Source organism: Balaenoptera physalus (genome assembly GCF_965194825.1).
Source record: "Balaenoptera physalus genome assembly, chromosome: 19".
NCBI lineage: Eukaryota > Metazoa > Chordata > Mammalia > Artiodactyla > Balaenopteridae > Balaenoptera > Balaenoptera physalus.
The window spans coordinates 11,937,875-11,989,889 of record NC_138900.1 but is presented as its reverse complement, the minus strand read 5'-3'; the positions used below and the strand labels follow the sequence as shown (position 1 = coordinate 11,989,889).

At 55.7% G+C, this 52,015-nt stretch overlaps 4 protein-coding genes across 11 annotated transcripts; 3 read left to right on the top strand and 1 right to left on the bottom strand.

Annotated features, from left to right (window-relative positions):
- Positions 1 to 5,579: 5,579 nt before the first annotated feature.
- On the top strand, positions 5,580 to 13,192 carry ERF (ETS2 repressor factor). Its single transcript, XM_082438757.1, has 4 exons — positions 5,580 to 5,752; positions 10,167 to 10,401; positions 10,780 to 10,895; positions 11,002 to 13,192. Exons 1-4 carry the CDS (start codon positions 5,731 to 5,733, stop codon positions 12,303 to 12,305), a joined length of 1,677 nt encoding a protein of 558 aa, XP_082294883.1. The 5' UTR covers positions 5,580 to 5,730; the 3' UTR covers positions 12,306 to 13,192.
- Positions 13,193 to 16,939: 3,747 nt separating this feature from the next.
- GSK3A (glycogen synthase kinase 3 alpha) lies at positions 16,940 to 26,902 on the top strand. Of its 2 annotated transcripts, XM_082438777.1 has the most exons (12): positions 16,940 to 17,726; positions 19,510 to 19,697; positions 21,035 to 21,118; positions 21,288 to 21,398; positions 23,045 to 23,175; positions 23,274 to 23,380; positions 24,335 to 24,432; positions 24,511 to 24,606; positions 24,993 to 25,179; positions 25,524 to 25,616; positions 25,905 to 26,029; positions 26,204 to 26,902. In XM_082438777.1, the coding sequence occupies exons 1-11, from the start codon at positions 17,444 to 17,446 to the stop codon at positions 25,988 to 25,990; spliced, it is 1,464 nt and encodes a 487-aa protein (XP_082294903.1). In that variant the 5' UTR covers positions 16,940 to 17,443; the 3' UTR covers positions 25,991 to 26,029; positions 26,204 to 26,902. The 2 variants fall into 2 exon arrangements, with proteins under 2 accessions (XP_082294903.1, XP_082294904.1); XM_082438778.1 differs by lacking the exon at positions 25,905 to 26,029 and having other exon boundaries at positions 16,946 to 17,726.
- A 2,149-nt stretch (positions 26,903 to 29,051) lies between these two features.
- ZNF526 (zinc finger protein 526) lies at positions 29,052 to 35,224 on the bottom strand. Of its 7 annotated transcripts, none has more exons than XM_082438673.1 (3): positions 33,807 to 35,223; positions 31,820 to 31,920; positions 29,052 to 31,730 (listed from the first exon to the last, which is right to left on the bottom strand). In XM_082438673.1, exon 3 carries the CDS (start codon positions 31,711 to 31,713, stop codon positions 29,686 to 29,688), a length of 2,028 nt encoding a protein of 675 aa, XP_082294799.1. In that variant the 5' UTR covers positions 31,714 to 31,730; positions 31,820 to 31,920; positions 33,807 to 35,223; the 3' UTR covers positions 29,052 to 29,685. The 7 variants fall into 7 exon arrangements, with proteins under 7 accessions (XP_082294799.1, XP_082294798.1, XP_082294801.1 ...); XM_082438672.1 differs by lacking the exon at positions 33,807 to 35,223 and adding an exon at positions 33,700 to 33,737; XM_082438675.1 differs by lacking the exon at positions 31,820 to 31,920 and having other exon boundaries at positions 33,807 to 35,224.
- Positions 35,225 to 35,389: 165 nt separating this feature from the next.
- On the top strand, positions 35,390 to 51,406 carry DEDD2 (death effector domain containing 2). The gene is made up of 5 exons (XM_082438787.1): positions 35,390 to 35,543; positions 36,156 to 36,522; positions 38,119 to 38,241; positions 41,486 to 41,626; positions 50,199 to 51,406. Exons 2-5 carry the CDS (start codon positions 36,195 to 36,197, stop codon positions 50,588 to 50,590), a joined length of 984 nt encoding a protein of 327 aa, XP_082294913.1. The 5' UTR covers positions 35,390 to 35,543; positions 36,156 to 36,194; the 3' UTR covers positions 50,591 to 51,406.
- The last annotated feature ends 609 nt before the right edge of the window (positions 51,407 to 52,015 follow it).

The following is a 52,015-nucleotide window of genomic DNA, read 5'->3' as shown; positions in this document are numbered from 1 at the left end:
GGGACACAGTGTCCTGCATGAGGCCATGCTGACTATGGGGCTACATTATTCCCATGAAGGCTCACACTGCTTATTGAGGTAATCCTGTTTATATGCTTATCTACACTATGCATGTGAGGTTTACCCAGTTGTGGGAATTGACCCTACTGCTAGAGGAATTCACACAACGTTAAACAAGTTATGCCGCCTCTGTGGTAGCGCACACTAAGGAGAGGACAAGGGCTTCCCTGGTGGCGCAGTGGTTGAGAATCTGCCTGCCAATGCAGGGGACACGGGTTCGAGCCCTGGTCTGGGAAGATCCCACATGCCGCGGAGCAACTAAGCCCATGCACCACAACTACCGAGCCTGTGCTCTAGAGCCCGTGAGCCACAACTACTGAGCCCGCGAGCCACAACTACTGAAGCCTGCGCGCCTAGAGCCCGTGCTCCGCAACAAGAGAAGCCACCGCAGTGAGAAACCCATGCACGGCAACGAAGAGTAGCCCCTGCTCGCCACGACTAGAGAAAGACCGCGTGCAGCAACGAAGACCCAATGCAGCCAAAAATAAAAAAATTTATTTTAAAAAAAGGAGGGGACAAGCCATTTGTATGGGGGCGTTGTTCATTTGCTTTCTCACCATCTATATGAGGCTCACACTGTTTATGAGGGTTACACTGCCTATGTGGGGTTTACACCGTTTGTGTGGGTTGCCCTGTTATATGGGTCCACACGGTTTATGAAGTACTTTTGGATGAGGCTCAGACCATTTATGAGAGCTAGCCTATCTGGACAAGGTTTATGAGGGTCATGCTGCCTATATTGGGGTTCACACTGTTTTTGAGCATTACACTGTCTATTGGGGGTTTACACTGTCCATGTGAGAGTCACACTGTTTATGGGGTTTACATCAGTTACGGACACTGTCTGTATGGGATCTGGTTGTGGGGTTATACCAGCTGCATGCAGACTCAGTTCACTTCAGCAAATACATATTACCAGCCTACCCTTATGACAGACCCTGGTCTAGGCACTGGTGATAAAGCAATGAAGAATGTGAGGAATACGGATGAAGTCCCTGTCTTTGTGGAACTGACATTGAGTAGGACAAGTTCACCTTTTATGGAGGTTTCCCTGTTATGAGATTCACATCGGGATTCATACTCTTTAGGGGGTTGCACTGGCATCGACTGTCCAGGAGGATTTCTCTGTGTGTATGGAGCTACATGTTATTGGTATTACATTGGGCATAAGGGAGTTCACTGTCCAAAGATGAGCTTATCCATTCATTATTGATTACCATGCTCTTGGGGATGCTATAGGCAACAAAACAGACAAAAATCCGTGCCCTCTTAGAGCTGATATTATGGAGGAGGGATTCAAATGACAAGCAAATACATTATGGAAATATATATGTCAAATGATGCTAAGTGCTATGGAGAAAAATAGTGCATAGAAGGGACACAGGGATCTAGGAAGGGGGCTCCAATTTAAAATATAGTGGTCAGGGACTTCCATGGTGGTCCAGTGGTTGAGACTCCACGCTTCCACTGCAGGGGGCAGGGGTCTGATCCCTTGCCAGGGAACTGAGATTCCCACATGCCACGTGGTGTGCCAAAAAAAAAAAAAAATATATATATATATATATATATATGTATATGTATATATAGTGGTCAGACATAGTCATATTGGGAAGGTGGTTTGTTTATTTTATTTTTTAATTTTTGGCCACACACTGCGTGGCTTGCAGGATCACAGTTCCCCAACGTGCCCTCAGCAGTGAAAGCATGGAGTCCTAACCACTGGACCACCAGGGAATTCCTGGGAAGGTGATTTTTAAGTAAAAACCTGGAAGGGATGAGGGACAGAGCTATGTAGACCTCTGGGGGAAAAGTCTTCAAGACAGATGGAATAGCATGGGCAAAATCCCTGAGGGAGGAATATGCCTGGCATATTCAAGAAACAGCAAAGAGGCTGGAGCGTAGTTGGAAAAGAAATGAAGGGGAAAGGTGGGAAGTGAGGTCAGGAAGGAAGGGCCTTGCAGGCAAGGAGCTGTAAAAGCAAGGAGTTGGCTTTTACTCCCAGTGAGCAGAGGGGCTATTGGAGGGTTTGGGGCAGCAAAGGGATGTCATGTGGTTGACTGAAACCGTTCTGGCTGCTCGTAGAGCACAAACTATAGGGACCAGTGGCAGCAGGGAGACCAGTGAGGAGACCCTAGACCAGGATGGTGGTGGCAGGGGAGGGTGGCTGATTCTGAAACAGTTGAAGGAAGAGCTAGCTGATGGGAGTTCCCTTCAGATTGGATGTAGGATGAGAGAAAGGAATTAAGGATGATTCCAAGGTATTCAGCTTGAGCAACCAGCAAAATGGAGTTGCAGTTTCCTGAGATGGGGAAGACTGGAGGTGGGGGGACAGTTTGGGGGAGCTCCAGAAGACCATTATGACTTGGCAAACTCGAGAAATCCAAATGGAAACACTGATGAGGCAGTTCAACATGTGAGATTGGAGTTCAGGGTAGAGTCCTGAGATGGAGATAGAAATTTGGGTGTAATCAGCATAGAGATGGTATATGAAACCGTGGTCCTGGTGGAGATTGTCAAAGGAATGGGTGTAGATGGAGAAAAGAAGAGGACCTGGGACTGAGCTCTGGGGCCCTTCAGCATTTCAAGTCAGGGAGATGAGGAAGGGTGATACTATAAAGGGGTTACATTTTCTGTTTGGCAATGGTTACACTGTTTAGGTGGCTCTGCTCTCTAAACAGTGTGGGTGGGTCCTACTATTTCTAAGGGAATGACAATAGAGTAGTAGTGGTTCATTATTGCTTATATGGGTAATGGGTGGGTTGCAATTATGATTTTTATTGTCCACACAGTTTCCTTTCTAGGTGTGAAGTCTGTGAAGAGTTGTGACTTCTGTGGGGATAGGTAACGTCCATGCCTTTGCCTGACAACAATAGGATAAATGTTATCTGTGTCAGGACAGTAAACTGGAACAAGAACTACTAGGTCCATGGGAGTCGGGGTGTCCTCACTGTCCAGAGTTGTTTTCTCCATGGAGTGTTACACTATTCATCCCAGGCACATCCTAGGTCTGTGAGAGGCTGTGCTTTTTACCAGCCCCAGGGGCATTTGTGGAGGCTTTCCATAGTGAACTGAGGAAAGGGGGGGTGGTCCTTGCTCATTGGAGTTCACATGGCCTTGGTTGGATGGTATATCTTCAAGGAATGACCAGTGGTGATGGATAGTTCCATCACAAGCTCACAACGTCTAGGTGTTTCACATAGGAATGGTGGGGTTCACCATCCATGGGGGTGGTTTTCAGTGTTCACAAGACAACTGAAGTATCCGAGACAGTCCACACTTCTACAGTGGAGTCACACAGACCCCTGAGGGGTTATAATATCTGTGGACACGCCATTTTCACCAGGCACTCCCATTCTCTGTGGATGGCTGAGAGTCTCCCGTGAGGCATAGCCACCATCTATGATTGTGTTTCACAGAAACTGTGGGATTGAGTTATCCAGCTGGGTCAGGGTAGGATTATGCCATTAACAGGAAATTTCACTGTCAATGCTGTGTGTTTATTGCCAACAGTTGGAGTCTATAGGGTGAGGGGTGCTTACCTCATCCACAGGGTATATCGTTCACTCTGCTAATAATTATTACCAGTATTTATTGCGTACTTACCTCAAATCTCTGATTTCTCACAACAACCTAATCATGTAGGGCCTATTATTATCTCCATTTTACAGATGAGGAAGCTGAGGCTCAAAGAGATAAATTCACTTGCTCTATGTCGCGTACAGGAAATAGCAGAGTTTGGGTTGCCACCCCAGTCTCTGTCTTGCTGGTGGGAGTATGGAGGTCACTGAGGCTGTTATAGACCTATTATCTTTTAAACTTTGCATCATCTTTTTCTGAGGGGGGGGCAGTAAAAGAGGTAGTAAAATATAGTGGTTAAGGGTGGTGATTTTGAATTGGGTACGTTGGGTTTGAATCCTGGCTCCAACACTTCCTGAGCCTCATTTTCTTAATCTGTAAATGGGGCTAACAATAGAAATTCCCTTCTTTGGGGTTTTGTGAGGATTAAATGAGAAGATGTCCCGACAATGTTTGGCCCAGTGCCTGGCACATCATGAGCGTTAGCAATTGGGGAGGGAGCTGTTATAATAACAATGATGATGATTATCATGGCTGGACCACACTGCTCCCAGAGGGTTACAATATCCGTGGGGGAGCTGCACTGTCCGTAGGCAAGGTTACATAATTCCCCAGGAGGGTGATGCTTCCCAGGAGGCCTTGGTCTCCCTGAGGAAGAGGCCTGAGACTTCTGAGGCACTGGTGAGGTTCTGCTCTAACGCCGCTAGGAACCCAGCAACAGAGGCTGGGCTTGAAGCCCTAAGCACCCAGAGCCGGACCCTTCAGGCCTTCCCTCTCTGTGGCCTGTTCGTCTCTCCCTATCTTCTTGATTTCACTCTCTCTGAGCATCTCCCCCCACCCTCCCCACTTCGTTTCCTTTGGTACCTCAGAGTCTTTTCTGAGACTCTGTTTCCAGGATCAGCCTGTGAATATAGCTTCTATTTGCCCTCGACTGTTGGCCATCTGATCATTGCTGATTTCCTGTTTCCCAAAGCCTCAGGCTCCATCCATTCCTCCCAGCTGCAGAGAACAGACTTAACACTGCCCTACGCGCTGGCCTTCATCCTTAAGCCCTGCCTTCCTCTCTCCTGGCGACCCCCCAGTGCCCCTTTGGGAGCACATTTGTTCCGACTTTGCTCACCCCCTCGCATCCTGACCCCATCCCCGGAACCCCCTGCCCTGGAGGTGGAGGTGGGGGTACCTCCGGCGCCAGCCGTGTCCCCAGGACAGCTGCAGTCTGGGGATGGGGGGGCGGGCTCCCGTGTGCATTCTCTCTGGTCACTTCCTCCCCAGTTGGGACTGGGGCTATCTGGAAGGCCAAGACCCCATCCCTGGAGGAACGGAGGGCACAGCCGCCTCCCTATTTCCGATGCTGGGAAATACCTCCCACCCATTCCACCCCACCCCTGGACAGCTGCCCCCATTCAGGCTCAGGGTTGTTGGTGGGGGGACATGGTGAGCCCAGCCTGGGAAATGCTGTGGTCTGGATCATCCTCCAAGGTCCTGACCCGGCCCCCCTGCAGAGAAAATTCTGCCTCCTCCCAAAAGGTCCATACTCCTCCTCACAAAAGTTTCTGACACTCATCAGAAGGTACCCCCCAACCCCTCTTACAGGCTTCCAAAGAAAATCTGGACCCCGCAGTGGGCAGGAGAGGAGGAGGGGCGGCAGGTCGCGAGTCCTGAGGACTTAAGTTATCTTCAGACTTGGAGCCTCAGAGAAGGGTCATGACCTCCCGGACCCCATCCCACCCCAACCCCCTCCTTCCCTCCTCCCCCGTCGCGCGGCCCCTTTAAGCCTAGAGCCGGCCGGTCCTCAGTGGCTGCGCGCCGACGAGTGTGTGTGTGTGTGTGTGTGTGAGTGAGTGCGCGGGGAGGGGGCGGGCGCAGTGTCTCCATGGCGACGCGGCGGTGACGTCGCCGGCCGGGGGGCGTGGGCGTCCCGGCCCCGGAGTGCGATATTAACCCGGGAGGCGGCGGCGGGGAGGGGAGAGGCTCTGAGAGGCGAGGCCGGGTGAATCGGCGAGGGCGGCCCGACGGGCTCGGGACGGGACGGGGCAGCGCGGGCGCCGGGAGCTGCGGCCCGGAGTCGGGGCGCCTCGCCCCGGGCCCCCCAGCATGAAGACCCCGGCGGACACAGGTGGGGGCGGGGGCAGCACGTGTGGGGGAGACTTGTTGCCCCGGGAAACCAGGCGGAGAAACTTTGGGGGGGCTGAAGGGTTCTGGGGGAGCCCGAGTGATCCCCAGTTCCGGGGGACCCCCAATCACTCCAGACCTGTTGCTTCTTGCGGCGCGAGCGGGGGTGTGCACCGGACCCCCAATTCCTGCCTCTGGGCGCAGTGGTATGGGTGCTGCGAGTCCTGGTTCTCTCCTTGCCTGGACCCCGAAAGCTGGGCTCTCCCTTACTCCCGGGATCACGGGGGTGGCTGGGTTCCTCCCCTCCGCTCTGTCACGTTGCACTCTGGGGGCCGGGACGTGTGCGGGGTGTGTGTGTGCGGGGGGGGCTGTCCACAGGGCCCGCTATCCCAGGTTCCGCGCTGCGCGGTCCGGCCCGTGACCTTCACCGCGATGCGTGCCCCGCACCGGCTTAGAGGGGGATACAGGATGGCCTCTAGGAGGAGGGCGTGAGTGGGGAGCCCGGGGCTCGGGGACCGGGCTGCACCGCCCCTCCCCCGCCCGTCTCCGCCGGCTCCTCGCTCCCCCGCCCGCGCCGAGTCGCAAAGTTCCAAAGCGCAGCCCGAACGTTCGAAAAAGGAACTTTTTGTTTCCGACCTTAGAACGCGCGGCTTTAAGGTCGCTCGGGAGAGACCTGGGAACCCTCCTCTCTCGCCTCCGGGGACCCGGGGTTGGGGAGGGTGGGGAAGGTGGGGGTGGACGCGGAGGCTCCCCCCCCCCGCTCCCCTCCCTCATCCAGCTCTTCTCTTTCAACCGGCCGTCTCTTCCCTCCTCCCCCCTCTTCCCCGCCAACTTGCTCCTCCTTAAGGGGCCAAGGTTCCCCTCCCCCGCCCCGGTCGGCGGGCGGGGGGCAGCAGGATTAACCCCCCCCTCGGACTTTCCCCCTTCCCCTCCCCCGCCGCCCCCGGGCTCTCGCTGGCTGGACTTTGCGCCCGAGCGCGCTGGGGGAGGGGTCCCAGCCGCCCCCTGCCCGTCTACCCCGTCGGAATCCGGCCCGGGGCGGGGACGGGGGAGGGGGAAGGGGGCCGGGCGCCGCTGTTCAAACTTGTTTCCTTCCCCCGGCGGCGGCCGCGGCTAGGGCTCCTGTGTGAGGGTGTGTGCCCCGACCGGCCCACCCACCCCGCCCCCCCGTCGCTCGGCGGGTGGGGGCGGCTCTTAAAGGGCTCCGAGCCGGGCTCCGGCGCCTGGGGATTGGGGCCTAGGAGGGGGCTGGGCGTGGGGCAGGGGTTCGGAGTGCAGTAGGGTCAGTCACGTGCGTCCCACATACTCTGGCTCCCAAAGGCTCCAGGGCCGCTGGGCCTTGGGGGCATCAGGAGCCTCCCCTCGCCGGAGGAGGGGGCCGAGGCACCCAGACAACCCCGCCTCGTCTTCCCTCCCTGCTACGGGCCTTCGCCTGGTGGGACCGGCTGGGCCGCTCCCCCAACCCAGTCTTGGGGCCGCGCCGTGTGGGTTCTCTGGCTGGGGGAAGGGGCGGGGGCCTGTACTGGTCTCCCAGTCGGTCCATGGGTCCATCTGCCTCCTGGCTGGCCGCTGCGCGCCCCTCCATCCGATCCTCCATCCCGGCCCCTCTCTCCTCTGCCGCGGCTGTTTCCCACTTCCTGTTTTCTTCCCGGCTCTGGCGCCACCGAAGGCTGCCTGGACTGGGGGAGGTGGCGGGGCCCCCCAGGAGGCCGGCGTGTTCTTCCTCTACCACTACCCCTCCCTTCCGACCCCCAGAGTCCTTTTAAAAAAAGTTTGGGCAGTTATGTGAATTTGAGGGGCGCCCAATAATTCTGCAAACCCCCCCTCCCAGGTTTCCACAGTCTGTCTGAGAGATTCCCTACCCCGCCTCCGTGGGACCCAGGTGTGCCTTCTGGGACCCCGCCATCCCAGTCCTTCCTGTCTGCTGCCTCTTCTCCACCCTGTCTGGCAATGTCCTCAGCTCTTCTCTCAGTGTCAGCTGCTCTGTCTCTGCCTCGCTGTACCCCCATGCTCCAGAGGTCCTGCACCCCCAAGCTTTCTTGGTGCGGGCCGGGTGGTTCCCTGTTTTAAGCACGTGGACCCATACACAACACACACACACACATGCTCCCCTTGCCCGTGCCTGGCTCCTGGCTCCAAAGCCTGGGGAACAGAGCCCCATTGAGACACCCTGACGTCACCCCTCATCTTCCTTCTCCCCCCAAAGCTGGGAACAGGCCCTCATGTATGCCATGTCCGATGAGGAAAGCTGGCTTTGGGGTGGGCCTGGGAATAGGGAGGGCCCTTGCCACGAGTGGGAGCCAGGGTTCTGGCCTGGGAGGTGGTTTGTTCAGGGAGGGGGCTTAACTAGGGGGCCTGGGTCAGCCCCCGGAATGCAGCTTGAGGCCTTTCCAGAGCCCCCCACCTCCCTTCCCTTTGTGTTGCATGTAGTCTCTCTCACTCCTTCTCTTCTGCAAAGTTTATTTTTAGCCTCCTGCTCCCCCGCTCCCAGGACTGTCGCTGCACACACGTTGCCTGGTTACCGGGACAAGGAGGCTGGGGCGGGTGGGCTGGGAAGGGTGGCTTTAATTTTGGGGGGAGGGTGGAAATCAGTACACACCCCAGCTCTAGACTGATGTCTCAGGGGCTTCGGCCCCCACCCCGAGTCGGAGAGCCAGATTGGGGTTTAGGTGGGGGGGAGCGCGAAGCTTGGTGCCCTGAAGGGAGACAGGAGTTTGGAGGAGGTTGGAGGGTACATGGAGCGGGCGGACTCTTGGGTTCCCAGGGACCTCTGGGCCCTCAACAAGACCCTGGGACCTGGGTTCTCTGGCAGGGTGAGCGTAAAGGGGTGAACGCCTGGATTCCCAAGAGAGGGATGGGGCTGTGGATGCTGGGGTCCATGGAAGGTGTTGTCAGGGGCTGTCACTTCTGAATGGAGCAGGGGCTGCTGGTACAGTACCCTGGGTCTGTGACCAGCTGGAGGTCATATGGTCATATCCCTGGAGCCCTGAGGGTCTGGTTTGAGGCTGGAATTTCTGAATGAGGCAGGGACCAGGTGGGGAATGCCGGCCATCCCAGTCTCCCCAAGGCCAGGGGTCAGGGAGCTGGGTCCCAGTAGAGGTTAGAGTCGCCTCTGATTTAGAGGGAGTGGCCCCTGTGGGAATAGGAACTGCTGATCCCCTGGGTCCCCATGGGGAAGGATCCCCTGTTGGATTCCAGACTTGGGTGGAGTCTTTGGGGGAGGTTCCATGTTGCCCCAGGCCTGGTTGGTACCTGCTTGAGCTGGGGTGTGAGCAGGGCCAGGGGAGGGAGGCTGACCCTTGCAGCCTGATTGGGACTTGGGACCCCGCCCATCCTTAGCTGTCCACCTTGGCCTTCTCCCTCTAGTGGCACCAGGACTTCTGTCTTGCCTCCCCCCTTCTCTTCCTCCCTTTCCCTCCTCCCGCCCCTCCATTACCGGCTGCCTAGTGCTGAATTATTGATGACCCCTGATTACCCGGGGGTTTGGGAAATGACAACAACCACAGCCCCCCCAACCCTCCCCCCCAGGCTGCCCACCACCTCTAGGGACCAGCCAGCCCACCACCAACCTCTACCCAAGGTTAATGCTGGGGGCGGGTAGGTAGGTGGGCAGGGAAGAAGCTGAGGATGAGAAGGCAGGAGGGGGAGCAGGCTACAGTGAGCGGTGCCTGTTCAGTCTTGAGGCCCTCCAGCCAGGTTGGGTCCGTGCGCCCGGGTCTGGGTAGGGCAGTGCAGCACAGAGGGTCCAGGGCTTGATGGGGGGGCGGGGGGGGCGCTCTCTCAGACAGTCTGGGTTTCACTCTCCAGGGAAGACAGAAGCCTCTGTGTGTGCAAGCGCTGACCTCATCGTCAACCAGCCACCCCACCCCTCCTGGTCCTTTTAAGAAAAAAAAAATCCTCCTCTCGGGGCCTAGGGTGGGAGTAAGGGCTCCGGTAGGTCTCGGGAGGGAGACAGTGTACGTTCCTAGGAGGGGAACAGAGAAGGTCGGGGGGGGCAGGGGGGGCGGCGTGGTAGTGACTGACCCTGAACGGGAGTGCGGGTGGGCTGGGGGGGGCTAGCCCCAACCCGTCTGGCCACGTGTGCCCCTTCCTGCCCCTCCCCCACTGGCAGCCTTGCCCGCCGGCCTGGCTTGGTGCCTGGCCCCCTGGCACTGGCCCCGGGACCCGCCGCCGACGGTTTCCTGTTTCTCCCGGTGTCGCTGGAGCAGGCTCCAGCTTCCCCTCCCCCCAGCTCCTGTCTAGCCCCCCTCACACACAGACAGACACACACTGTCTCCCTCTAACCAGGTCCTGGCTTGGCAGGGGTAGACGGATTTCCCCACGTTAAGGGCGGGGTAGGGGGTGGACCCTGGGATGGGCCCCAGGGCCCCAGACTTGGCGCCCTGACCCGGGGCCGCACCCCTGCCTCCTGTCCCCAGGGTTTGCCTTCCCGGATTGGGCCTACAAGCCGGAGTCATCCCCCGGCTCGAGGCAGATCCAGCTGTGGCACTTTATCCTGGAGCTGCTGCGGAAGGAGGAGTACCAGGGTGTCATCGCCTGGCAGGGGGACTACGGGGAATTCGTCATCAAGGACCCCGACGAGGTGGCTCGGCTCTGGGGTGTCCGCAAGTGCAAGCCCCAGATGAATTATGACAAGCTGAGCCGGGCCCTGCGGTGAGGAGGGCAGATGCCCCTGGGCAGATGTGGACAGCCCCCCACTGGTTGGGAGCCCCTGGCCCATGGGAATAGGCTTTGGGTTTGCCTTCCGGGTCCATATCGCAGCTGTGTGACCTTGGGCAAGTCCCAGCCCCTCTCTGAGACCATTTGTCACACCGAGGTGTCCTGAGGAGAGAATACAGCCAGGGATGTGGCCTCTAGTCTGGCCCCAGAACTGAGGGGAGAGCTGGTCTCCACCCTCTGGACCTTGATTTCTCTCGGGTGGCCCATGTTTCTCGGTCGCCCTTTGCGAGCAGCTCTCACACGTGTCAAGGTACGGGGTCTGGACTTGGGTCCCATGTGACTGACCGTCCGATGGTGTTTCTACATCCACAGCTATTATTACAACAAACGTATTCTGCATAAGACTAAGGGGAAACGGTTCACCTACAAGTTCAACTTCAACAAACTGGTGCTGGTTAATTACCCTTTCATCGATGTGGGGTTGGCTGGTGAGTACAAGGGCTGGTAAGCATGGCCTCAGAGGGAGGACAGGGTCTGTCTGAATGTCCAGGCGAGGCTGGGGGCCTTGACATTGTGTCTCCCCTCTCCCGCCAGGGGGTGCGGTGCCCCAGAGCGCCCCGCCAGTGCCGACAGGCGGCAGCCACTTCCGCTTCCCTCCCTCGACGCCCTCCGAGGTGCTGTCTCCCACCGAGGACCCCCGCTCACCACCGGCCTGCTCTTCGTCCTCATCCTCCCTCTTCTCGGCTGTGGTGGCCCGACGCCTGGGCCGAGGCTCTGTCAGTGACTGTAGCGATGGCACGTCAGAGCTGGAAGAGCCACTGGGAGAGGACCCCCGGGCCCGACCGCCTGGCCCCCCGGAGCTGGGTGCCTTCCGCGGGCCCCCACTGGCCCGCCTGCCCCATGACCCTGGTGTCTTCCGTGTCTACCCCCGGCCCCGGGGTGGCCCTGAGCCCCTCAGCCCTTTCCCTGTGTCGCCTCTAGCCGGGCCTGGCTCCCTGCTGCCCCCTCAGCTCTCACCGGCTCTGCCCATGACACCCACCCACCTGGCCTACACTCCCTCACCCACGCTGAGCCCTATGTACCCCAGTGGTGGCGGGGGCCCCAGCGGCTCGGGGGGAGGCTCCCACTTCTCCTTCAGCCCTGAGGACATGAAACGGTACCTGCAGGCCCACACCCAAAGCGTCTACAACTACCACCTCAGCCCCCGCGCCTTCCTGCACTACCCTGGGCTGGTGGTGCCGCAGCCCCAGCGCGCTGACAAGTGCCCGCTGCCGCCCATGGCACCTGAGACCCCGCCAGTCCCCTCCTCAGCCTCGTCCTCCTCTTCTTCCTCCTCCTCTCCATTCAAGTTTAAGCTCCAGCCGCCCCCACTGGGACGCCGGCAGCGGGCGGCTGGGGAGAAGGCTCTGGCGGGCGCTGACAAGGGCAGTGGCGGTGCCCTCGGTGGCGGTGGCAGCGCAGGCGGGCTGGCCGAGGGGGCCGGGGCGCTGGCCCCCCCCGCCCCCCCCCCGCCCCCTCCCCAGATCAAGGTGGAGCCTATCTCAGAAGGCGAGTCAGAGGAGGTGGAGGTGACTGACATCAGTGACGAGGATGAGGAAGACGGGGAAGTGTTCAAGACGCCTCGTGCCCCCCCTGCACCCCCAAAGCCCGACCCCGGCGAGGCACCCGGGGCAGCCCAATGCATGCCCCTCAAGTTGCGCTTTAAACGGCGCTGGAGTGAAGACTGTCGCCTGGAGGGGGGTGGGGGCCCCACTGGGGGCCTCGAGGATGAGGGAGAGGACAAGAAGGTGCGTGGGGAGGGGCCTGGGGAGGCCGGGGGGCCCCTCACCCCAAGGCGGGTGAGTTCTGACCTCCAGCACGCTACCGCCCAGCTCTCTCTGGAGCATCGAGATTCCTGAGGGCTGTGGGCAGGGGACCCCCGTTCCCTCCACCACCCCCCCCCCCGCCTCTTTTGCTGCCTTAACCCCCCCCCCATTCCCTGGAGGTGAGGGCAGCTTTCTCGTCTCTTCCCTGCCTCCTCCCTTTCCCCTCCCTCATGTTTTGTATGAAACTTTTAATTTCTTTTTTTTTTTTAATGGTGAGGGTGGGTGGGTGCCCAGGGCTGGGGGCTGTCCCCTGTCTCTATGGGTTTCTAAGCTCTGGGCAGAGTGGTAGGGGGGAGGGGGGAGTTAAGGGGGCCACCTCCATTCTGGGGAATTTATATTTGAACTGAGGCTCTGGCCTCAAAGCCCAGGAACTTTTTTATTACAATCGCTTAGGAAGTAAAGCCTTGTCTCCCTCCCTGTTCTCTGCCTCCTGTACCTCTCTCCCTTTCCACCCCCGGCCATCCTCAGCCCCGATCCTGCCTTCCCTGCCCCTCCAGGGGCCATGAGTGCCTGGGTTTCTCATACCCCCCCACAGGGTTGCAGCAGAGGAGGGAGGAACGTTTTATGATGAACCTGAACCAAAAATTCTGTTGGGGGGAGGTTGGGGGTGGAGGAGGGTGAGGGGTGCCGCCCATAGGCCACAAATCTCTACAAGTGCCTGCTATCCCTCTCCTACTTCCCACCCCAGCGCCAGTACAACCCCTTCACCCCCAGCTGCTCCTAGGACTAGCCCGTAGGCAGGCAGGTGGGAAGGGGGTGCCCTGAAACCAAACTGGAAGCCCCCTCTGCCTCCCAGCTGGGGCCCCTGGGCTGGGGGTCTGTGGTCAAGCCTTATTCTGTATTGGGGACGGAGGGTTGGGGGGAGGGAAGTTGGGGGCTGCTGGAGAATGTATTCAAAACAATAAAACTTTGGACCTTTGGATGCAGTGATCTGTCCTGGGTGCTGGGTGCAGCCACTGCAGGGCAACAGCCTTTGCTTGGTTCTTAAGGACAGGGACCTAGACTGGACCCCCAAATGGACCTATGGCCAGAGGGCCTAACCCCATCTGAACGGGGCAAATCCAGGCCTGGGAAATGAACTCCTGACCTTGGGTGGCACTTAACCCCTGGGCCTGATGATGAACATCTCAGGCATGCTCTGGCCCTCTGACTGCTCCCCTCTTCCATGGGGGATCTGCTCCTCCTTGGGAGCCCCTTAGGCTCTTCAACACCACGCCATGGCCCTTGCTCTCCTGCCTACAACGTCTTTCCTCTCTGAATTCCTAGCCATGCCTCCATGGAGCTCCTTTTGTGCACCTCTGGTGTTCTCCCACACGTCACTCTCCTTAGATGCGCTTATGAGCTAATCTGGGAGTCCTTTGGCAACAGGCTTGCTGGCTGTTGAAATGTAGACCTTGCAAGGTACCTTAGTGATCTTCTCATCAAACCATGGAAACACTCTCCATCAGCAAGTTAAGAAGGGACTGGCTTCATCATAGTTGCTATTATTGATTGACCTACTGTATGCCAGGTACCTAGTTGGGAGGTGCAGCGCTTTATCTCCAACATCCAGCAAGGTAGGGGCAAGCGGCTCACTTAAATCACTTGCCCAAGACCTTAAGCCCAGCTAGGACTTTAAGTGAAGTCTGTCTCTGAAGCCCATGTTCTTTCAACAACTGAGTTCTCCTCCTAAAGCCAGGACATTGGACCTAGACCAGGATCTCAAGATCATAGGATCTAAGAGGTGAGCTCATAAGGCTAGAAGCCCAAGTTGGAGAGCTTGAATCAGAGATGAAAGAATCAGGAGGAGGAATCCAAGCTGGAGGTGCCCTTAGAGACAGCGCAACCCGTTCAGTGCAGGTGAGGTGCTGGAGGCCCAGAGAGGGGAAGGAGTTCCCCAAGGCCACACAGCTGCTAAGAGATAGAGTGAGAATTGAGGGCTCAGGGCCTGTTGGACTGGCTTCCCCGTGAAACATCACCCTGTGTAACTCTGAGGGGGAAGGAGCTGGAAACTCCTACCCACTCTCATTTCATCCTCATTTCATGCCAGCCCAGGGTGGGTGGTCCCAAATGATGCCCGCTGGCAGCGAAGAGAGGATCCAGGGCTGGGGTACTGGCAGGAAACTGAGGCTCTCGTGGCAGCCTATGGGCAACTGCTCCCTCTCCTGGGTGATGTAAGTCACTCCCTTAGGGTGGGGGCCACTGGGCTATTTCTGGAAGTTGGGATGAGGCCTGTCTCCTGGCAACATAGATGCAGCTGAGTTGGTGGTGGTGGTGGTGTGATGGAGAAAGAGGGCTGTCATCATTGGAGGCAGGAGGGAAGACCCTGACTAGTAGTCTCAGCACCTGATTCTAGCGCCCTCAAAGCACCTCTAAACCGGGTCTATCGTGGACTCAAAAGCACTCAGCTCCAGAACTGCTCTCCAGGTTATTCCACAGCCCAAGCAGACTTCCTGCCCCAAATTCTGGCTGAGTGGGATGTCACAGGTGGCATCTGGTCTTGAAAATTCCAGAGGCTCCTCTAATCTTTAATGACCCACCTAAATCTATTCACAGTTTCTGCAAGACCATACCCTTGCTCCCTTCCACATCCTCCGGGATCTCTGATAACCAAGTATAAAGCCCTTTATAGATCTCAAGACATTTCACCAATTAATTCATCCCATGAGAGACCCTCTTCTTACCGATAATCTCCAGTACTCCCACAGTCCCCCAAAGGTCCTTCCTTATGCTTCTCAACCATCCCTCAGAGATCCCCTCAGTCACCAGTAGTTTCTCACAGTTTCCCACAGACCTTTTACAGACACCCCAAGTCCTCTCTGACTTCACTGGTCTCCAGGAAGACCAGTTCACCTCTTCAAAGACTCCCCTGAGCACCTCCAGACACCCATAGGCCCCTCATAGCCACTTACAACCCGCTCTAGCACCCCTCAACAAACGTTCTCAGCTCGTACAGACACTCAGGTAAGATTCCCTCAGACTGACACCCTCAGACTCCGACGGACCCCAATCCCCTCTGGCGGTTGCCCACGCGCGGCCCACTGCGCATGTCCCACGGGTTCTGGCCATTAAGTAACCGCCGCTATTCCGCCCTGCTCTTCTGCCCTTGCAGACCTTCTTGGTCCAGTTTAGGATTCCCTAGGCTTTGGGGCTTGACTCGAAGTTTTGCTTGTGGACTCCGAGCCGCCGCCAGAGGGCAGCAGACACTGTTTGACTGAGAAACTACTACAATTCCCAGAAGTACCCGCTCTGGGCTGTGCGTGATGCAGCCTCCTTCATTGAGAAGAGAGCGGAAGTGTGACTGCGCTTTGCCTTCTGGTTAATGCAGTTTGACAAGGCTTTAGCGCTACCGTCTGTCCTACCCCAGGGGTTTGTGTCCGCTGGGAATTGCGGTCAGTTACAGACCGAGTGGACGAGACTTCCTTCAGGCTTCAGAAAGGACAGGACAATTAGTGTGATCACAGGATCTGATTAAAGTGAAGTCTAGAGACTCCATTTCCCATCATTCCACAAGGCAGGAGGGGCGGAGGGTGATTTCATTCTAGTTCCAAGTACTTCCGGGACACACACACACACACACACACACACACACACACACACACACACACACACACACACACACACACACACACACACACACACACACACACACACACACACACACACACACACACACACACACACACACACACACACACACGAACTCTGTTTCCCAGCGCGCTTTGGGGCTACTGTCCTTCCGGGTATGAATCGATAAGTGGGGCGATATAATGCGTGCACAAAACCCAAGGCTACTCCTAGCAGCCGGCTTCCTTCTTTTGGGCCTTTCAGGATCCTGTGATTTAGGAAGCGTGAGGATGCAAAAAGCTTAATGGGGGTTCAAGAAAAATTCTATTTTCATTTCTTTCAAACTTCGGCTCAGCCTGCTGGTGCAACCTACATTGCTAGAAAAAGCTAGACAGTATCCGAAGACTGTATTGTCCTGATAAACCACCGGAAACTTTGTTTCCGAAATCGTTTGCGGGGAGGGTTTTCCTTCCGGATTTGTGGAAACTTGGAACTTGGAGTGTTTGTACTCCATTTTCCAGCAGCCCCTGATAGACTTCGGCTCTTTCTTGGGACCTGGCGGCGGGGCAGGAGGCGTTGAAACTTTCTTCAGTCTCCCCTAGGCGACTACTGTCTTTCACCTGTCGCTCACGCTCTCCCGAAGGTACCTATTAGACTACACTTCCCGGCAAGCCTCTGCAGTCTCGCTTCACAAACGGTCGGAATCCGGTCTGGACTATTCCCCAGCATGCTTCAGGATAATGGTAGATCCCTCCCCTTCAGTCAGTGGGAAGGCTGCCTTGAACTCCATTTCCCAGAAGACACAAGGGCTCGCTGTAGCAACTGCTCCGAAGCCTCGGTGTTGACTACATTTTCCAGCGGGGACTGCGGCCTAGCGAACGAGGGAGGAGGAATGCTATTCCATTTCCTAGCCTATCTCCGGAACTGCAGTATCCACTTGGGGTTTAGGGATCACATGGGACTCCATTTCCCGGCGTGCTTTGGGAGTAGCTTCACACCTGCAATGCGGTGAGGGCGTGGCGATGACTCCATTTCCCGGCTTGCCTCACGGCCCGATTGCGGCGGTTCCGCGGGTTCCGACTCAATTTCCCAGAGTGCACCTGGCGCTGGTCGGCATACAGCCAATATACTAAGTGAGCGACTGGACTCCGTTTCCCGGATTGCATCAGGTCTACACAGCTCATTGATGGAGTACTACATTTCTGAGCCACACCTAGGGACGCGCGGTTGCCGCAATGGAGTGAGTGTGCGACTCTGATCCTACTTCCGAAAGTGCTTCAGGGTCCGCTGTGGGCACAGTCGGCCAACTTATTGCCCAGGACTGTGTTTCCCGAGGTGCAGAGCGACCTATCATCCCCGCGGTCCACTCTGAGGTCTTTGCGGACTCCATTTCCCGGCGTGCCGCGCGACTCTCTGTGAGGGCCGACAGCGGCGACGGCGGCGCGCAGGGTCGGCGGACTGCATCTCCCGGCGTGCCCCGCGGCGGGCGCTGGGCCGGAGCCGGAGCCGGAGCCCGAGCGGCGCGGCCTGGAAGAGGCCGGAGCCCGGGGGAGGCGGCGGCAGCGGCAGCGGCGGGGGCAACCCGGGCAGCCCGAGCCCCGCGACCTGGGCCTGCGCTCGGCGCCATGAGCGGTGGCGCGCCTTCAGGGGGCGGCCCTGGGGGCTCGGGCCGGGCGCGGACCAGCTCATTCGCGGAGCCAGGCGGCGGCGGCGGCGGCGGCGGTGGCGGCCCCGGCGGTTCGGCTTCTGGCCCAGGCGGCAGTGGCGGCGGGAAGACGTCAGTCGGAGCCATGGGCGGGGGCGTGGGGGCCTCGAGCTCCGGGGGTGGCCCCAGCGGCAGCGGCGGAGGAGGCAGCGGCGGCCCCGGCGCGGGCACCAGCTTCCCGCCGCCCGGAGTGAAGCTGGGCCGTGAGTACTAGCGTCGCCCGTGGCGGGTGGAGATCGGATTCCTGAAGTCACTTAGACGTCGATCAGGTTTTTCTTTATGCTTAGAGAGGAGCTCGAGGTCACTGTGCCTCCCCAAACTGGGATCTGAGCTCTCCCCCATCCCAGAGAAAGGGATTTGGGGGGGTTACCATCACTTGGAGTTTAGAATTAGATTTAGTAATTCTCTAAGAGACAGGGGTCACAGGTTCCTGTTCTTCCAGTACCGAAGTCTTGGGTCCGAGAGCCTTCAAAACAGGGATCCGATGTTGCCATCCATTCGAGAACAGGATCAGGGGTCATTGTCGCTTGCAAATGGGGCTCAAGGGTTATTGTTTCCCAAGAGAACAAGAATAAGATCATCATCATCCAGAAGGAGGGATCTGAATGTGCTTCCCTTCAGAGCATGGGGATTTGGAGTGAATATCACTTAGAAGCAGGGATTTGCGTTTGCTGTGTCCCCAAAGAACAGGGCCAGGGCTTTCCAAACCTGGTACATAGTCACCTTCCGTTTTAAAAGAATAGGCCTACTATCATTACCTGTCCGTAATATGTAGAATTGTGCCCCCAATGGTAGAAATTAATGATTGCTGCTTCTTGAGGATAGACTGGAAGTCAGCATACTTTTCAGACCAAGTCCATAGTCAGTATTATTCAAAAAAGATGGGTCAGTGGGTCTCCTTTCACAGAAATGGAATGAGGGCAGGGGAGGGTCCCAGTTCCACCCCATAGAATAGAGATGTGAAGTTATACCTATCTCATTATTCTGAGGAATGATGTCACTGGCTCTGGAAAAATAGCTATATAGGATCATCTCCCTCCAAAAGATGGTGTCACTGGCCCCTCAGAATGGATCTGATTCATCATTGATCCCTTTTCTTTGGGGAACCTTTCATCAGTTACCCAAAGAAGAGGGATCACTATCCCCCAAGAATGCTGCCAAATTTTGTTGCCATTTACAGAATGGAATTGGGAATTATAGCTTTCCTTTAAAGCACTGAGGCTGGGATAGCTCCCTGATGATAGAGATCAGGTTCACCATTCTCACTATTAAGTGCTTGTTCATTAGAGACCAGTTACACACAGGATGGGGTCTGGGGCTCTGGACCTCACAGATGAGGTCAGGCCAGTGCTTTTTTCTAGCTCCAGAGTATTTGGGTAAGAGCTAATTGTCCCCCCAACGTGAGAGTTAGGGCACTAGCACTCATTACTGGAGGAGTCATTCATTTCTGTCACCAGAAACCAGTGGTGAAGTTACCAGTTCCACTTAGGGAGGACTTAAGAGATCACTATACCCTGAGCTGTGAGAAAGGTTAGTGCTTTTCTAAAGTAGAATTACCTCAGGGTTACCGCTCTCAAGCAGAAGAGGTTAGGTCAGGCTTTCCCCAGTGAGGAGGGACCAGAAGGCAGTTAGCTCATAGTGGATGGATTCAACATCTGGCAGTGTTGGTGCCGCCTCAAATCAGGAGGGACCAGTGATTTGCTGCTTACTAGAAGTGGAAATTAGGGGTCACCAACCCTTGAACAGCAAGAGGTTTTATGTGTCAGTATCCTCTCCTATGGGAGGAGTCAGGATTTGGGGTTCCATGAAGGGTAGAGGGGAAAGGGCACTGGGAGGCATCCAGTAGCCATCTTTGAAGATTGGGGAAGGGACAAAGAACCCCCCAGTGAGCTTCCTGTAGTGACTCCCCTCCCTCTCACAGCCCCAGGATGGGGTGGTGGCCAGAGGGGAAAGGTCAGTAGATCTTGTGTTCCCTTTGCTCCCCAGGTGACAGTGGGAAGGTGACCACAGTGGTAGCCACTCTAGGCCAAGGCCCAGAGCGCTCCCAGGAGGTGGCTTACACAGACATCAAAGTGATTGGCAGTGGCTCATTTGGGGTCGTGTACCAGGCACGGCTGGCAGACACGAGGGAATTGGTGGCCATCAAGAAGGTTCTCCAGGACAAGAGGTTCAAGGTAGCTTGGGGGGAACGGGGACAAGGAGGTTTGACTGCACATGACTGGTGAGAGAACTCCAGCAAGAGTGCTGGGCTTGGGCTTCCACGGGAGATCTGAGCATGGGCCAGAGGAGAAGGGAGCAAGTTGTGTGGAAGATGGGAATGTGGATTCCAGGAGAGCCCAGAGCTGACTTTTATTGGGCTTTTGCTGTAAGTGCTTTATAGGTGAGTTTAACTCGTGGAAAGATTGTCTGAGAGTAGGTACTGTTGTTATTCCCATTCTAAGTAAGCGGAAACTGGAAACTGAGACTCAGATGAGAGAATTGCCCAAGGTCAAGACTAGAATCTGATTCCCAAGCCCTTCACCTTAACCACTAAGTTACTCCCCTGCCCAGAGGAGAAAGGAAGCTGGTGGGGCTAATGAGTATATTTGCGAAGGTCAAGCTCTGCCCCAAGGGTTTGACAGGCGCAGGGAGACATCCTGCCTGTGCTGCACATGCCTTGGTTTGGGGCTCTGTCCCGTCTGAGGAAGGGACAGGGTCTGAGACCCTTTCCTCATTCATACAGAGGTGCCCTGTGAGCTAATAGAGGCCCTTTGGATCCTAGGCTACTCTGGATGTAGGAGAACTGAGCCTAGGCTGAAGGGAACCAGGTCAGAGCCTAGGTCCTGGGCAGTGAGGACTCTCAGGGGAGCTCCAGGGTGCTGCTCAGAATTTGATGATAGTTGAGTCCCAGGAGTGAGAGGGATCTGAGGATAGGGAGCTCTGAGGCCCTGAGGGGAACAGAGAATAGAGAAGAATGCTGAGACTGGGTCTCCTGGGAAGAGGTTGAGGCTGGATTCCCCTGGGAAGATGAGGATTGGAAGCCTGGAGTCTGGGACTCTGGAACCAAGCCGGGGTCCAAGGGCTCAGATGCCTCTAGTGAAAGCAGTGGGGAGGAGTGGGGACCAGGGTGAACTGGATGGCCACTTCCTGTCTGTCGTTGCTTGCGCCAGGCAGGGAGGTGGGCCTCATGTGGCCACGTCATCTGATTTTTCAAGAGAAGCTGGAAAACTTAGATTATATGTGAAGGCATTTGATTTGTAAATCTCAGCAAAAAAATCAAATATCTTTAAAAAGTAGGCTGCAGAAAGCACATAGAAGTGGTCTGAGTTTAGCCCACAGCTTGTGTGAGAGGGGAGTGGGCTGGGGGTGAGGAATTAGGGGCTGCGCCATGGGGCCTTGGAGCTGGGACACAGGGAGTAGCTGCTTGGCTCTGTTGGCAGGAGTGGGGGAGTAGAGCTGTGGTGAGGGGTGCTAGGGAGGGGAGGCAGGGAGAGCTGGTGGTTTTCTGAGGCTGCCTTCTTTTGCCCCCAAGAACCGAGAGCTGCAGATTATGCGTAAGCTGGACCACTGCAATATCGTGAGGCTGAGATACTTTTTCTACTCCAGTGGGGAGAAGGTGAGACCTCAGTGTGTGGAGGAGTCCTCCACTTTGACTCCACCCGTTTGCCTGCCTGCCTTCCTCGTGACTGCTGGTCTCTTCCCCCGTTATTCCTCACAGACCCTCCCTCCCCCCCTTCCTTGCTCTTTTCTCACAATGCCCCACACCTCTCCTTTGCTCTCTGCAGAAGGACGAGCTTTATCTAAATCTGGTGCTGGAATATGTGCCCGAGACGGTGTACCGGGTGGCCCGCCATTTTACCAAGGCCAAGTTGACCATCCCTATCATCTATGTCAAGGTAGGCAGGCAGGCAGGCTGCTGGGGCCCAGGCCCACAAAGCCAGGAGCTCCGGACAGACACTGCTGCCTCTGTGGTTTCCCTCATCTCCAAGTTTTTCGTTGGTCTCTGGAGGCCTCACGTTCCCTGCCCTTGTCCCTATACCCCCAGAGATGGAGTGCGCCAAAGGCAGGGCAGCCCAACCCAAGGCCTGACTCAATCAGGGAGGCAGGCTGACCAGGCTGGGGAGGCCGCTTGGGTCCATACTGGGAGCCCACTGGTACCGGTTAGTGTTGGTGGAGTTAGCTCAGAATCGAGGTGGGGACCTAGAATGCAGAGGGGAGACGATGAGGTCAGAGTCCTGGCCTTTGGAGCCTTGGCAGAGGGGTGATGGGAAGGAGGCAGGGTTGCGGGAAGGTTAGTGTTCACAGAGCCAAGAACGCATGAGTCTTCATTCATCACCTGTGCAGGCTTATTCCCCAGTGCTTGGTGCTGTGCCGTGTATGTTACTATCCGTAGGGAGGTGTTTGAACGAATGGATGAGTGAATGGGCCTAGGGATGCTGTGGAGAACAAGGCTGGAGCAGCCAGCTGCATTGGGAGGCGGAGGTTGGGTGCGAGTTTGTTGGAGGTTGCATGGGGCCCCGTTTTTCCTCCCGCTGGCTTTAAGTACCCCAGGCCTAGGTGAGCCCTGGGGCTCTATCAGTGGTGGGAGCTGTGGGACCTCGCTTCCTGGGAGGCAGTGGTGTGGTTTGTTGAATGCGTCCTGTGGCTGCCTGTGTTCCGGGGCCAGCACTGAGCAGTTCTAGAGGCCCAGTTGACTGAGACCCAGGTCTTGCTCCTGAAGAGCTCTCAGTTTAACAGGGTAGACAAGTGTCATCACAGAGAACTATAAAACTACTAGCAACTGCCATACTGGAAGGAGCACAGGGGATTCTGGAAACAGGAGGTCCTGCCTGCTTTGGGAGTGAGAAGGATCAAGGAAGTATTTTGGGAGGAGACCAGGCACAGGGCAAGAAAGTGGCATCTCTGGCCGAGGGCACTGGTAACAGAGGAGGAGGGGGCCCAGGAAGCATCCCTGAGCAGATATTATGTGCCAGGCACTGGTCTAGGCCCTGGGGGATGCAGCAGTGATGGAACCACAAAGATCTCTGCTCTTTTGGCACTTACATCCTAGTCAGTAGGGAAGAGGGTGGCAGGAAAATCCAGCTGGAGAGGGGCTGGCTCGTGGGTGGTTTTGACTGGTGGGCAAAGGAGGCTGAGCCTTTCCTATAGCCAGTGGTTTTGGTGAGGCTCCCCAGCCTGTTTTAAAAGAAGGCCTTCCTGATGTATCTGTCTTATTCATCAGGCTTCTGCTGAAGTGTGTGCTTGAAGCAATGGTTTCCAAAGTATGGACCAGCACCAGCACTAGGGGGCTTGTTGCAAATGCCTCATCTTGAACTACTGAATCAGAAACTCTGAGCGTGGGGCCCAGCAGTCCGCAGTCCCTGTTTTAACAAGGCCGCCAAGTGATTCTGGTGCTCACTAAAGTTCGAGAACCAAGGGGCAGCGAACTGTTTTCAAGTCAGGGAGAGTGGGTGGAAGGGCTCTTCAGGCCAAGATGGTGGAGCAGGGGTGTGCTCTGCGGGGAGAGCTGGGCTGGAGTTCTGCTGTCCCCTGCCTGCCCCAGGTGTACATGTACCAGCTCTTCCGGAGCTTGGCCTACATCCACTCCCAGGGTGTGTGTCACCGCGACATCAAGCCCCAGAACCTGCTGGTGGACCCCGACACTGCTGTCCTCAAGCTCTGCGATTTTGGCAGGTGGGCCTCACCCGGGGTGTGCTGGGTGGCTGAAGGGGCGAGGAGGGATCCCGAGCCTTGGCTTGTGTTGACTCCTGCCTACCCATATCTTCCCACAGTGCAAAGCAGCTGGTCCGAGGAGAGCCCAATGTCTCCTACATCTGTTCTCGCTACTACCGGGCCCCAGAACTGATCTTCGGAGCCACTGATTACACCTCATCCATCGGTCAGATTTGAGGGAGGGTGGGGGTGGGAATAGCAGTCATGGCAGTTTTTGAGTTCTTCCTGTGTGTCTGCCAGGCTCGGTGATAAAAGCTTAACATCTGTTCTCTTAGCCAGTCCTCAGATTTAGGAAGGTGATGCTGTCATATGTGCATTTTACAGTTGAGCAGTCTGAAGCTTAGAGTGGTGAGGCCACCTGCCCGCAGTCACACTGCTGGGACTGGGCAGGGCTGGGCTTTGAAAGCTGACCTGACTCCAGAGTCCATACCAGCTCTGGAACCTCCCAGTCAGTCCTCTCTTCTCAGGCAGGGGGAGGGGCTGACGGTGACCTTGGGGGAATCGGGAGGTAAGGCTTTGCCATCATGAGGGTGTGACCTGCTCACAGGGCCTCCATGTCCTTTCCTGTTGCTGGGGATGACAGCGCCAACTTCCAGGCATTAGGAGAGGGTGTGAAAGTGTTTGGAAGAGAACAGTCATCAGTAGTGTGAGGAAACTTCATGGTCCCTAGATGTGAACTTGTGCTGTGGCGGTCAAGGTTCAGACCAGGGAGGGGTGACTACCGGCCTATACCTATTCCCAAGGGCAGGATAGAGGCCAGAAGTGAGTAAGGCAGCCCACTTAATGCTTTACCTTCCTGAGGCCCAAAGAACACAGGTACCTGTTCTTGGCCTGTTGATCTGTCCTCTGAAGCTAGAGGCAGAGAAAAGGCTTATTGGGGTCACAAAGTGGAGAGAGGCAATGGAAACATCTAGGTTGGAGAGTACAGTGCAGTCAGGTAGACTTGGAGGTTCAAAGTCAGGCTCCTATGTTCCTAAGCTGTGTGTGACCTTGAGCAAGGCACTTCCTCTTTGAGCCGAGAAAATGGGGCTCCCTGGCATCTCTCAGGATGACCATGAGGATAGGAATGTATGCCAGGGGATGGGCATGGTAGTTCTGACCCTGCCCCATTCCTCTTCAGATGTGTGGTCAGCTGGCTGCGTACTGGCCGAGCTCCTCCTGGGCCAGCCCATCTTCCCTGGGGACAGTGGGGTAGACCAGCTGGTGGAGATCATCAAGGTGAGGGCAGGGCCAGGGTGGGCAGGGATTGGGCTAAGCGCTAAGGGCCTTGGCTCAGACCCCTCCCTTTCCCTACAGGTGCTGGGAACACCAACCCGGGAACAGATTCGAGAGATGAACCCCAACTACACGGAGTTCAAGTTCCCCCAGATTAAAGCTCACCCCTGGACAAAGGTGGGGCAGGGCTAGGGGCTCAGGCAGCATGTCTGAGGTCCCCATTGGAGGCCAACCGGTCTGGGGACCTGGCTAGAGTCATGGCTCAGTGGTGGGTCAGTAACTTTCATCACATTTCAAAGTTTATGGAATCTCCCATACTCTAAAAGTTGAGGACACACAGTAAATACAAGAGTCCTGTTTTTCTGGTGGGGAAACACGCTCACAGCAGGGCCCACACAGTCATGGGACCTGAGCGGGTTGCTCATCTGATACAAACTGACCTCCCCTCAGAGGCCGGGCCTCAGTTGCCTCATGTGGAAAGTGGGCTTGTGGGAGGTGGGCAGGAGTATACCAGGGCCCAGGGCGTCTCACCCTTGTCACCTCTGCCCCCTCCACCCCCCAAGGTGTTCAAATCCCGAACGCCACCTGAGGCCATCGCGCTCTGCTCTAGCCTGCTGGAGTACACACCGTCCTCGAGGCTCTCCCCGCTGGAAGCCTGTGCCCACAGCTTCTTTGATGAACTGCGATGTCCTGGAACCCAGCTCCCCAACAACCGCCCGCTTCCCCCCCTCTTCAATTTCAGTCCTGGCGGTGAGGGCACAGCCTGGGATCTGGGTTGTTGGAGGGGCAGCCAAAGATTGTGAAGAGCCTGGTGTTGAAGACAGGAGTGGGGAGCTGAGGGTGGGCTGCAAGGCAGTCCTGGGGCTCAGGAAATGCCCCTGATTCCGGGAGACCCAAACCGACTTCATCTGCACTCTGCAATCTCCTGTGTTAGGCTCTTGCCAGTTTTTCATTTAAAGTGTTCAGTGGCTACGTGTGTCCCCAGGCAACTGGCCTTGCTCAGAGCTGGGTCCCTATTTGGTGCCCCTTTCTATCCCCAACTGGGTCTCCAGGTGCCCTGTCCCCTGACTAGGCATGTCCATTCCTGTCTCTAGAACTCACCATCCAACCATCTCTCAATGCCATTCTCATCCCTCCTCACTTGAGGTCCCCGGCGGGCACTGCCTCCCTCACCCCATCCTCACAAGGTAAGTTGGGGACCATCTTCTGAGCATTAAAGCTGCATTTCTCAGCCCGGGGTGGGGACGGGTCTGTTCTCTGTTCTCACAACCCCTGCGTTTCCTGCAAAATAGTTGACATTCTGACAGAAAGCATATTTTACATGTGAATGGCCACCTTTGTGAGGCATTATTGCCTGTATCTGTTTAAATGCAAACTGGAAAACCAAAGACATAAGTTTAGCCTGCACAAACAAACAAAAAGTTAAATTTGTTGCTCACATTAAAAAACTGGGGCCATTTTATGTACAAATCCAGATTTCCTGTTTCTCTTGGGGAAGAAAATAAGACTGGGCAGCAGTGGGCCTGCCTCTGCTCAGGGCAGTATTACCAGCTGGAGCTGAGTTCCAGCTGCCCCCTGTTCTGTGGGGCCTGGCTTTCTGGTGAGTCACTCAATGACCAACCTGGCCCTTTGGCATTTGAGTTTGCAACCCTAGACCTAAAGTGACAGCTTTCCATTTCTAATGTAGCATCTCACACCAGCTTCCTGCTCTTGGGGGTGGGGGTGGGGGGCTAAAAGGCAAAGGCTAACTGTCTGCTCCTTCCTTCCCCCTCAGCTTTAAGTGAGGCTCAGACCGGCCCGGACTGGCAGTCGACCGATGCCACAGCTCCCCTCACTAACTCTTCCTGAGGGCGCCACCAACTGCCCTTCCATCTGGGAGCCCCTGGTGGGGCTGGGAAGGGGGGCCATAGCCTGTCAAGCTCCTGCCCTGACCGGGCCCCTAGACTAGAGGGCAGAGGTAAATGAGTCCCTATCCCCACCTCCAGTCCCTCCCTCACCAGCCTCACCCCTGTGGTGGGCTTTTTAAGAGGATTTTAACTGGTTGTGGGGAGGGAAGAGAAGGAAGGACCGGGGATTGGGGGGAGGGGGCGGGCGGCATGAGGACCTCCTACCCCCTCAGCTCCCTCCCCTCCCCCCAGGTCTCCACCTCCTCCAACCCCCCTCCCCTCCTGTATCCCTTGTAAATAGAACCAGACCAGCCCTTCTCCTCCTCTTCCCTTCCCTGGCCCCCGGGTGTAAATAGATTGTTATAATTTTTTTCTTAAAGAAAATGTCGATTCGCACCGTCCAACCTGGCCCTTTCCCCTCCAACAGCTGTGTCCCCCCCTCCTGTTCTCTGCCCCTAAGGCCTCCTCCCTCCTCTCCCCATCCTGGAGGGCAGGGGCAGTGGGGGAGCTCCTGATGTCTTAGTTTTCACAGTAAGGTTTGCCTGTGTACAGACCTCCGTTCAATAAATTATTGGCATGAAAACCTGCTTGCTGTCTGGACACCTGTTTTCACAGAGGTGAGGGAGGTGCCTGGGGGGCTGTCCTGGGACAGGAGTGGGCTGCATCTCAGGCAGGGGAACGGTGGGATGAACCCAGGCTGGCCCTGGCTCAGGCGCCCAAGCTTCCTGTGCTCCAGCCCTCCTCTGCACATGTGATGAGCTAGCTCTGGCTTATCCGCTGCAGCACAAATCATCTGCTTCCACTGAAGGAGGGAAGCACTGTCATTCCCCGGTGACTGGTGAGAGAACTGGCCATCAGATAGGTCAAGGCCACAGAGTACAGGTGGCAAAGTCAAGGTTTGAACAGAGGGCTCCCTATCTCATAGCCTGAGCTACCTGCTACTTCAGGGGGACACAGGATGATGGGGGGGGTGGGTCACTCAGGCCAAGACAACCTTGGTATAGACTCTTAGTGGGCATGGATGGGGGCAGAGGAGCTGCCCAAACCCTAGCAGTTCCCCAAGCCTTCATTTCCGCCTTAAACAGGGCCCCACCTGGCCCACCTCTTTAGGGATGCTGAGAAGTGACAACCCTGGGAAGGCTGTCGCAGAGAGTGTGGCTTTTTCCCTTGCTTTGAAAACATGCTGGGGCCAGGTGGTGGGGCCATGGGCAGAGGAAAATGGCATCTCCTCCACATGGTGCCAATGGTAGGCGAGGGCAGGAGGCCCTAGAAGTAAAAGGGAGCCTGGACAGGAGCAACTGACATGTCCTCCACTGGACTCCATTTGTGAAGAAAAAGGGAGGAGAGTTTTGAACCTATCCCAGAGGGTGTTCAGGGACTGTTCCTGTAGCATCTGGGCTCCGCTGTCTGCTTAGGCGAGCCCCAGGGGCGTCTGTATACCGCCCAGAGCAATCCCTGGCTCTCCCTGCTCAACACCATCCAGATGTCACCTTGTTTGTAGGATGAACACACAGAGCAAGTGGACTGGGTAAGGGAAGGAGGGCTGGTCTGGACAAGGGGCTAACCTCGGGCTCCTGGGGACCCCTTCCGGCTGCTCACACCCAGTGGGCTATGAGGTCACTGAGGGTGTCCAACACCCTCCTCCCACCCCCATGGCCTCTGCCCAGGTCTGGCCCCATCCTCTAATTCCTGGACCATCTCCAGTTTCCCCTGCCCCACCCTGATGCCAGGGAGCCCTAACCCCACCTAGGACCCTCACCCCATCCCATCCCCCACAGTGCCCCAACTTCTTAGCCTGGTTTTCAAGGCCTTCCCAGGTCTAGGCTTCCCTCCTTCCCTGCCTTGCCGCCCCTCCTCTGCCCAGCCTCCCTCCCAGACAGCTCAGCCGCAGCCATGTCCTGCTGCACCTGTCTGAATACCCTGGTCTGCAGAGGCCTGAGACAAGCCTTCCCGATGGACCTGCCATAAATCATCTACTTTCATTTGGAGAGGGAAGGATTGTCAGCCCAGGTAACCTTTGAAAAGGTTGGGGATTCCTTCCTGTTCCCAAGACTTTTTATCTTTTGAGGCCCCTTAAACTCCAATTGCTCTGTGACAACGGCTCACTTTTCCTCCAGTTACCATGACTCCTCCTCTGAGCCCCCGCCCCTGCAGCTGTTTCAGGTCACAATCAGTCCACAGCTGTATCAGTTACAGATATGGGCTAAAAGGTCTTGGCCAATGCCTCTGCCCAGCTATGAGATCTTGGGCGAGTCTCTGTCCCTGTTTTCTCACTTGGGATAATACTGAGATCACCTCACAGGCCTGCTGAGATCATTATACATGTATAGTGCTAACCGCAGTGCCTGCCATGGCCGGGCAGTCAAATGTTTGCTGTTATTGGTCGTCCGTCAATAACTGGACAACCTCCAAGTATACCAAGAACTCACCCTCCTTGCGGTGCTGCCTGCCTGGAATATTTTCTTCGTCTTCCACTAGCAGATTTCTACTTTTTCTTCAAAGATTAACTCCTCTAGGAAGCCTCTGACTCCTGATCTACCATGGAGGTTTGTTCCCTGCTCTGGGATCCTACTGTCCCTGCACATCCCCGCTGCAACCCTGAGGGTCCTGGGGCTGATACCCCAGGGCTGAGCCCTGGGATCCCACCTGGGCAGGGCAGAGGCCTGATTCGTCTCTGGCCCCCAGCACACGGGAGGGAGGCCTTAGGACACTCAGGCTGAATAAATCAACAAGACATTCAGAGAGCAAGGCCATCTGTATTTGTGGGTGTTCCTCCTACCACACTGCGTGGCTCCTGGGGCAGAGCCCATGTCTGACTCATTCCTGGGTTTCCAACATCACCCACCTGCAGCTGAATACCGGGGTACCTATAGATTGCCCTCCACGTTGTCAAAAGTGAGATCAAGGAAGCCCAGAGAAGTCAGGTGCCTTCTTCCACCAGGCAGAGCCAAATCCTGGGAGCCCAGAGTCCAGAGAAGGCTAGGGCCGGGGGGAAAAGCAGAGGACGTGAAGAGGTATGTGACAGGGCCCAGCACAGAGCTGGCACACGGTTGGGGCTCACGAAAGGTTACCTGATGTTGCTGGGCACCAGGGTGATGCAGAGCAAAGAGCCTTGGAGAACCCCGCTTTGCAACGCAGTGGGGTGACCGGGACAGATCATATCGTGTCTCAGAGCTTCAGCGTCCCCTCGGGCAGAGAAAGGTGACGCCTGGTGGGGCCATTCTGAGGAGTCAGTGGGTAAGAGGCCAGGGTGAATGCTGGCACCCGGTGGGCGCCAGAGTGGCTTGCCAGGGCGTGGCCCCCTTTCTCCCCAGAGGTGCCCACACTTGATTCTGCAACCAAACTCTTTTATTGTTGCTCTTCAGCTGTGTCACACAAAGGCCGTGTCCAACTGCAACAGCCCGCTCGCTTCAGTGGCCCCCAGTGCCGCCTGGCACAGCTGCAGCGTGTCCACAAGTGCCAGTGGCTGGGACGTCTCGATGATGGCAATGGTCTCCCCGAGCTCAGTGCACATGATAGTCTGCTGAGGCTCGGGGGGCGGGGGCGGGGCAGGAGGGGGTGATCTGGGAGGCTGCAGTGTCATCGTCCGAGCTTGGGCGTGGACCCGCTGATGCAGTCGCAGGCCCGCCATGGCACGGAACCAGCGGCCGCAGGTCCCGCAGTAGTAGGGGCTCTTGTTGTAGAGACCGGTGATGGGGAGGCGGGGCGCACGGGCAAAGGCGACTGGCCGCAGGTGCAGCCTCCGGTGCTGCTGCAGGTTGGAGCTCTGCGTGAAGCGCTTGCCACAGTCCAGGCACTGGTAGGGACGCACACCCGTGTGGGTCAGCTGGTGGCGGCTGAGGTTGGCCAGAGAAGCAAAAGTCTTGCCACAGGAATGGCACTGGAAGGGCCTCTCGCCCGTGTGCGTCCGCAGATGGTTGCGCACGTGAACCAGCTTCTTGAAGCCCTTGCCACAGACACCGCAGCGGTGTCGCCGCTCAGGGGGCCCGTGGACCGCGCGCCGGTGCCGAGAGAGCCGGGAGGCGGAGGCAAAGGACTTGGAGCACTGCGGACAGGGCAGCTGGGCGGGTGGGGCAGGGGGCAGCGGCGGGGGCGTGGGCTCGGCAGGAGCCGGGGAGGCGGCCGCCACCGCCGCCGCCGTGGGAGGTGCCCCGCTCTTGCCGGCGTGAGTGCGCCGGTGGTAGAGGAACTTGGTCATGTTGCTGAACGTTTTGCCGCAGCGGCAGCGGTGCAGTGGGTTGGCGGTGTGGGCCCGCCGGTGGGCCACCAACGTGAGCTCTGTGCTGAAGCCACGGCCGCAGTCCACACAGAGGTAGCGGGCTTCGCCACGGTGCAGCCGCAGGTGCTGCTCCAGTGAGGCTGCTTTCTTGAAGACCTTGGAGCAGGTCGTACATTCGTGTGTGCCACCAACATGGGCCCGCCCGTGAGCCAGAAGCCGGTTTGCCGAGCTGAAGCTGCGCTGGCACTGGCTGCAGTGGAAGGGGTGAGCCGCTGACGCTGGGCCACGGGACGCCCGCCGGTGTCGCCGGCGTGCCCCTGCTGAGGTGCAGCGTTGAGGACAATCCCCACAGCCCTGGGCCTGGCCGGCTGTGGACTTGTCAGCTCCCTTAGCATCATCGCCAACCTCTGCTGCTGCCTCTTCCTCGTCCTCTGTCTCTTCGTCGTCATCTTCTTCATCCTCACCCTCCTCCTCCTCCTCTAGCCCATTGCGCTCTTCTTTCTCTAGGGAGTCAAAGTGGGTGCCCTGGTGCTCCAAGAACTCCTCAGGGGTGGTACACAGGGCAGAGCACTCAGGACACTCATAGGGCTCCATCCTGACTTCGGGTGGAGCAGGGGGTGGAGGTGGGGAGGGGAGGGGAGGCAGAGGAGGCGGCACCGGAGGTTTAGCTGCTGCAGCAGCAGAAAGGTGCTGGGCCTTCCGATGAGCCACCCACAGCTCAGGTGAGGGAAACAGCTCCTGGCAGTCTCCACACTGGTACTGGATCTGGCTTGCAGACTCCTGCAGGTGGGCATCCTGGTGGGCCAGGAGCTCGCTGGGGGAGAGGATGAGCTGGCTGCACTCACCGCACTGGAAAGGTCCATCCTCAGTGCCTGGCACCAGCTCCGGCTCCAGGCCAGTGTCCTGGGTGGTCAGCGCCTCCTCCTCTGTGACAGTGGGCACATGCTGCTCCTGGTGTGAGAGGACTTCTTCCAGTGTGTTGTAGAGGCTGCCACATTCAGAGCACATGAACTGGAAGAAGAGGGATGAGGCAAGGGCCTCCCCAGGTGTCATCTCAGTCACCTCCGTTAACATCTCCATTTTCTCCCCTAACATCGGTGTTGACACTTCCACTGCCCCTGGTGACATCTGTGTTGGCATCTCAGCCACTTCAGCTGCCTCAGCCACCACCTCTGCCATTGTGTGGAAGGCAGTACCTGGAGAAAGAAGGGGGTGCCTAGTGAGACCAGGAACTCAAGGGGAGGGGGGATGTCTCAGGAGTTCCCTTGCCCATCCCATCACTGACCAGCCTCTAACAATCAGCAAGTCTGGATCCAATATTTATATCTCAGTCTTCAGTGAGCCTGCGACCCTGTAGCTGAACTGCACCCCATGGCGGTCAGGTATCTGCAGAAAAGAGACAGCCCTTCTCAGTCTGGCCTCTGATGCTACCCTCCTTACCCAGAGGGCTGGTCACACCCTTTGCAAGAACAGAATGTGTCTTTTGGGGTCTCTTGGCCTTGGCCTGTGCAGTTTCCTCTCTGTGCAGCATCTTCCCTCTATCTACTTACACACAGAGAGATGTAGCAAGGTGTTTAAGAGCATAGCCTCTGGACCAGACTGCCCTTGGCTTGAATCTGAGCTCCACCACTTACTTCATCTCTCAGAGACTGTTTTCTCATTTGTGAAATGGACTAAAAGTAGTACTGACCACAAAGTCCCTGGTACTTTGTAAAGCTTAGATAGAACCATTACTTGTAATTCTCCAGAAATGTTGTTTTTGGACCCTAAGTCTTTGATGCTGCTATTCCTTCTGCCAACAAAGTTCTCTCTTCTTTTCTAGCAAACTCTACATCCACAGGGTGGTGGCCACTCCCTCCTCCTTGGGGTTCTTATGGTATCCTGTGCCACCTCCATCATAGCAAATATCATGAACTTGGGATACAGACTGTGCTCCTCACCAGACTGAGCTTGCCGGCAGGGCAGGTCTGATTTATTGTAGGGGTTGCTGTCACCAACAAAGCCACTGACCAAGGACAGGGATTTTAACTTTTGAACTTCCCTCTACGTGCCCCATCTCTCCCTCTACAGGTGTGGGCTCAACCCAACCCAGGCCCCTTCACACAACAGGGGCTCAGAGTCCCTACAGCAAATGACTGCCGCCCATGCAAGCCTAAGCAGTAATTTTCCAAATATAATCCCCACCATCTCCATTTCTTCTTCAACTCATCTGTTAGTGCCAGAGGGCAGGTGGAGTTCAGCTTACAGCTCTGCACACAAAAGTTGCTCATGTTAAGCTCCCAGAGGTCTCACCATAATAAGCACTGAGTAGATTTGGTGAACGAATTAAGCTCCCTCCAGGAAGTGTGGCCCCGAGAGTTTAACTGTCCTTGTGCACATTCCACTTTTCCCACCAGACCAGCCCTCCTATTAGACTGTGAATTCCCACAGTAACAAGGCCCAGCACAGGGCTCTCTATCAGCTGCTTTCCAATAAATGCTCCTTAAGTAAATGATTCACTAAAAGCCCAAGAGCTAAACTTTCCAACTCCCTCACTAATTTTTGAGTTGCCCGGGCCCTGACACACAAAAGCCATTCAATAACGTACCTTCCTGGAAACAGTCAACCAGGGGCCTGACAGTTCAACTTTGCATCGTTTACAGCCCCACTCCCAACAGAGAACTCCCCTCCAGCGAGGCCCAGTAGGCACCCAGTAAATGTCTAGAAAATGGCCCGAAGGACCTGATATTTGGACTTTCCTAGTCTGCATTCCCCATTTCCCAATCCTGGACTGTGAATTATTGGGGGGAAGGATGGGTTTTTTTTATACAGTAGACCAATAAAAGTCCTTCCAAGAAAGAGCCCACCAGGGGCCTGGAAGTTCAACTTTCCTGAGACACATCCCTTTTCTCTGACCAGACTTATCAACTACGCAACCTGAGAGTTCCCTGCAAACGGTGGGGGCCGGGCGACCTCAATCAAACGTAGGGTCCTGCACACCTCAGGCGCTCTATCAACGCTCCAGGCCACAGAGGAAGCAGCACTCTCTTTCCACTCCGCGTCGCTCCCGCCCTAGCGCAGGCCCCAAAGCTCCTCGACCCCCGGGGTCGGGTCCCCCTCGTTCTCCCTCCGCCCTCTCCGTAAGCCCAGCGTTCTCTTCCCCGGCCCGCCCCGCGGCGCCCTCACCCGTCTCTCTTGCCTCCTGCAGCCCCCGCCGCTCTTGACACAGACCCTCTGCTCCAGGCGTGTGGGACCCCTCACTATCCACGCCTCCCATTGGGCGCCGCCCTTACCCGCGGCGACCAATCAGAGCCGAAAGCGGAGGGCACGCTCTCCTGCGCCTGCGTATGGACGCTTAGGCGGGGCTCGGCGAGTTTCTCCACGCACACAACTGCGCCCTGTGGGCGGGGCTCCGGGCTCGGAGAAGCGCCTGCGCAGTTCTCCCGGGCCGCTCCTCCGCCAAGTCTGAAAGTTAAGTGGAGAGAAGTGAACATCACTGGAAAGCAAGGATCATGGAGTGGACTGGGTGGCGGGAGACCTTGACAGAACTGTCATTTCATAGCTAAAGACACAGAGCATCTCTGAGAGCACAGCTTTGGAGTCAAACACACTTGGGGTACTTCCCCTCTCTCGGCCTCACTTTTACTCCTACGTAAAATGGGCTTGAATCACATCCACCTCAAAGGCTGTTGAGGGGATTGGATGAAATCAAACAGGTAAAAGCAGTCAGCACAGGGCCTGATACACCGTGGATGCTCACTTTAACCCATCTAACATGGACATAGATAGTCCTTCCCTGTTTGTAAAATTGCCTTCCCTTCCCTCACCCTCTTTGGTTGATTTAATGATATTCACTTATTGGGCTCCTACTGTGTGTCCGGCCCAGGATTGGGTTTCAATAGGTGACAACTGCCATCAGGGAGAGGGGAAGGGACTCTTCGGAGGTCACTGCCTCAGCCCAAGCAGAGCTAGTGCTGAACCAGTGCCAGGCGGGACCCAGGCCTTCCGCCTCCCAAAGGGTGATAATTCCGGGGGTGGGAACAGGTCCGGGGAGGGGCCTTGTCTCAAGGCACGAGCGGGCCCTGACCTTGAGTCACCTAAGTGGGGGGCAGGGTGGCGGTGCTCAGACATGCAGTCTCGATGCCAAATCTCCTGATAGAGACCTGCTCTTGCCAGAGTGAAACTGGCAGGTGCAGGTTAAAGAAGGGCTATTGGGAGTCCCCGTGACCTTGGAGGGCAGAGATTGGAAGGGGTTATGGGGGGGGGGCATTAGAGTTCCTTGAGGGGGGAGTCTGACTGTAATGGGGGAGTCATGATGGACGCCATCAGGAGGTGCACAGTGGAGATGGAGGGACCTATTGTAATCAGGAAGGAGGTATTGATTTCTAAGATGAGATGAGGGAGTCTTGGTCTTGATCGGGGAAGGAACTTATAGATGGGGGAATTTCTGTTGGATGAGGAGGGATTGCAGTCGAGATCATGAGATGGCACAGATGGGATGTAGGTCGCCAAAAGAAGTAAGGGGCAGTCTAACAGAGGGGAGTCCAAGTCCGGATCATAAGGGACCTGGGTGCTACTCGGAGCTAGGACGGTCGTGATTGTGGTCCTTTGCCATGGGCAGCTGGGAGCAGTCGTAATGTGGGCGTTTAGGTCGTGATTAGGAGGGGGCTGTAGTCCGTGACATGAGTAGTTTCAACAGGTCGTGAGGGCAACAAGGACCCTGTAGCTTATGTCACCGGCAGAAGCGATCCGGCAAAATGGTACCATATCCAGCCCAGACGCAGAACCACTCTCGCTCTGCGCAGGCGCAGTACAGGGCGGCCGGACGTTACGGTTGGGGGCGGGCCCGGAGGGAGGGGCTTGGAAGCCTCTCTGCGCTTGCGCCTAAGGGGCGTGGCGGTCGCACCTGCGCGAGTTGGGGGAAGGAGGAGGAGCGAGGTGACGCAGGCGTAATAATAGAGAAGGTGCCAGAAAGATCCAAAACAAGTGGCTGCGGCCGTCGCCCAGGAGTCGTGAGGCGCCGGAATTCGGTGAGGATGTGGAGAGGCCTACAAGCTACTGGTGGCGGGTAGACCGGACCACCTGGGTGCTGGGGAGAGGGCGGTACCACCCTTACAGGGCGAGGGTGTCGGATTCGCACAGCGCCACCTGTGTGGAGCAAAGGGCTGCTTTGGTCGGTCCCATTGTAGGGGGCAGAGGGTCACTTTAGGACTGTACCACTTAGGTGGAGCTGTGGGGCTGATCGGACAGTACCTCTGGATGCAGCCAGGGAACATGTCTGGATAGTAGTACCCATAGTCAAAGGGTACTTGGCGGGGTGCCCCGCGTTGGGCCCCCAGGCTTGTTCGGACTGAGTCACTTAGTCGGGTGGGAGGTTTGTTCGGAACATACCACCTGGGGAGGGGCATTCGGGCTGGGCCTGCCCGACTGGTCGGAGGACGAGCGGGGTCTGGCGTCTGGACCTGTTACTAGGGGACCTCGGGCGATACCATTCTCTTGAGGGAGAAGGGGGAGGCTAAAACGGCTGAGACGTGAGGGTGGCCCTGCCCGGCGGCACGCGGAGGGGGAGACGCACTGGCGGGGGTGAGGTCCGGGTCCCCGCGTCGCTGATCACTGCCCCCTCCCCGCTGTGTGTGTTCTAGGCCCTCGTTCTGAGCTTATTCCGCCCCCTTCCCCCGGGTATGGCGCTGTCCGGGTCGACCCCGGCCCCGAGCTGGGAGGAGGATGAGTGCCTGGACTACTACGGGATGCTGTCGCTTCACCGTATGTTCGAGGTGGTGGGCGGGCAACTGACCGAGTGCGAGTTGGAGCTGCTAGCCTTCCTGCTGGACGAGGTCCCCGGCGCCGCCGGCGGCCTGGCCCGCGCCCGCAGCGGCCTGGAGCTGCTGCTGGAGCTGGAGCGCCGCGGGCAGTGCGACGAGAGCAACCTGCGGCTGCTGGGGCAACTCCTGCGCGTGCTGTCCCGTCACGATTTGCTGCCACACCTGGCGCGCAAGAGGCGCTGGCCAGGTATGGTGGAATGGGAGGGTGACAGACTTCCGGTGGGGAGAGGGCCTTGCTTTCGCTGGGCCTCCACGGTGTCTGATATGGAGAGTGCCATCTCAGTATGTGTCCCATCGCACTCTTTCCTCCTCCCAGGGTATCAATGAGAAACACAAGAGGGAGGAGGCATGGCATTGGGAGGGGTGAGCTTGTGGAATTTGGCTACATCAATAGTCATGTTTGTGGCGTCTGTTTACAGAGGGCTTACTTCTTGCCAGGCACAGCAGTAAGCCCTTCTTCATATGTACTATCATCCTATATCCTCCCGGTAATCCTAAGAGGAAGTCCTTTCACCGTCCGCACTGTACAGGGAAAGCAGTAGGTTGGAGAAGTTAGGCAGATTGCCCACATATAACAGCTGAATCCTGTGTGCCCGGGGAGTAGGGAACAGGAGTTACAGCTTGACGGGACTGACAAAGTGTTCCATGAGGAACAAACATTTGGGGGGAGTATCAAGACTCTAAGACAGATGAACGATTTACTTTTTCTAATTCTGTATATGAAGATGATTTTATTTGAACGATTTACTTTTAGATGTAGTTATGAAAGGATTGAAACAGAGTCATGGAGCAGAGAGAGAAGGTGGGGAGTGGAATGCTTCAGAGTGAAAGGAGGCCGCCTTAAGATTCCATAACCAGTCAAGACCTTTCTGAGAAGGTGGCGTTTGAACTGAGGCTGCATTGCCACTCTGGTGCATAGATCTCAGAGTAGGAAATTCCAGGCAGAGGGAAAGACAAGCTTTTAAGTCCTGAGGTAGGACTGAGTTTGGCATTATCAGAGGCCAGTGTGGCAGGAGCAGAGGTCACAGTAAGGGCAGAGAGGTAGGTGAGAAGCCATGTCACATAGGAGCTTGCAGATAACACAGCTAGAAAGTGGGAGCTAGGATTTAAACCTTGCTGGTTTGTCTCCAGAGTTGGTGCCCTTAATCCTTGTAAGGGAAGTGCTCTTATAGGACAGCAGTCCTGAGAAGGTGAAGAGCTCCTTGTGTGCATAGGCTTTGAGCTTTTGAGCCCTTGGCGGGATTACTAGAGGTGCTGTGGCTAGTTTAGGGAGGGGTTTTGTGAGCTTCCCTGCCCAGGGTAAGCCCATGGGATTTGGGTAACCAGGAGAAAGGCATCCCTTGTGCAGAACTGACAGCATTTTTGGAAAAATATGTCTGGAGGTTAGGCTCTGGAAGAGAAGATCTGGGGACCCTGCAGAGGCCTGCTTACTCTTCGGGGCCTCAGGGAGAGCCGGGGGCAGTTGACGGATGGGGGCAGGCAGCATTACAGGAATCCTGACCATAACTCAGCGTACAGGATAACTGACAATTGGAGCTGCTGTAGACATGGATTGGGTGGCCCCAGAAGGTGATGAGTCTTTTACCCCGGGAGGCACCGAGCAATTACTGGGCTGCAGGTGTTTGAGAGGGAGTGGGTATCTGGGCTTTGAGTTCTGGGGAACTCAGGCACCCTGTGGGGCAGGCTTTCTTCTGGGGTGGGGGTAAGGGGGTGGGAATTGGAGGCTGGGCCTGGGAGAAGTCGCAGGCTTTGAATACTTCTTTCCATTCGTCTCTCCCCACAGTGTCTCCAGAACGCTCCAGCTATGGCACGTCCAGCTCTTCTTCAAAGAGGACGGAGGGCGGCTGCCGTCGCAGTCAGCAGTCAAGGAGTTCTTCAAATGCTGAGCAGGGTCAGTGGGAGACAGGTGAGCCCAGCCCTGTGGGCGTGCCAGCAGTCTCTCTCTCTTCCTTCTGAACCCTGATGAACCTACCCCATCCTGACCCATCAAGGAAGGAGCCCGTGGGGTGATTCTGTCTCATTTTTGCTTTGTGTTTGTGTTTGTGTGTGTGTGTGTATGATGTTGCAAAAGCACGTGTCCAGAAACAATTTATGGAATTGTTTCTTGTGGTTTTATATGTCATTTAAATGGCCCCACATCATGGGTGTCATTCTTCACGTGGCTGTCTTTGTTGGACATGTTTCTGAGATTTATTCATGTTAGGTTTCTAACTGGTTTTGTTTAATTGCCATGGCAATTAATTTATCCACTCTCCTCCCCTCCCCCTAGTTTTTAATCATTCAAACGTATTTCAAATATACCGAGAAGTTGAAAGATTAGTACAGTGAATGTGTTTGTATCTTCCACCTAGACTCAGTAATTTTAACATTTTGCCAGTTTTGCTTTATGTGCGTGTATATGTAATTCTGTTTTTTTTTTAAAAATATTTATTCGTTTGTTTTTGGCTGCGTCGGGTCTTAGTTTCGGCACTTGGGATTTTTCGTTGCAGTGTGCAGGCTTCTCTCTAGCTGTGGCACTTGCGGGCTCAATTGCCCCGTAGCATGTGAGATTTTAGTTCCCCGACCAGGGATCGGACCTGTGTCCCCTGCATTGGAAGGTGGATTCTCAACCACTGGACCACCAGGGAAGTCCCTAATTCTGTTTTTTTTTTGTTGAACTCTTTGAAAGTAAATTATAGGCATCAGGACACTTTACCCCTAAATTGGCAGGCATCTCCTGAGAATCAGAAGATTGTCTGATACCACTTCAAGACTACTGTCATACCTAAGAAAGGACATAAGTACTAATTCTCTGATATCCTAATGGTCCATTTTCAGATCTTCTCAATATTGTCTGCACTTTCAGGACCCACTCACAGTTGTGTTGCTGTACATTCAGTTATTAGTCTCCTTAATCTCTTACTATGGAACCCCCCCACCCCAACCCCGTACCTTTTTCTTTTTTCCCCCATGACATTGACTAGGCCACTTGTTTTGTACAATGTCCTGATTGTTTCCGGATATGCCTAATAATTTCCTGATGGTATCATTTAACTTATCCATCTGTCCCCTGTAGTTTGGGAATCGGGTTTGGAGAGTTGGTTAGATTCAGGCTACGTGTTTTTGGCTGGAATTCTCCTTGGTTGATGCCGTGGTCTTCACATTAGAGCACATCAGGAGGCCTGGTTTTCCTGTTGTGAGTGAGCAAGTTTGATCACTTGGTTAAGGTGGTGTCTGCTGTATTTGTCCTTCGTATAGAGATATTTTTTCCCCTCGTGGTTAGTAAATAATCTGTGGGATGACCCTTTGGCATGTCGTGTTCCCCAACAGCATCCTCAGTGGGTTTAGCAGCCACTGGTGATCTCTGCCTGAACCAGTTATTACATTGGTGTTCATGAAATGGTGTTTTTCTAATTCTTTCCTATGTCTGTTAGCTGGCATTTTCTCAAGAGGAGTTTTACTTTTCTCTTTTCCTCCATCCCTCCCTCTCTCTTTTTACTTAGTGAGGGGTGTCACCATAGACTCATGTATTCTTATTTATTTATTGTTATAATCAATTAGTTATTCTTCCTGATGTTCAAATGGGCTAGGTCCTGTGTCCTTTTGATGTGTCTCCATCATTCTTTGGGTGCTTCCTGCTTTGTAGGACTGCAAGATGGACTGCAAGATGTCCTGGATTCACTTGTATATTCCCTTCCCCAGCCCTGGAATCAGCTGTTTCCAGAAGCCTGGTTTCTCTTAGAGGCAGCGGTATTTGGAGACCAAGATCTGGGTGCTGAGTATGTGCATTGTTTTTAGGCGCTTACAGTGAACAGAACTAGAAACTGCTTTTCATAAAAGTTCATATTAGCGTTTTCAATTCAAACATAACATTATAAGGATTTTTTTTTTTTGGCTGCGCTGCTTGCCGGGACGTTATTAGTTCCCTGACCAGGGATTGAACCTGTGCCCTCAGCAGTGAAATTGTGGGGTCGTAACCACTGGACCACCAGGGAATTCCCTACAAGGACTTTTTTTTTTTTAAATTAATTTATATTTGGCTGCGTTGGGTCTTCGTTGCTGTGTGTGGGCTTTCTCTAGTTGCGGCGAGCGGGGGCTGTTCTTCGTTGTGGTATGCGGGCTTCTCATTGTGGTGGCTTCTCTTTGTTGCGGAGCCCGTCTCTAGGGTGCGCGGGCTTCAGTAGTTGCGGCACACGGGCTCAGTAGTCCTACGAGGACTTTTTTGTCTTAACACTGAAAATCTTGGTTCTTGGTAACATTAAGACATGGACTTACTTTGCTTTATTTTACAACAATAAAGAAATAGCTTCAAATTTATAATGTCAGTACCACTGTTGTGTCTACTGAATGAAACATAATATATTTTTGTGGTTCTAATTGTTTTCAGAGTATATCCTACTGAGAGTTTACAGTCAGAATGTTCTTGCTAGTTACTTAAGATCCTTCTTTTTCCTGCTGCTTGTTACTGATTTTATATGTAGCTAGATCCATTTGTTTCTGTTTCTGTTTAATTTTATGGTTTGTTTCTTTTGTCTCTTGTTAATTTTTTGAGTATGTTGTAAAACAGTTACATGATTCCAAAGTCAAAACTAAAGTATGTAAAAAAGATGTTCTTAGAAGTATCATTCCCATTGGTGTCTTTCTCTCTCCCAATAGATAATCAATTTTATTCATTTCTGACATAGCCTTACAGTGTTTCATCTTGCAAAAATAGCAAATAATATATATATTCTTGTTTTCCCTCCTTTTTTATACAAAACATAGCAAACTGTAGATATTTGTTTTTCACTTGCTTTATTTCATTAAGCAATCTATTGTGGAAATTACTCTGTGTACCTTTTGCCAGACATTTACATTGTTTTCAGGTTTATGTGGTTAGGAACTATAAACAAAGCTCCAGCTACTGTTGTCCTGCCTGTTTCCTGGTGTGAGTAGTCAGGGTTTCTCTGGGGTCACACCTGAGAGTGGGACTGCCAGGTGGTGGGATGTGCTCATCTGTCCTTCTAGATGATGCTAACTTGTACTTATTCGCCATCTTAGGGCCCAGGAAGCAGAGGGGCTCACCCAGGGTCTGACAGCATGGAGTCCAGCCTTGAGCGCTTCCTTGGGCACCCACCTTGGCGCTCCACCCATCATCTGGTCTTCAACCTACACCATCTTTCTCTCCTCAGGTTCTCCCCCAACTAAACGGCAGCGGCGGAGTCGGGGCCGTCCCAGTGGTGGCGCCAGACGGCGGCAGAGAGGGGGTCTAGCCACCCCCCAGCAGCAGCAGGAGCCAGCCGGGCCCACCTCAGAAGGCAAAGTGACCTGTGGTAGGTGTCTGTGCGTGCCTTGGGAGTGCATGTGCGGTGCCTGTGGCAGCCAGTGGAGCTGAAGGGTGGGAGAAGTGGGCCCTCATCTGGAGTGTGACACCCAGTGGGTGGGCAGCAGCTCCATGCATCTGTACAGCACAGTGGAATCCCTGTCCTTTCTGTTGCCTACTCGCTTGTCTACATCCTGCCCACAGTTGAAGGATTGTGTTGTGTGCCGCCTCCTCCAGGAAGCCTTTCCTGACAGTCCCCTGCCCTCAATGTCATTTTTTGTTGGAGGAGCCAGGCAGGGACTGAGCAGCTGGGCCTGGCAGGCCTCAGAGCAGATGGGAGTTAGATTTTATTCTATGAGTCAAGTGCTTTCCAAGGGTTTTTAGCAAGGGAGTGAAGTGATCTGATACCAGTTTTTAAAGGAACTCCGATTTCATCTGGAAAATCAGTTAATAAATGAGTTACAATTTGCAGAGTGCTTAGAACAGGGCTGGACATGTAGCACATGCTCTGTAGGTGCACATGAAATAAATCCAGCAAGGTGGAAGCAGGGAAATGAGTGGAGGGGCTTCACAGTCCAACAAGGATGAGGCAGAGGTCTGGCCTGGGGTAGTGGCATTGGAGAGGGTGAGAAGGAGGTGGACTTAAGGAAATACAGAAACATTTTGGATATAGGGTTGACTGTACCTGCAGACAGGTGGGTTGGGTGGGTTAGGGGACTCTGCTATGCAGACTCATGCAGACCTTGCCCTTGAGAAATTCTCACTGGTCCTGAGGGGAGGACACAGGCACGGGTAGGGCACATGCTCTCTCACACACTCCCACACGCCCCTCTGGTACCCCCTCCTCTGAGTTGGGCAAGGCTCTGGTCACAGAGGGTATCAGCTGGTGAGCCGCTCAGGCTGGCTGGGTGGGGGTGGAATTACAGGAGGGACGGTTGAGGGGCAGGTGGCGGCAGCTCTGCATCCCCCAGGAGACCTTGGCCTCGGGGCGCTTCCTCCTGCCATCTGCAGAGCCTCCAGCCCCCAGAGCGCATGAGCCTGCCTCCTCGCGGTGCCCATTGCGGTCTTCCGGGCCCTGGTGGTCCTAGCCGCTCCCTAGATGAGGCTGTAGACACCTGTGCTGGCTGCTTTCAGGAGGAACAGGCCAGTGGAGCCAGCCTGAGTCCTCAGACAGCCCGCACTGGAGGGGGTGGCTGTTTGGTCGTGCCGCTCCCCAGAGTCAGGAGTTAATTACCAGAGCCACCCCCTGGCTGGGTGGCCTAGAGAGTCACTGCCTCCCTAGGGAGCAGGCCAGGCTGAGGCCGGCAGGGTCTTGCTGCTGGAGGCCTCCGTCTCTTCTCTGAGGGTGGGGAGGTTGTGAACCCGGGTGTGGCGGTCTCTTGCTGTGGGGCATGGCTGTGCAGGTCTGACTGCTGACTCACCAGGCAGGGTGGGGCCAGAGGGAGGCTTTCCCCGGTAGGGCCCTGGTTTTCTGCCTTGAAGGTGGCGATGGCCTAGTCCCAGGGGTGGAAGGAGATCCCTCCAGACCTGAGTGAGGAACGGGTCTGCCATTCTTGCCGCCTCCTCCCCTGTGATAGCTATGGGGGTCGACCCCCAGGCAGCTGCCTTCCACTGAGGGAGAGAACCAGACTGAACTCCTGAGGCCCCAAGAGTGTGAGGCAGGGGCCATGGGGGATCCTGGGCTCAGACACAGGACCTCTGAGTCTGCACACCCCTCTCAGGGCCGTCCACTGCGCTCTGTGCTGAGCGTGCTCCTCACCTCACCTTGAGTTCTCAAGACGGCCCTTGGGGTACGGGTGCCGTCCCCCACCGTGCGGAGTGGCAGGGCTGGGCTGGAGCTCGGGTTTGCTCATCTGGTTGTTCCACATGTGTTTATAGAGCATTGACTACCTGCTTACATCCAGCAGAAGGGACTGGAGGCCCCTGTCCTCATGGAGCTTGTGTTCTGGTGGGAGGAGAAGGCTAAGGGAAGGAAGAGAAACTTCAGATGTCAGCTGTGAGGAGAAACAAGTAGAGAATGATGGAAAATGCAGTTCTAGGTGGATTTTCAAGGTAGGGTGGTCTAGGAAGGCCTCTCAGAAGACAGGAAGAGAGGTAGGAGTGTGTGGATGGCTGAGGCAGGGTGTTTCAGATTGAGGGGACGGCAGGAGCAGAGGCCTGTGTGGGGACACGGCAGTGGTGGTGCTGGGATCGAGAGGAAGCTGGCAGGGCTGGAGCAGAGGGAGTGCAGGAGGCTGCCAGGAGGTGAGGGCAGGAGAGGTGACCAGGGGCCCAACCTGCAGAGCCTGGGAGCCACGGGCCAGGCTTTGCGTTTTTTTAAATGATGGAAAGCAGTTGGAGGACTTGAATGACAGGCTGAGCTTTGCGTTTTTTCCCTTCAGTGTTTCCTGTGGAGAAGAAATAGAAGCAGACAGATTAGCATAACGAATCTTGGCTCCCCGGCACCCAACCTCAGCAGTTGTCAGGTCGTGGCTGATCTTGTTTCATTAGCCACGTTGTTTTGGAGTCAGTTCCAGGTGTCCTTTTATTTCACTGGTAGATTTTTCACTGTGTATTTCTAGAAGATATGAATTGGGGAGTTCCCTGATGGTCCAGTGGTTAGGACTTGGACTTGGCGCTTTCACTGCCGTGGCCCGGGTTCAGTTCCTGGTTGGGAAACTAAGATCCTGCAACCTGCGCAGACAAAAAAAAAGGATAAGAATTCTTAAAAAAAAAAAAAAAAAATCACACCAAAAAAATAACAATAACTTCTTACTCTCATGTGTCTGCTCAGTGCTTAAATTTCTAATTCTTATAAATATTGGTTCTCTTAAGTCTCTCCTAATTTATAGGATTCCCCCACCACCTCTTATTTCTCCCCCACCACCCTTGCATGGTATTTGTTGAAAGTAGTTGTCCCGTAGTGTTTCCCAAAGACTGGATTTTACAGATTGCATTCTGTGGTAGGATTGACAGAACATGTTCCCCTGTCGTCTGTATTTCCTGAAAATTGGTAGTTGGGCCTGGAGAGGCTTGATCAGATTCTGGTTTGATGGTTTTGTTTTTTTGTTTTCTTATTTTGGCCACGCTGTGTGGCTTGCAGGATCTTAGTTTCCTGACCAGGGATCGAACCCCCGCCCTTGGCAACGAAAGTGCAGCATCCTAACCCCTGGACTGCCAGGAAATGCCCTTCTTTTTTTTAAAAAAATAATTTTAATTAATTAATTAATTAATTTGGGGGGCTGCATTGGGTCTTTGTTGCTGCGCGTGGGCTTCTCATTGCGGTGGCTTCTCTTGTTGCATGGGCTTCAGTAGTTGTGGCACGCGGGCTCAGTAGTTGTGGCTCGAGGGCTCTAGAGCACAGGCTCAGTACTTGTGGCGCACGGGCTTAGCTGCTCCGCGGCATGTGGGATCTTCCTGGACCAGGCATCGAATCTGTGTCCACTGCATTGACAAGCGGATTCTTAACCACTGCGCCACCAGGGAAGCCCCCCTTCTGTTTTTTTTCAAGCTCACCTCCTAGGTGGTATTGTGCTCTTCCTTTAGGAAGCAGGCAGACGCTGCTTGTCTCTTACTGCCCTTGGTGTCAGCAGCTGCTCACTGCCTCCATCCATTAGTTCAGGAAAGGTTGAAGAACTTTACAGTGACACCGTGACTCTGGCTGTGCCTTGGGGAAAAGACTGGAGCAGGAGAGGAGGCTGGCTTTAGTCCAGAGGAGGTGCTGGTATTGGTGTGGCATTGGAGGGCGGAGTCTGTCCCTTAGAGCTTACTGGCTGATTCTCTGTGCTGGGCACAGGTCCTCTGTGTCCCCAGCCTTTCCTATTAGTAACTCCCGGAGGGGAGACCTCAGTGAGAGTCATCCCTGGCCTCCAACCACACCCAGCACAGGGTCTGGCACGGAAGGCTGCTCACCTGCTCACCTGGGCCTGTCCCTCATACCTTTCCTGATCCCCCACTGGAAAGCCCCTCCCATTTCCCTCTGCGGCCCATTCTGTCCCAGAAGAGAGACTGATGAGGTGTCGGGTAGAGGGACAAGAGAGTGTTGGGGGGCTTCCCTGGTGGCGCAGTGGTTAAGAATCCGCCTGCCAATTCAGGGGACACGGGTTCGAGCCCTGGTCCAGGAAGATTCCACATGCTGTGAGTAACTAAGCCTGGGCACCACAACTACTGAGCCTGTGCTCTGGAGCCCACGAGCCACAACTGCTGAGCCCACGTGCCACAACTACCAAAGCCCGTGCGTGCCTAGAGCCCGTGCTCTGCAACAAGAGAAGCCACCGCAGTGAGAAGCCCGCGCACCACAACGAAGAGTAGCCCCCGCTCTCCGCAACTAGAGAAAGCCCGTGCACAGCAACGAGGACCTAACGCAGCCAAAAATAAATAAATAAATAAATAAATTTATTTAAAAAAAAAAAAGTGTTGGGGCCCACCTGAGTGCAGGAAGCGGGAGCAGCTCTCCTCTCGAGGAAGACGGGGCCCCACCCTCCGCCCTGGGGGCAGGGAGCATCTCCCTACCATGGGAGAGGGACTGTTGACAAATGCTTGGTGTGTTCCTGGCCGGAGGAAACTATTCAGCCACCTTCAGCCTTCCCTGAGTGCTGCCCTGGCTCTTTTTCTGACTGCCCTGCTGCTTCTGCAGAGCAGCTGGAGTTGGCTTGGTATCCTGAGGCCACTTCCTTCCTGCTGCACTCAGAGGAGTGCCAGACACTGGCCTCAGCCCTTTACCTGCATCCAGCCGTGTAATCCTCACAGTGGCCCCATGAGAACAGGTACTGGGGTGAGGTGGTTCTATGGAGGAGGCCACTGAGGTGCAGAGAGGTGTGGTCAGCTCAGGAGGCCCCAGACTCCCCGCCCCAGCCTGCCAGGGCGCGGTCAGCCCCGCGCCTCCAGTTGTCCCCTTGTACCCTTTTCCACCATGCTGGCCCCCAGCCTGTGAACGCCCCAAGTTCATTTTTTGCCTCTGGACTTTCACACGCACCGATCTCTTCTGGGAAAGTCGCTCTTCTCTTTTCACTGCTTTCCTGTCTAGACTTACTTGTCCTGTGTCACATTTTACTTCCAATGTCATTTCCCGGAGAGGTCCTCTCTGATTGTTTCGATCTAAATCGTTCTCTATAATTTCCTTTCCTGACCCTTGGAATGTCTTTTAATTATGGACTTCTGTGTATGGTTGTATGAGAGGCAGCAAACAGGATAGGGATAGTTAAAAGAGCTTGGGCTCTGGAGCCAGGCATCTCAGTTGGAATTCCAGCTCTGCCGTTTCCTGCCTGTGTGGCCTTGGGCCGGTGACTCATCCTCTGTGCCTTAGTTTCCTCATCTACAAAAAGGGGACAATAGCACTGCCTCATAAGGTCGTAGGCATGATCAAAAAGGTCAATAGATGTGAAGGTGTATGTGATAGATGTGAAATGTGTGAAGGTAGTGCAGTAAGTACTATATACGTGTCACCTGCGGTTATTTTGGCGAGGAATAAAGAGAGATTGTGCGTGATGCCCGTGATTCAGGGCCGGGGTGGAGTGGTGGCTCAGATAACGCACGTCTCTCCTTTTCTCCAGTGGGGCTTCCCTGTCCTCCCCTTCTGTGTACTGTCCTCTTGTGTTCCAGACCAGAGGTTGGGCCATGTCTTCAGCTGTATTTGGGATAATGGAAGTGCTGTGAGGACTCCGGGGTTAAGACAGGGAAAGCACCGGGGTAGGGCCCGGCCTGTGCAAAGTGCTCCTCGACTGGGGCTCACATGTCTTCCAGTCCCACTTGTGGCGGGCTGCTCGTGTCTCCCCACCGTCCCTGGCACTTAGTAAATGTCTGTTGAATGGAAGGGTGAATGGGACACATGAGGGTCCCCCCTGATCCTGTCCTCCTTCCACCCCCACCACGCCCGGTGGGCTCTGGGTGAATAGACAGTTTCCACCTCAGGTCTAGTAGCAGTCTGTGCTGAGGAGAAAGGCCATCTGGGAGGGGATTCACCTGGGTGGGCCACAGGTCCCGTGAGCCGGGCCTTGGTGGGTGATGGGCATTCTGGGCAGAAGAGGTGGACAGGTCATTTTGTGAGTAAGGCTTGTACTGGGACCACTTCCCTTGTGACTGGAGGGCAGGGTATGGGAGCATGTAGCTGGGATTGAAGAAGGAGGGGAGGGGAGGAGGTTGGCTCAGGGGCCCAGGTGAGAGAGGGCGAGGCCTAGGCAGGGGCTGTGGCGGTAGAGAGGTGAGTGTTGAAATCACAGTTCCTGTTTTGGGGTGCCTTCGGCGTCTAGGCCCTGGGTCAAATGCTTCATGAGTTGCCTAATTTAATCCTCATGACCCCATCGTGCAGCAGGGACCTCTTGTTTGTCTGTTTGTTTTTCAGATGGGGAAACTGAGGCTCAGAGAGGTGAGGTCACATGCCCAAGGCCCCACAGCTAGAGAGTGGCGGAGCCGGGACTCGCCTCAAGGTCTGTCGTTCTCCGCCACCAGGCTCTGTGCCTCTGCCACTGAGCAGCCCCGTGCGGCCTTGGACAGGTGCTGCCCCTCCCAGCCCCCTGCCTCCCGGCTCACGCTCACGGAGGGCACGGCTAGACACTCAGAGGAGCCCAGGGTGGGGGCCCAGAGGTCTTATCTGATCCTTAGGGTGGGGGGAGCCAGGTCTGAGTGTTGTGGGAAGTCCTGGGGGCTAAGGCCAGGTAGGTTTTCCTGGGCCTCAAGCAGAGAGGGTGAGCTTCCCCTCAAGGCAGAAAAAGGAAGCATTTGGGGTTTGGGGTGGGAGGAGGAAGTGGGTGGTGCTGAGAAGTCGCCTGGGGAAGCAGGGACCTGCCTTCTACTTTCTGCTCTGTGGTGACACAGTCTTTGAAAGGTGAAAGGAGTCAGGGGTATGACACTTCCCCTCCCAGAGCGTCAGTTACCTCATCTGTCAAATGGGTTCATCATGGCCCCTGCCCCACAGGGCTGATCAGGCTGAATCTCCAAGGGCAAAGCGTTTGGCACAGCAGAGCTGCTGGTGGCTGCCATTTTTTAGCACCCATCGGTGGACCATCATCTGAACAGGCTTTCCAGTAGGGATTGTCCCCTGGTTTAGGCAGGAACCTGGGCTCAGAGAGGTGGTGACTTGTCCCAGGTCACATAGCTAGCGCCTGAAGGCTCCTGGATTAGAATCAGCTCCACTGACCTGAAGCTGCTCTGTGGGGCATGGGAGGGTCAGTGCCCTCTGTCATGCCTTGCTACTCCCTGGCCGTGCGACCTTGGGCAAATCATTTCTCCTTGCTTCCATTTCCTCATCTGTAAGTTGGGGTGACAGTAGGGCCTGCCTCACAGGGTCGTTTGTGAATTAAATGAGTTCGTGTGATTCTACTGCTTGTCATTTCCAGCTTATAGCAGATCCTCAGGATAGCCTTTGTTGTGAGTGGAGAGGAAGTTCTGTTAGTAGCCCGATTCACAGGTGGGAATTCAGTAATCCCACAGGGGGGTGATATGCCTGAGGTCACATTTACAGGGATAGCCTTGGAAGTTCCATGTCCTCTCCCCTGCACAGAACTGCCACCACATTTGGGTGGATGTAGGCAGGGTTATAAGTGACAAACACAACTCAGACTGGCTTAAGCAAAAAGGAACTTGATTATAGCTGAAGATCCAGGTGCTCCAGGCACACGTGATGAAACTCAGGAGTCTTTTCCTCTCTATCCTTGGCCTTGTGTAGGTTTCATTCTCTCCCCTCCTGGTGGCAAAACGGCCCCCAGCAGCTATGGGCTTAACAGCCCACCTTCTTGGCAGCCTCTGTGGAAAGAGAGCTGCTGCTTGCAGTAGAGCCAGCCCAGGTCCAGCCTTGAGCCTCCTGGGCCTGGTGCTTGCTTGGTGGTTGGGGGGCTGAGGATCTGACTGACCCCACGTGAATCTCCCTGTTCGAGGACGCAAGAGGGGTAAAGCTGCTTACTTAAAAAGCAAGTCCATTCATTCGTGCATTGGTTCTTTCACAAATGTGTATTGAGTACCTACTGTATGTGACGGGGCTACACTAGTGAACAAGACAGACAAAAATCCCTTCCTTCAGGGAGCTCACATTGCGGGGAGACAGGTCATAAGCCTGACGGTAAGGGAGAGCTTAGAGTAGGTTAGAAGGTGATAAGTGCCTTGGGAAGAAATGGAGCAAGGAAAGGGGAGCTGGGAATCCTGGGGCCGGGTGGTGGTGGTAAACAGGGTGGTCGAGGTAGGCTCGTTGGGGAGGTGGCCTCTGAGCAAAGGCCTGTAGGAAGTGAGGGAGTAAGTCCTGTGGACGCTGGGGAGAGAACACCCCGGGCTGAAGGAGAGGCAGGGCCGGGCGGAACCTGCCTGCTGGTGGGGGGAGCAGCGAGGAGGTGGTGAGGCTGGAGTGGGGCACGTGAGGGGAAGAGCAAGGCCACCAGGTCAGGAGGTAACAGGTCAGACCACGAGAGAAGCCGAGTGAGGGTGTCACCTGTACTTGGGTGTGGTTACCAGAAGGGGGAAGGATGTGGGGCTGGTGCAGTGCAACCCACAGTGAGGGGCAGCAGGAGGAGGCTGGAGGGAGCGAGGGAGGGTGGCGGTCCCCCTCTTCCCCCTGGCCCCCCTGCGCCGTGTGTCGGGTGTCGGCCCCTCCCTGACCAGTCCCTCCTTCTCCGCAGACATCCGGCTCAGGGTGCGAGCAGAGTACTGCGAGCATGGGCCGGCCTTGGAGCAGGGCGTGGCATCCCGGCGGCCCCAGGCCCTGGCACGGCAGCTGGACGTGTTTGGGCAGGCCACGGCGGTGCTGCGCTCACGGGACCTGGGCTCTGTGGTCTGTGACATCAAGTTCTCAGAGCTCTCCTATCTGGACGCCTTCTGGGGTGACTACCTGAGTGGTGCCCTGCTGCAGGCCCTGCGGGGCGTGTTCCTGACTGAGGCTCTGCGTGAAGCCGTGGGCCGGGAGGCTGTCCGCCTGCTGGTCAGTGTGGACGAGGCCGATTACGAGGCTGGCCGACGCCGCCTGCTTCTGATGGAGGAGGAGGGGGGAAGGCGCTCGCCTGAGGCCTCCTGATCCTGGATCTGGCAGGACTGACCCCACCTCCTAGCCTCTGGGCCACCTTCTCCCCTGGAGGTTGTCGACCATCTCTACTCCTAGAGGACTGTCACTCCACTAGCTCTGAGGACTGTGACAGCCAGGCCCCTTGATAGACCCTCCCACAGGATGTGGGCTTTGAGGCCTAAACCACTTCCAGCTGAGCTTCCTTTCCAACACCCCCCCGCCCCCCCGCCCCCCCCCCCCCCCCCCCCGCCCATTAGGTGCGTTCCCTTCAGGAGGCCAGGGGCTCAGGCCTGCAGATGCGAAAGGAAGGGAGGCATAGCCACACACCAAAGGCCCCTTTCACATCATATTCCTGACCCTGGGCTGTGTGCATGCACGCACGCTGCCCCCTCTGAGATCTCTCCTGGGCTCCTGCCCTGGCCTGTTCCACTTACTGCTTTGGCCTAAGGGCTTCTCTCTCAGGATCTCTGATTATACTGCCCCTAAACCCTGAGCTTCAGCCACACCAGTGGGCACTGGAGCTGGGGTGCATCTGGGGCCTGCTCACCTTGCCCGCACATCTCTACAGCCAGCCGGGCTCTGCCCAGCTTCCACACACAGACCTGGCTCTCCCCCTTCTGCTCCCTGAAGCTGGACACAGATTTGCACATGGATCTGCACCAAGTGTCACACGTGTTGCAGCGGCATCAGAGCAAGTGTGCTGTTTCCCAGGAGGCCAGGACCAGGAACCAACTTCTTAGAAAGGGAAGGCAAAGGCTTGGGGCTGATGGGAAAGCCCTTTTACGAGTGACACCAATAAAACTGCCCTGGATAGGGCATAGGTGGACATCAAGGCTGTACTCTTTCTTTATGGGCTGGAGGAAGGAGCTGATTAGAGCCTGGGCCCCGTACCGATCCCGGAGTTCCTCGCCTGGTGTCTGGCTGGAGGGTGGGCAGGATGCTGGACCATCATGTGCTGGCTGCTGCCATGGGCTTGCCCTCCTTTTGGCTTCAGTTTCCTCATCTGTTGAAGGAGGAAATACTGCCTTGGAGTCATAGACTCTCCCAACCTCATTCACACGTGCTTCGCTCCTGTATGTCCTTGGGAGTGCTGGTATTTTTTAACTAGTTCGATGAGGTGGGCCAGCTGTCTATCTCCAAGGCCGACAGAGCCCAAGGGTTTGGAAACCAAATGGACCAGCAGCCAGTGCTCTCTGCCTAGAAGCCTCTCCAGGTGCTCTTCACCCCTCACAGCTTCTGGACAGTTACTTATCTTAAATCGGGATCTCTGTTGTTTCTCCTCCTGGGGCCAAACGCTACTTCCTGCTGCCCCATGGCTACAGCTGAGGTTGTGGCCTCTTGCTCTTTCCCTACTCCTTGTTTTAAGAGTGTAGGAACTCAAGTTTCTTACACAATACTGGGGGCTTTCCTTCCTGGGCGAGAAGGGGACCTGGGCTG

Coding starts and splice junctions, on each gene's coding strand:
- DEDD2 (XM_082438787.1), top strand. CDS start 36,195: ATGGCGCTGTCCGGGTCGACCCCGGCCCCGAGCTGGGAGGAGGATGAG. Junction 36,523..38,118: donor GCGCAAGAGGCGCTGGCCAG/GTATGGTGGAAT, acceptor CTCTCCCCACAG/TGTCTCCAGAACGCTCCAGC. Junction 38,242..41,485: donor GCAGGGTCAGTGGGAGACAG/GTGAGCCCAGCC, acceptor TTCTCTCCTCAG/GTTCTCCCCCAACTAAACGG.
- GSK3A (XM_082438777.1), top strand. CDS start 17,444: ATGAGCGGTGGCGCGCCTTCAGGGGGCGGCCCTGGGGGCTCGGGCCGG. Junction 23,176..23,273: donor AAGCTCTGCGATTTTGGCAG/GTGGGCCTCACC, acceptor ATCTTCCCACAG/TGCAAAGCAGCTGGTCCGAG. Junction 25,180..25,523: donor CTTCAATTTCAGTCCTGGCG/GTGAGGGCACAG, acceptor TCCTGTCTCTAG/AACTCACCATCCAACCATCT.
- ZNF526 (XM_082438671.1), bottom strand. CDS start 33,790: ATGGGAGGCGTGGATAGTGAGGGGTCCCACACGCCTGGAGCAGAGGGT. Junction 31,731..33,699: donor GCAGGAGGCAAGAGAGACGG/GTGAGGGCGCCG, acceptor TTCTTTCTCCAG/GTACTGCCTTCCACACAATG.
- ERF (XM_082438757.1), top strand. CDS start 5,731: ATGAAGACCCCGGCGGACACAG. Junction 5,753..10,166: donor GAAGACCCCGGCGGACACAG/GTGGGGGCGGGG, acceptor TCCTGTCCCCAG/GGTTTGCCTTCCCGGATTGG. Junction 10,402..10,779: donor AAGCTGAGCCGGGCCCTGCG/GTGAGGAGGGCA, acceptor CTACATCCACAG/CTATTATTACAACAAACGTA.